This window comes from Magnolia sinica, chromosome 4 (assembly GCF_029962835.1).
Source record: "Magnolia sinica isolate HGM2019 chromosome 4, MsV1, whole genome shotgun sequence".
NCBI classification, from domain to species: domain Eukaryota; kingdom Viridiplantae; phylum Streptophyta; class Magnoliopsida; order Magnoliales; family Magnoliaceae; genus Magnolia; species Magnolia sinica.
In genome coordinates this window covers 18,772,740-18,844,828 of record NC_080576.1, presented here as the reverse complement: position 1 = coordinate 18,844,828, position 72,089 = coordinate 18,772,740, and the positions used below count along the sequence as shown (strand labels likewise).

Below are 72,089 nucleotides of genomic sequence, written 5' to 3'. Positions count from 1 at the left end.
CCATACCATCTAAGATCATGTGAAGAATGCTTAAAACATATAAAAGCACTTGGTGGGGCCCACCTGAAATTTGGATGCATCTGAAACGTTGTCTGAACACTCATCCAAGTGAGACACATAATGGATGGGCTAGATTTGTGAACCACATCTCGCTGGGCCCAACAAAGGATTATGAATGTTTTAATAGGAGGGTAAGCCCTCTCAACTTTTATATGTGGTGTGGCCCACACGAGTCATGGATTGACTTGATTTTTAAGCCCGAGGCCCACCTTGGAATGGTGCATCTCATTGATAGGGTAGATTTTGGACATGCATCACTGTGGGGCCCACACAACTCAACCTCATATAGTAACAACCCTAAATTTTAGTGCATTAAAAAACTAAAATAAATATTTAAATATTTTATTTTTCAATAAAAAATAAAAACAAATCAATAGTTGAGTTGGTAAAAATATTCTTAATTGAGAGAGAAATTTAGGGATTGATTCTTAGAGTAGTAATAATAAATTTTTTTTAATCAAATCTCATAAAAAAATTCAAATTCAAAGGAAGAAGAGATTCTAGGAGGGCTTGATCAAGTAAGTTCCAACCCTTAGATCTTTTTAATTTTTTATTATCTTGTTAATTTCTTCCTCATCTATACAATGGATGGTGTGGATCATCCACACGATCATTGTATAGGTGTGTAGAGAAAATTTTAACAAAGTAATGCTTTATGATTTCATATTTGGTCAGTAATATTTTAGAAATAAATTTAATGCATGTTATTTGATGGTGTTAAATAAATCTGAATAAGTCATTTGATCCTAAGCACCAAAAGATAACAGTGCGTTGAATTTCAGATTGATCGGATGGACCACACTAGTCAGATCTATAAATGTTTAATAATGAAAGCTTAGATTTTTGCGCAACTGATTGGTATCACTTAGCGTATAAAGTCGAGATGGGCCATCGGTGTATATGTGGTTAGATCCACACCAGTTATCCAATGTGTAGAGGCAAAATATGCGAAGCCCTCAAGAATCTGGATGATCCAATCATTCGGTGGGCCACCCCGTTTAATTATTTGACATTCAATTTTAGGATCTTAAAAAGAAAATCTAAATTTTGATAATTAAATTTAATAAACATATAAATTTAATTATTTGATCATTTAAGGTTTGGTTATCTAGGATGTATATCAAAGGTGGGCCCCACTGTGTAATATAACCAGATGAATAATAATGTTGTTGATATAACTGATAGGATCTCTGAATTCAAACCAACCTAATTATCTCCTGGATTCTACACTACTAGACTCAAGTGAGTAACCTAGCGTGTCTCATGATTCGTTGGAATTAAAATAAATTATTTGCAATGGTTTAATTGATTGATGTACTAATTTGAGTATTTTGTTGCAATATTGTATGCTACGGTAAATCACTTGTTAATTTGTACCAAATTACATGACTATGATAATCGTACATTAAATTTACATATAAATGTTCTTATTAAGACAAATATATATGACAGTTATGAAAATGATACATTCATACATTATCCATCATTCATTGCATTTGCATTATCGATCCTAAGGGCCCTCTTTGAAAAAAATGTCGATCATGGTAGAGTGTTACCAAATGCGGGCCATGCCCAAGCCTACCGAAAGGTGGAGGCTTTACCCAATGGGTGAATGCGGGTTGCTGATTTCTAACCTAAGCAGATGGACGATCATCCTAGTTGATGCACTCATACACCACTTGTATACATATCATTGTGCAGACATGGTTACATTCAATGCTTGTATTATTTTAATTACTATGATTATGAACCATGCCAAGTTATTTCACTAAGCCTGACCAGTTTATCTTTTTATAAATGGAAAAACCGTATAGATAAGTAATTAGCTAATGAGTTGGCGCAGGAACAAGAACAAGAAGTTGTGACTGAATTGGTGCGTGACACACGTGAGACGTGACCATATATGTCAGGAGAGAAATTGACAGCATTCAAACTATTCCTAATTAATTAATTAGAATTTACTTTGTTATGATGATCCGATTTATATATAATGAATGAATAATTATTTATAGGATTTTTAAATATTTGATTGGTTTTATTTAATTAAATTATTCTAAGTCGGTAGAAAGTATTCATTGATAAGTAGTATTGACTGGTGAATGATGCCTAATTTATGCTAATTAAATGTTTATGTATGATGAGAATGGATGGATGTTGGTGCTTAAATCATTTATGTGAATGATTGTGAATGAACCTAGTTGGAATGTAAAAAAATAAATATTACCTTTGCCTCTTAATAATCGTATAATGGAATGGAGTTAGTACATTTTGTGTACGAGTCACGACTCGAAACTCGGGTCTGAGGGTACACACTATACACTCGAATTCGTGACTGAATGGTATCAGAAAGAGGCATTTTCTAAAACCTAGAGTGACCTGTAAGTTATGTACCTCACTAAATTTCATAAATTGTAGACCCTTGAAATTAGAAACGTTTTATTAGGATTTCCACCTTGATTTATGTATGAATTGATAACATAAAAATTTAAAGCTAAGTTCCTATTAATTTTTATTAAATATAAAAATACAAATTTAGATTCCCTACACTCCTATTTGAATATAATTTATATTAAGATGGGTTAATATAACCAAAATGAATTTTAAAAATATTTAATCCACAAAATTCTGCTGGACAGCAATGGGCAACAAGAATTACCGAACTTGTAAAATTCATAACTATAAAATTATTATTCCGATCAAGATTATTCGAAAGCCTGATCGAAGATAGACAAGTCTAAATTAAGATAAAAATAATAATAAAATTTGAATATCATAATCACTATACTGATTTAGTGATTTAGTACAGGCTGGTCAGAATTCATCAAATTTTGGACAGGTCTGACTGCAGAAATTTAAAAAAAATTTGTAGTTGGAATATTTAGCTAAGATTTCATAGAGACATAGTAAACTTATAATAAGATCTCAAAAAATATTTTGAATATAATCTGAAATTTTAAAGTATAATAAAATGTGATAGAAACAACAATTATCAAACCGAAAATCAATCTGCCTATACTAGTTTTCTATCGATTTAACTAATAGATTTTTTTTTATAATTACTTTTGGTTAAATTAATATTTTTATTTGTACTACTTTATTTTATATATATATATATATATAATAAAAATCATAATCTCTACTAAAATTTAAAAATTCCTTCTTATAGAATCATAAGTTCATACTTGGTGAAAAAAAAATTTACTTTAAAAAAAGAAAAAGAAAAAAGTAAATATCAAACTTACTAGAACTTTTTTTTTTTCAGGTATAAGACAACGTCTTCCTGAAATTTCAAGGTATTTCTAATTTTCTAACAAATTTCAACATTCTAAAGTAAAAATCTGGAGCAATTTAGTGTCCCTGATCAGATAAAATTATTGTTTAAAATAATTCCTGAATATTTTTTTTGAGTCATGTACATACCCCTGGACAACTTCATAAAATTTTACGATAATTCGAGTTGTAGAGAAATTATAAATATTTAAATACTAAGCTGTAAATGATAGAAATAGCTATTGGACAAGAGGATTTTTTCCCCTTAGCAGAAATGAAAACCCTAGTAAATGTAATGATTTTAATCTGAAAATTTTTATAGTAATTCACTAGATAGTTAATGACCTAATTCCAAATTTCAAGTTATTCTGATTTTCGGTTCAAATATTAAAATTTTGTAAATAACATTGTGTCTGTCAATCCGAATTTAAAATTTCCGTTGGTCATTTCGAGATATGCAATACATAAGATCATTGATTTTTTTAATGTCTGAAACTTATAAACCCAACATAAGACCCCATAATATTAAAAAATTAATAATAATAAAAATTTACTCCTCATATTTTGATAAATAATGGAAATCTCTTAATTTGAGAAATTCATAACTAATTAAATACGAGTCCAATCAAGGTGATTCAGAGGCTTTATCGTAGATTAATAAATCGAGTTCAAAAGAAAATAATTTAAAAAACTAGAAATTTAAAATTTTTAAAATAAAATTTAGTTTTTTTTCTTTTTTTTTTAAACTGAAAAGAAAAAAAGAAATCATTTATTTCTAGACAACCTTTACTATCTGAATTTTTTAATCTTGTATAAACCTTAGTTTTTGACAAAATTTTACATACATATAAATTCACTACTAGAAAAAAAACTAAGAGACTAATTCAATGTCTAAAATCATCTATAACATAAGCGTGACCAACGCCATTAAAATCAAAAAATTTTGAGATATTCGTTTTTAAATCTCGAGGACGAGATTTTATTTTAAGGAGGGTTGGAATATAACAACCCTAAATTTTGGTGTATTAAAAAAGTAAAATAAATACTTAAATATTTTATTTTTAATTAAAAAATAAAAATAAGTCAATAGTTGAGTTCGTAAAGATATTCTTAGTTGAGAAAGAAGTTTAGGGATTGATTATTAGAGTAGTGATAATAATTTTTTATTTTTATTTTTATCAAATTTCATAAAAAAATTCAAATTCAGGATTACGGAGGATGTGCTCATCCTATTTTATGATATGGAGAGGTTTCCGGCGGAAAAAAAAAATAGGAAGCCTAAAGAAAAAGGGAGAGGAGATTCTAAGAAGGCTTGATCAAGTAAGTTTTAATACTTAAATCTTTTTAATTTTTTTATTATATTATTAATTTCTTCCTCATTCATCCATATGATCATTATATATGTGTGTAGAGAAAATTTAAGGTTTGGTTAACTAGGATGTATCAAAGGTGGGCCCCACTGTGTAATATAACCAGATAAATAATAATGTTGTTGATATAACTGATATGATCACTGAATTCAAACTAACATAATTACCTTGTAGATTCTACACTACTAGACTCAGGTAAGTAACCTAACGTGTCTTATGATTCATTGGAATTAAAATAAATTATTTGTGATGGTTTGATTGATTGATATACTAATTTAAGTATTTTGTTGCAATGCTACAGTAAATCACTTGTTAATTTGTGTTAAATTACGTGACTATGATAATTGTACATTAAATTCACATATGAATGTTCTTATTAAAACAAATATCTATAACAGTTATGAAAATAATACATTCATACATTATTCATCATTCATTACATTTGCATTGTCGATCTTAGAGGCACTCTCTAGAAGAAATGTCGATCATGGTAGAGCATTACTAGATGCGAGCCATGCCCAAGCCTACCGAAAGGTGGAAGCCTACCCAACGGGTGGATGCGGGTTTACGATCTTCAACCTAAACAAATGTATGATCATCCCATCTGATGAACTCATACACTATTTGCATCCATATCATTGTGCATACATGGTTACATTTAATGCTTATATTATTTTAATTGCTATGATTATGAACCATACCGGGTTATTTAACTAAGCCTGGCCAGCTTACTTTTTTATTGATGGAAAAATGGTACAGATATGTAATTAGCTGATGAGTTGGCGCAGAAACAAGAATAAGAAGTTGTGGCTGAATTGGTGCACAACACGCGCAAGACATGACCATATATATCAGGAGAGGAATTGACCGCATTTGGACCATTCTTAATTAATTAATTAGAAATTACTATGTTATGATGATCTGATTTATATATAATGAATGATGATATTATTTGTACGATTTTTAAATATTTAATTGATTTTATTTAATTAAATTGTTCTAAGTCTATAGCAAGTATTCATTGGTAAGCAGTATTGACTGGTGAATGATGCCTAATTTATGCTAATTAAATATTTATGTATGATGAGAATGAACGGATGTTGGTGCTTAAATCATTTGTGTGAATGATTGTGAATGAACATAGTTGGAATGTAAAAAAAAAAATAAACATTACTTTTGCCTATTAATAATTGTATAATGGAATGAAGTTAGTACATTTTGTGTGCGAGTCACGACTCGAAACTTAGGTCTGAGGGTGCAGACTCTTTACTCAAATTTCGGATTGTGACTCGAATTTTAGAGTTTGTCACACACACACACATATATATAAACACATTTATGAACACATTTATTGGGTAGTTGGTGCATGAACCAACTATTATATTCATGTGTGTGGCACGCATGTTGTGTGTACGTGTATATGTGTATGGGTGCATGAATCCAAGTTCAAGCAATAATATACGGGCTCTCCCCAAGTGTTATATAATACCTCTAATATAAATTGCTAATATAAAATGACCATCCACATTCAAAGTACACAAGTGGCCCACTTGGTGAAAGGACAGGCCAGTCATCAAAGATGGCAGAGGAGTACCATGCATTCTGTACGTTTATCTTTCTCATTTTTCACCATCTTACATTGACGGTAAAAACGGTAGTTGAAAAACCATGATCAAGTACCATTTAATCGAATCATGTCCAACTACAGAAACCACTAAGGTGTGGTCCACTGGACGATTACAGCCATACAAATAAGACACATGAAGAATGGTCAGAAATAATAAAAATGGTCGTACCATCCCTTTTGCAGGCCTCGTTAAAATGTGTATGATCGGTCCTATGAAAGGCAATATTAGAGCCATGTCCAGGGCGCGCTGAAGCCCTCCAATCTAGTGGTCCACCGCCTTTAAAGGTGGACTAACATGGGCCCCACATTTAAAATCGCACCATACTAAGGCAGGAAACTTCGTACCTGATCATAACACCCATTGAAATCATCGGAGATTATTCACGTGCGTTCGAACGCATGCAAGTTCCCATACGTTCAAGCTATGTGGGGCCCACCATAATGTTTATGTGCCATCTAAACCGTTCGTCTGAGCCACCCTCCCTGTCGTGTCAGTGTCCAAACATGAAAAAAAAAAGAAGAAAAACCTAAGATTGGCCTAAGCCCAAGCCAAAAGCAGCCTAATCCAGGCACTAATGGGGCTACCCACAGGGGACAAGGGAAGCAATGGGGAGGAGATCTAAGAAAGAAACTTCCAGAATATATTCAGGGCACAACCTGCTTTTTATATACCATCCAATCCATTCATTAGACTAGCAAATATGGGATGCAATGACGCTCCAAAGAATAAGAAAATTTATTACTCAGGTGGGCCCCACAACGTAAATTTAGAGGTTTGCAGCGTGGTTGTAATTCCCTGTCGTGTGGCCCACCTGGATTTTAGATCAGTCTGTTTGGTCTGTAGGGTTATCATAACGGCACTGACCTGATACATGGCTTAGATTCAACAAAAACATCATGGTTGGACCCACGAAAGCTCGAAAGCATGTGATCATTCCCAAAAAATAAAAACAAAGCATCAAAATCTATCTATAGTACGGCAATATATGGTGCTGCGACGGAAGTAATCGATCATGTGCACGACCGACACCGTGTTACCGTCAAAGCATAGCGGGACCGTCCAATGTGGTGGGCCCACGAAGTGTCGGTTGGATTCTCGTTTTTCCTGCGTTTTTTCACATGTTCTGTTGGGTGGATGAGTGGAACCCACCATCTCTTTCCTCACCTCACCACATGCTCCTCTCTCTTGCACGTGCCGTTTGTCGGGACGTATGGTTTAGGTTGTTGTCGTGGGCTCGAGGGAAAAGTACAAAGAGACGGGCTTTCCCCATCGCATGCCACGTGGCTACTTGAAAGGTGTCCCGTTCTGGACGCGGATTGCGTACTACCCCCGCCCGTCCCTAGCTCCGAACGGGCAGTTCTGCGGGCGGGCCCACCGTGATGTATCTGTACATCCAAACCGTCTATCTCTTTTCCCAGATTATTTTAAGGCATCAAAACAAAAAATGAGGCATATCCAACGCTCAAGTGGACCACACCAAATAATATGCTTGGTTGCATTAAAATGCACAAAACATTAAATCTCAGTTGCATTAAATGCAAGAGTCATCTTTGGTGTGGTCTATTTGATCGTTGGATGTGCCTCATTTTTGTTTTAAAACTAAAATAATCTGAGAAAAGGGATAGACGGTTTGGATGTACAGATACATCACGGTGGGCCCGCCCACAGAACTGCCCGTTCGGAGCTAGGAACGGGTGGGGGTAGTACGCAATCCGCTTCCGTTCTATTTATCACACGTCACGTGCTTCTGGCCATTCACTAACGTGGCGCGGCAGTGGGAGCGGTTGTGTTGTGGGCCATTAATTTGGGATGAATTATATGGTCCTGCACTTCAGGGCACCGAACTGTCCCTAATCTCCCGAGTCATACATGCAGGGTCGATGGTTCAATGATCCAGGCCGTTGATTTGATGTGATCTACCATGGATGAGTCTTTCCCTTTAATTTTTTTAAAGAAGGAAACAACTCAATCGTCTTGCATGGGTCTAAAACAGACGGTTTAGAAGAGATATATCAACCGTCTACCTTGACCGTTCAACATTAAATCTACCAAAGAGGCAACCATTTGAAGCAATGTTCCATCCACGGTGGATCCATCGTATCAACGGTCCCGATCAGTGAACAATAACCCACCTGTACGGAATGCGGTTGATCATTAAATAACACACGTGAGGCTTAGGACATATAACTTCAGTAGGTAAGTCACCGACACCCCCTAGGTCCGTACCCCTCGAAAAATCTGACGCTAGATTTACCAATTCCACAAGCGTGTAGAATTGTACATATTCATGCGCAGCACACATGCAAATACGAAAACGTATGTAATATCTTAACTTTCCATAATGTTAGAAATGATGGTTAAATCGTTTTCGTAAATGCCCGATGACTTCAGATGGATCAAAACGTAGAAATTAAATTGAATGTTAACGAATTTCTGGACGTTCATTTGTTTTTATGTTATTTGGCTCATGAATAAGTAAATATCTGATTTTTATGATAGAAAATAAAAAAAAAATGTGGCACACATGATGAAAAGCTCAGATCCCACACAAGTCTCACATTTTGATATATGCTCACGCGTGTGGATGTGTATGGATGCCGCACGCGTGTGGAATTAACAAAGTTATGGAGAGATTCCAGTTCGTCATTCAATGGGCATCCCAATCACCACCAGATACGCGTCCTTGGGTTATAACCTGTGACCGCACATTAGTGTGGGCCCACTGCAGATGGATCATGTCGAAAGAGACATCTATCGTATATGAACCGTCCATCGCATGGGAAAACCATTCATTAATGAGAAAGTCCTGATCACCCAGCTGATTTGATCTTGACCTTGGCCCATCGCCAGCACGGCCCACTAAGCGAAAAGGCATTGATCCTCGAACTTGCAGTGTCCCACATCGTAAAACCACCTCGATTGGATCATCTCAACCGTCCAACCAACGGAATTTCACTCTTTTAATATAATATCGAAAATTTCTACGGTGGGCCATCAACAAGAGGCCCATAAGATAGCGATTTTGATCCACTGTTTGGACAACCACATTAAACAGAGACAACCTCAGAGACTATAGCCATAGCTTAGGGTGGGAATGGGTCTTGAGACTCGAATTTCTTACAACCGTTGTTGTAGGGAGCCCGTGCAACAAAATGCTCTGTGCGGTCCACCTGATGTGTGTGTGACATCCATTCTGTCCATCATCTGCGCCAGCGGCCATGTAACCGTTTACTTTATTTCCGCGGAAGTAATCCATTAGAGTGGCTAGGATTGTCTGATCAGTGTGATTTTTGGTTCATAGCCCATCCAAGATAGAGCCCACCTGATGACTGGTTCTGATCTCATACGTGTTTGCCACTCATAAGAAAAACTTATTAAAATGATGAACCGAAAGAAGTGAAAACATCCTCCCTGAATACGGAAGAGGATTGCGTCCGACACTGGCAAAAATCCGTACATACAGGGCTCCTGTGGGCCCACCGTGATGTATCTGTTTATCCACCCAGATACATTTATTTTTTTAGATCGTTTTAAGGCGTGAGCTCAGATTCAACGCTCAAGTGGACCACACCAAATAATGAGCTTGGGTTGCATTAAATGCAAGAGTCATTTCTAATGTGGTAGTACACTTGACCGTTGGATCCGCCTCATTTCTTAGTTTATAGCTAAAGTGCAGGTGAATAGATACAGGAGCCCTGTACGGATTATTGTTGGGCGTTGAGTGGGAGACAATCCGCTTAAATGCAAGAACAAAGAGTTTGTCCAAAAATTATTGAAGGAGTAGAAAAAAGACTGTGATTTTTTGATAAAGCTAGTTTATTTTTTATTTTTTATTTTGATAAAATAATTTATTATTATTCTTCCAAATATTTTTATAGATTATTTTTTCCCCTCGCTTGTGTTAACATTTATTTATTTATAGTATATGCCAGGCATACCACACCCATACAGCAGAGTAGCCCCAATTTACACACCTTGCAAGTTGGATGTCCAAAATTCATATCAATCTGATCATCATGTGGGCCACAGTGTGAATTTGGAGGGTGCGAGTGGGTGCAAACCCACAAGGACCTAGCCAGAGATGAACTGTCTTATTAAGGGTTTTGTGGGGCCTATTACGTTTCATTCATGTTGTCCAACCATTTTGTTGGATTACCATACCGCGTGAGCAAAAATGAGAGATCAAATGCTTACGTAGAGTGCATTACATTGAAAAATTGGCTCATCATGGTTTTTATTTTCCATTCAAACTATTCATAAGGTAGTGTAAACCTACATGAAGGGGAAATAAATAAATATACACCGAGGTCTTGGCATCGATTCCTAGTGGGGGTGGCTAATAGGAAGCAGATTGGCTGGTGTGCCACACACTAGCTATGTAGCTGCGGTAGGTATGTGTCGTGCGAAGACAAGCGCCGACACTCCTTGAGCTCCGAGTTGGGCGAACCGTTCAGAGGATATCAAAGTTATATGGGCCCCACAATGATGTATTTATTATATCTATATCGTTCATTTATTTTTATAGATCATTTTAGAGCATTATCCAAAAAAAAATTATTTCTAAAGATCATCTGACCACACCACAAATAGCAGCGGAGACAATGATTTTCATGGTTAAACAATTCGTAGGGCACACCATAGTGTTTATTTTTCTTCCAATCTGTTCATAAGGTTACAAATACATGAATTAAAAGGACATACAAATTTCATATTGATCCAAAACTTCTATGACCCCAAAAAGGGTTTCAATGGTAGATGTGCAATCCCCTACTACTTTTTGTATCCACTTGATAGTTAGATCTGTCTTATTTTTTGTTTGAAGCCTTAAGACGAGCTCGTCAAATGGATGGACGGTTTGGATATAATACATATCTCATGATCAAACCCACAAAACTTACTGACATCAATACAACAGCTATATAGCTGGCATGAGGTACACTAGCCGATCCGCTTTCGGCTAATAGTGAAGTGTGAACTTACAGTGTGTACCAACAAGCTAATCAAAAAAATATATATATATTAGCTTGATCCAAAACTTTTGCAACATTGAGAAGTTTTCAACAACATGCTTTCAATCCCGACTGCTTCTCAAGGTGTGGTACACTTGAGCCTTCAATCTTCCTACCTTTTGGCCTCATGAGGTAAAGTAATCCACCGAAATAGATGAACCACGTGGATAAAAACATATACATCACCGTGGACCCCTAGATCACCTGACAGGACCGTTCCTTTCTAGCTAGGTCCTGGTGGGCTAGCACCCAATCCGTGCCCGAATTTGTAGGCTTTTGTAACATTCTCTACAAAACACTGTGGTGGGAATCACATAATCCATGGTTGGATGGCATATACAAAATACGGTGGCCCATCATAGAAAGCAAGGAACAAGCATTTAAAAAAAATAAAAAAAAATGTAGAAATTCATTTGGCTACTCAGGTAATGGTTTGATCGGCCCGATTTAGGTTGTATCCCTGGCGGCCCCCACCCTCAGCACGTGTAAAATAAGCATAGTCTTAGAAGGCTTGCAGAGGAAGAGACTTCCTGAGTTTTTGTTAGGCCGAGTGCAAATACACTCGTGAGTATTGTTATTTGTTTTATGGTTGTTTTACTGCATGAGACAGTCAGTATTAGACAAATAACATATCAAAAATCGCAGCTTGAATAAGTCATATCCCCAACAAACATGTGCTTAATCAGAGTTTAATTTATTATAAGTTACAGCAAGCGCCAAAGTCCAATCAGATGGTTTGGATTATCTGATTTATGTGATTCTTGGGATATGGCCCATCCACGGTGGGTTGAACCAAAGTGGTGGGCCATGCAGATATCTTTCTTGTTGAAGAGACCCATAACATGAAAATGAGAGGCATCACGATGAAGATTGACTTTCTTGAGAATGGGCTGATCCATTCACCGGGTCAAAGTATCGTGTTCACTACGGTGTGGGCCGACCTCTAAAGCATGTGACTCCAATCAAATCTCACCTTGTCACTACAACACTGCTGTGGGTGGTGAGGGTGTGCGCGATTTGGATGTGACACTGGAACCAACATTGTAGGTGAGACAGTGAGTGTAGGGGCCACCTTGATGTATGTATTGTTTATCACTAGCCTCTTTTTTTTTTTTTTTTTTTGTTAGCTTGTTAGTACACCCACTTTCAGTTCACAGTTTCACTGTTAGCCACCCCCACCGGTGAATTGATACCAAGACCTAAACCTTGAAACAAGGTATCTTTCACTCAGTCTACAACTTAGAGCTATTGATCACGGTGTTTTGTATATTACTAGCTTAATTTAAGCCATGATTTCAAAACTGAAGCATATACAAATTTGAGATGGACTACACAGAAAATGGTGGTTATTGATTATTAAAAACCTTTTGTGGGATACTAAAGTTTTCAATTAAGCTAATATTTGTTTTTTTTTTTTTTGTCATCTGGATACGTGTGACCTTATAAACCGGTTAGAAGATAAGTAAACATTACAGTGTATGCTAGGAAGTTTTTAATGGCGTGTGTGCAATGACCATGGTTTTCTGTGGTGTGATTCACCTGAAATTTATGTCTTATATCTGCTTCAATTTTTAGACTATTGTCTAAAATAAGCTAGTGAAATAGATGAACAACGAGGTAGGCCCCTATAATCAGGGTCTCACCCACATAGCTCGTTCCGTGTAGCCAAGTTGGATTGGTTGAGGGCGGAATGCGAATTGGATGGCGACCCTATAGCATCCAACAAGTGGGAGGAAAAGCTTTGTGGCCCCACAATGATGTATGTTTTTTTTTTTTTTAATCGATGATGTCCATCCATTTTGCCAGCTCATTTTACGCTATGAGCTCAAAAATGGGCAATTCCAAAGATCAAGTGGACTACACTTCAAGAAGTAACGTAGATTGATCGCCTACAATTAAAATCTTCTTGGGTCCAATGCAATATTTGCCATCCAACTTAACCTTAAATGAAGGAAAACATAAATATCAATTTGATCCAAAACTCTTATGATGCTTAAAAACTTTTCACCAGTTAGTGTTCAATCCCCGTTATTTGTGGTGTGGTCCACTTAAGCTTTAGACCTGTTTCATTTTTGGACTCATAACTTAAAATGAGCCGGCAAAATGGGCCAAGCATGAATAAAACACATACATCCAATTTGTGTCCATGATGGTCACTACTTGCCTTGCTGACTAATCCGCATCACCTCTCATTTTACCGGCATGGGATGCATTAAACAAGTTGCATGCCGGATCAAGTGATGAAAATGAGAGTTATCTTAGAAAAAAAAAAATGGCAGGCAGGAAGTAAAATGGTACGTCACCACAAGTGGCAAGTTGTCAAAGATGCCAAAGACTTTCCAACATGTACTCTGTGCTAGTATTTATGCAGTGCGGGTAGCTTTCCTGCAAGCTCCATGCTGGTTGACCAATATAATCTTCTGACACGTGTCACCATCTTTTGATGCGATGGGCCATCCTCCAACTTTCAACCATGCAAATTGGACCGTTGATAATAACAATATATTGTTATTAATGGGCCCCAAGTTATTTACAAAACAAGTGGTGGGCCCCACTATAACTGACCATAGCCTGCAGTTCTGTCTAATTTCTCCCAAAATTATCTTTTTAACCATCCATTTAGTGCGTCCCCGTCAGATGATTAGGATCATCTGATAAGTTGGATTTTTTGGGATTTACTCAATTCGAAGTGGGCCCTACAATTTGTACAGTCTTGATTGATGCACATGTATCATGGATGGGCCGCGGGCTGCGGCTGCTGCTAACCTATTAAATAGTCCCTGCCGACGACCTGGGCGTGGTAAATACGGTAAAGGTCGGTTGACTCGCGCAACTGAAACAAAAATCAACGAGTTTGAGTAAAAATGAATCGCAGTCCATGTAAGTATTCTAAATATTTAAGTGATGCTCCAGTGTTCTCAGAGTACTATATAAGATATAGGGCTCTCACTTTCATTGGAACACTTAGATAGTCCAACCCATTGATCTAGACTGTTCATCAGGTTCATCACACATTTCTTGGGCTACCGTGCAAACATCACACGAATTTGACAAATAATAACCATTTGATCAATTGTTCTGTATATGGACGGTTAAGATTACTTACACAAATAGGTCCAACCAAGAATTTGGTCCGTTTATTTGTTAGAGCCCATCATTGATTGCTTATGATTCTAAAGAATCAGTTTTATTGGGATATTGTAAGTCTCCCATCCATGGTTCCCAAAATGGATGGATGTAGAAAATAAAGCTAATTCAAAGATATATTGGATCATCCAATCAATATAAATTTTTTCTCTGATAGGCTATGATATGCATTATGGATTTAATGGACAGTTCAGATGGATCAATTTTACTGTAAAAATGAACAGATGCAACTAGTAGCACTATAACTTATAGTGTTATGAGATTAGAGTAGCATTTCTCTTTAATATATTCATCATCTGCATCCGAACATTAATTTATTCCCTAATATCTTCCTCTTTTGGTGGGCGGAAAAATGCAAATGAAAGCAACCAACGGCGGTTAATGACTTTAATATACGATTGCCGATGAGCTTTGCGAAGTCCACACACGTGTACGATAAAACTCATGTACACGCCACACATGTGCCAGAATGGCGCGATAGGTCCTAGATCCTAACTATCCATCAGAACAGCATCACCATATTGAGATCCTGTCCAATAATCAGATTATCCACTTTGCAAAGAAAATGTACGGCTCTGAAAAAATGTAGATGATCAGACCATCCAGATATTGTGCGTGTACAATATCAAATCTTTATTACACACGCGTGATGCTTAGCAAACCTCTCACATGATATGCGTCTAAAATAATACTCGAATCCGTTGATCTCACGTGCTACCTCGTTGGAACACATGCCAAGCTCGCACATGTGTTGAAAACCCAAATCTTCCATCAGGTGGGCCTGACGTTTATATTCCCTGGCCAAAAAAATAGGTGGGCCCCATCAACGAGTGTGTCGCCAGTGTACTAATTAAATGGACCGCTAAAGAACTTGTTTTAGCCGTCCATTCGTCTGATGCACTGAACCTGTCTGGTTTTTTGCCAGGGTATCTAGACAGTGCTGTTCACGGGATGGATGGGTCAGATCTCAAAGTTTTCTGCATGGTTGGCACGTGTGCTGATATGGAGAGGGGCTGGGCTGTACACGCGGCGGTGCTGGGGGTATTAGCAAACGTTGAAAGATACGTGTACTTGAAAGAAAACGATGATCGGATGACTCTACTACCTATGGTTGAAAGTGGGACCTCCACAAGGAATATCGAAAGGATAGCCATTCATCTTGTCGGTCCCGTAATATAGGGGTATAAATGTACCAACAGAACAATTCCGGTCATCTCAGATTATAATATGATAGAACAACCACTTTCGACCGTTCATGAGTAGACGGTTCAACAAGACTGTCCACACAATGGGATCTGGAATTGATGGACCATGGATAAAATAAAAACAAACCAACACGACAATCCAATCCACACAGTTCTCTCGAGATCTCTACCTAATGGTGGCCATTTAATATTCCTGCAGTCTTACCGTTCATTTAAAGGCCAGCAATTGAATGTTGCGAAACATCCATTTTGGTATATTTTCTAACCAAAGGCCTTCGATTCGGGAGGCTGATTGGATACTACCACAGCAGAAACGGACGGTCCTCTCAGGGGAAGTGGATTGCGTCCGAACTGGTCGGATAATAAGCCGTCCGACCAGTGGTCCTGTGGGGGCCACCATGATGTATCTGTTTATCCACGCCGTCCATCCATTTTTTCAGATTATTTTAAGGTATGAGCCTAAAAATGAAGCAGATCCAATGCTCAAGTGGACCACACCAAATAGTGAACAATGCAAGATTCATCTCTCGCGTGGTCCACTTGAGCATTGGATCTGCTTCATTTTTTGGTTCATACATTAAAATGATATGAGTAAATGGATGGATGGTTTGGATAAATAGATACATCATGGTGGGCCAAAAAAGCTCTAGTCGAACATCTTACTACCCGAAGATGCAATCCACTTCAGCTCTCGGGGGCTATGGGTCCATGATCATATATGTTTTCACGGATCATTTTAAGGCATGGGCTTATAAAAAGATAGATCAAATGATGCAGGATATGAAATTTAAATATGATATGAAAGAATTCAAGCTTAAATCAGACTAATGCAGAACGATCGCATAATAGTTTTACATCCCACACAAAAGTTCAAACATTTAAGTAAAGGAAAATCTGCACGGGTCTAGGCCTACACATGTTAGGGTTGGATCAATAAAAATTATGGACCAAACGATACTCAAAAGGAAATACAAATTAATCACACATGCATAGCAAACAATCTCTAATTCAAGGGATTCCTTAATCTCAATTCAAGGAACTCTAGGGTGAAAAAAATGGACAAATAAATTAAGGCTAATGCAAACTAATGCTAGAGTTTAAAAAATAGGAATGAAAAGAGAAAAATTAAAGGAAAACTTGAACTGGAGAAAGCTACTGCGTGCAGATGATGACTTGGGGCTGATGCACGTACGCGAGTGGGCTGGCGGCACGTGTGATGGGAATCCACCTCCTCAAAGTGACAACTAGGGCTTGGTTGGCCAGGGGAGACTTCTAATCCCTCCAAGTTTGACGACGATCCGACGTAAGATCGAGGCGTAGTGCTCCGCCGAAGTCTCAGCCCTCCTATAGGTCCAGATTCTGTAAACTGGCTGTATGGGGATGAATAACTGCAAAAAGCTGAGAAATTTAAAGTAATAATGATGGTAGAGGATGAGATATATGGATAGGAGATGGTGGAGACAGAATGGGATAGATGTGGCTTCACACCAGGTAGTTAGCCCTTCGAAAAGGGAGAGTTTCGCACCCACTTTTGAATTCTTCCACAACTCACTAAGAGAGTAGAAAAATAAAGCAGAAATTTTTATTAAGCTTCAATGAATCAAAAGAACTACAAGGGGTGCCTATTTATAGGGAAAACTCCAATACCCAAAAACTCACACCATGTGCACAACCTATTACTTGGCGATGAAGTAAACTAAAATAAAAACTAAATAAAGAAATCTAAAGCATTCACAATGTTTTAAATAATAATAATTAGAAAAACTAAAAATATGAAATCAATTCGATGAGTGGGCCACGATCATAAGATCCCATGATGGACTTTTCTTGACTATCGGGCATGCCTTTTGAACCAAAACTTCGTCTTCTAGCTAAAAAGGTCTTCCCTGGACGTCGTCATTGAGCCAGATCGACGGTTGGGCCCTCCTTCTTCGTACATACGTGCGTAGGGGGTGGTGTGCGTGCGCGTGTGGACGGCGTGCGGGCATGCGTGTGCACGATGTCCTCATCATCAAAGTTTCAAGTTGACCACACAAGAAAAAGCAGTGGGGATTGAACTCTTACTGTTGAAAACTTCTTGGGGCCATGGAAGTTTTGGATCAAGCTTATATTTATGTTTTCCTTTCATCCAGGTCTATGTGACCTTATGAATAGGTTGGATGTCAAATAAACATCACACTAGGCATTGAAAACTTCTAGAGGGCTATAGAAGTTTTTGATTAAACTGATATTATATGTTTTCCCTTCATCCAAGTATATGTGACTTTATGGACTGGTTAGCTAGCAAATACGCATCATGGTGGGCCCTAGGAAGTTTTTAATGGTGAGTTCAATCCTCACTACTTGCTTCCTATGTTGTAGTTCACTTGAGCCTTCCACCAGCGTTCTTTTTTTGCTCATGCCTTAATATGATTTGTCAATTAGATCATATGAATAAAATTTATATATCATGGTGGGCCTCATGGATCCCCTAACAATATTTTATTAGTGCACTTATTTGTGTATCTTATTTGTTCATCACGTGTGCCCGTGTGTTAGGGAGTCGGTTAAGTCATAGGAAGTTGAAGACCGAAGACACATGAACACTAGAGAATCAATGAGTAAATAACAAGTATATTAGGTGCCTTGGTGACTCTAATCTTTGACACAAAATAACTCTTAACCTTTAGATGATCTTAACCTTTATAGGTAAATCTTGTTTGATCGTCCATAATCTTAAGAGTTGAGAATAAAGCATGATAAGTAAAACTAAAAGAGGTTCAGACTGCTATAAAACAAACTGACTAAACAACAACCATTGCGCGATCTTCGATCTAGAGGTCGATCAATCTTGATCGATTATACTCGAGCGATTGAACATGACCAAAACTATCTAACAACATATCCGGTCAAATTTAAATTATGTTCAATCGATCGACATGAGTTGTTTGCCCTTAAAAAAAAATAAATAAAATCATTGGAGCTTAAATGTTTTATAAAGGGCATACGAACCTTAGGCTTTCATAGGGGTTTTTGGTACAATAGAAGGCTAGATGATTCTACATTGATATCTCATATCTTACACCTCTAATTCCGTGAGTTTTGAGTCATTTTTATAAGCTTTAATACTTTAATGATGATTTCAACTTTGAACGAAAAGATGAACTTGAACTCCACAATTTTCTAAAGATAAACCTAATTTTATTGGTATATCTTTTGTCTAAATCCTCTAGAAGGTCCTTTTAGGTAAATTCTTTAAGATTTCAATAATTCCATTAGTTGTAGGAGATTCTATCACCCTCCCATTACCTTTATCACATCAAATGGAACATCACATGTAATATATTTGATCTTGGGAGTTGAAGCACTAGCAAGCATCGATATTAACGATCGGGGGAGCAATCAATGAGTAGATTCAAACACAGGAGAGCTTTGAGTAAACGACTCAAGCACGTTGCATTAAAGGAGCTCAATTCGACAAGTATCAATTAATGAATCCATATACTTTCTTTTCATGTGTATGATTGAGGGTGAGTTTGTAACCCAAACTCGATAGGTTCTTGTGATTTAAACTCAACAATTTCGCACATATAATGTCTTAGAAAGTTATTGATGAACTTTACATGCTAAGCAATGACAAAGTCAATTGGCCTCGAACAAGTTTCCAAAGATAGGTTATTTTAAGGGATTAATTTTGAGTTTTTAGTTTAAATATATTATTTTTAGTATATTATGATTTTTACTATTTTAAGGTATTTTAGAATTTTGAGAGTCATGGAATATCTTAAAGTCTTTATTTGAGTTATGGAAAAAGTTTGAGTCATTTTATATTAAAAAAGTTGCTATTTTTAATGAATTTATTTTTTAAAAAAACTTCTACCATTTTAGAAAAGTTATAAATTTACAATTTATGATTTACATAAATTCAATGGAAGAGCTTCGTAAACAAACTTTCATTAATAATATAATTTTTCTTTTCTCTTTAGGGATTTATCTCACTATAGATTCAAGGGTTGTTTTCTAGGAATAAGATTGAACTATTATTATTATTATTTTTTTTTTTTAGTTAATGGATTTCAACAATATATTAAGTAGCAACTATCCTTTGGATGGTGCTCCGAGGAATTAAGTAGTGACTAACATGAAATTGAAACTTGTTATGAAGAAAATTTACAATCAGTGTGGAAGATAAAAGTGTTAATTAAATGATTGATTGATGTTTTGGATCGCAAATATATTCATAGCAACAAATGACCCAACCATCAAAGGAATTTACAGTCAAACAATTCAAGGTCAAGCAACTATGCTAAGCCTATGCTACATCCATACAAATGCAATAGTAACTTAGGGAATTTGATACTTTTAGATCAATCTAACATTGAAGAAGAGATGAAAATATTGAGGAAGAATAACAATGAAAAAATGCAAATGAAAGAGTGCCTCTTAAAGACAATAAAGAATAATAGACTTATTGGATGGAGGCGTGCCTTTAGATTCCCTAGTGGGGGGTGGCTAACAGTGAAGTGTGAACTGATAGTGGGTGTACTAACAAGCTAACAAAAAAAAAAAAGGCATGCCTTTGGATGAATTATACATCGGATTATTTCATGGATCTAAATATGGATTGACTGCTTTCGACGTCTATCAACATTTGCCGTCACACTAGGAGAAATCCATCATTTCGATTGTTGGATAGATTAATGGATGGATCAACCTAACTAAAGTTTTGATTGAACTTGATGACAAAGAAGATTAACAATTTTCTGGTCATTACAACACAATTTTCTGGTCATTACAACAAAGTTCAATACCTTTCTACATTCTCCACAATGATCAAAGCGTATAGATTGAAAGCCGATAGTAATGACAACAACAAAGTTTGTTAAACTAGAATGATCAATCACAAATATGTTATTACATTGAACGTGAAAATCAATGTATGAGGCATGAATGATTGTAAAAAAAATCTAATGTGACATTTTGTCTTAGAGAGTTCTATATTATTAATGAAATTTAATATGATGTGTAGGCCTTCACCAGCAATTACTACTTAAAATAAAAAAGATATGCTACAAAGGTGTGTCATCACAATAGACTACTGCCATATAAACTCAATAATGTGTTTAAAATATCTTATGAATGGCCAGAATGGAAAGAAATCAAGTTAGAAAGTTCATTTTAAGGATTAGAGGTGCACTATAGCTTCTGGTGATTATAACTTTATAATATGTTATTTTTATGTGTGCATATAGTATGTCATTGGAAAGCTAAACAATTTTTCAAAAATAAAGTATTTTAGGGTTTAATTTTGAATTTTAAGAAGTATACTATTTTTAATAATTACGATCTTTATATTTTAAGAGTATTTTAGAAAATGAAGAAATATAAATAGCTTAAAATATTTATTTAAGTGAAAGAGTTTTAGTTAATTTAGAAATTATTTACTACTTTTTGATATAAAAAATTATTTGAGGAAAATTTTATTATTTTAAAAAAGTTAAGAATTTTAAGGCTTACATATAGTAAGGCTTTGTAAGCGTACTTTCATCAACAATATCAGTTTTATTTTTATTTTTTATTTTTTTATATATATTAAAAGGCTATTTTATAAGAAGAAGACGGAGATATCTTCTCTATTATCAATGCAACTTTATGATTTCATCTCTATTAAAAATTTTCACCTTTCCGTGTACCTTTACGAATGAGTGATGACCATTGATCTCTGTTTTCTAAAATTCTACCAAATTTCTTTTTGAATAAAATGTCTTTTATAAAGAAATTGAGTTTAATTCTTTTTTTTTTTTCCTTAGTTTTGCTGACAGAGATCCGCACCCATAAAAGTCCAATCAGGTTCGTCGGCTACCAGCGTGTCTGGGTACCCGTTAACATCCATCCACGGACTGAAAGTCACTATCGTGCTGTCATGGATCTTGATCCATCAGCCATTGGGCGCAGCAGAGAAGCGGTCCAGATTGGGAGCGGTTAGCCGTTTCCCGGCTAACAGCTTAGTGGGTGTTAGCCTTATCATATGGGTCTCACCTTGATGAATTTTTTTTCATATCCACACCGTGCATCCTTTTTTTTTTTTTTTTTTTTTAAAAGATCATTTAATGTAGTTGTACAAAGCAGATCAAAATCTCTAGTGGAACACACCACCGGAAAAAGTGGTGAGCAACTATTAAAAGCTTTTTATAGGTCACGAAAGTTTTGGATCAAGGTGATCTTTATATTTTCCCTTCATCCAGTTTTTATTAACCTTATCAAGGGGTTGGATGGGAAAAAAATCACGGATCTACTTACAGTGGGCCATGGGAAGTTTTTAATGGTGAGCATTCAATCATAACTCTTTCTTGTGGTGTGGTCCAGTTAAGATTTTTAGATGCGTAATGTTTGGGACCTCCTCCTAAAATTGGTTGGAAAAACGAATGGACGGAGTGGATATACAACATATCATCAAGGTGGGCCATACGGTAAGGGTAACACCCACTAAGCTGTTAACCGTACAACACCTAATCCACGCCCGTCTAGATTAACTCAACCCACCGGTTGATTGGGTGTTGCCCGTTTACCACGAGCGGGTCCACATAAACTAAAATAAAAACAGAAGCGTGACACAGCCCCTTCCCTGCCGTTTGTTTCCCGATCTCTTTCTCTCTATTTCCACACCCACGATCTGCCTTCGTTGCAACTCAAAATCATCACCATCTCTCTCTCTTTCTCTCTCTCTTCTAATAAAAAAAACTAAAAAGGAAATATAAAGACGTCTTTCTCTCTCTCTTCGTTGTGCATGCATTACTCATGTGACCATCATGACAATAGCAGAAACCAAACATCATTGAAACAACTACAGCAAAACCAGAAAGAAGAAGAAGAAGAAAAGGAGGAAGAAGATGAAGTTGAGAAGGTTAGGTTCTGAGAAGGAAGAAAGTGGGCCTTTTGATGGTAATCAGATGATCAGGACCGTCGTCGTTGGTGTGAAACTCGACCCTCCCAGCCGGGAATTGCTTACTTGGGCTCTTGTCAAAGTAGCCCAACCAGGAGACAGAGTCATTGCTCTCCATATCCTCCCCAACACAGGTTAGTCACACCCAAATTGCAATTTTTACTATAATACCCTTTCCTCATTCATTTTCCTTACTCACCCAATTCGTAAATTTGGCAGAGGTGTTGGACCAAAATGGTAAATCTTCGCTTCTCTCCCTCGTTAAAGCGTTTGAGTCTGTTCTCTCTGTCTATGAAGGGTTCTGCAACTTGAAACAGGTCTCTCTTTCTCTCTGTTTTTTTTTTTTTTTTTTTCCTTTCTTTCTTTTAAGATTGCAGTTTTGTTGGTGTTTTTTTAACTTGATTTTGTTTGTTTCCGCTTCTTAGCAGATCGATCTCAAGCTCAAGATCTGTCGGGGCACAGCCATCCGCAAGATTTTAGTACAAGAGGCAAAATCATTCACGGCCACTACGATCATCGTCGGGACGACGAGGAACCACCGAGCGCTTGGGTGAGTATTGTATTCTAATTGGAATTCAATAGGAAGAGTTTTCAGGAGTATGTTTTTCTCTCTCTCTCTCTCTCTCTCTCTCTCTCTCTCTCTCTCTCTCTCTCTCTCTCATTTGATTCTTACTAGTATTCATCAAAGACTCTCCATTGCCTAAATTGAAAATACAGGCTTTCTACTTCAACTGCCAAATACTGCGCGAAGAAACTTCCTCTTGATTGTTCAGTTTTGGCGGTGAATAATGGGAAGGTGGTGTTTCAAAGGAAATCGACGCCTGCTGTTGCCTTGAAGGGTTTGGATTCTTCCCCATATCTGAATTTTATTTTATTTTTATTTTAGTTGGATTCCTTCTTCTGCATTTGTTTGAAATTCTTTTATTTTCTGTTATTACATGAAGAGTCGAGAAATGACGCGAACAATCGGTACCGGCCGACTAGTTTATTGAGTGTATTCCATAGAACCTTGAGCAAGAATTGCACGGCCTCAAATAGCAGAGCTCTGGCACTTCCATGGACGGTGGAAGATAGTAGTGGGAAGAGTGGCAATCAGGAAGCTTGCCACGATCAGGGCTCGAAATCGAACTGCGGCGGAATCACCATTGATAAGAATTCATCACATGGGTTGAAATCAGCGAGTCGAAAGTGTTCGGTTTGTGCTACTGACTCTGTGTCCAGCTCAAAAGAAGGCGGCAATGATTCCTTGGCTCTGGTTCCTGCGAAGACTGTAGATGCTGGCTCGACCACCGTCTCACTCATGATGCGTCAATTGCCCGAGTTGAAGCCCGGTTGGCCCCTCCTCCGACAGACGATCTTGCCCGAAAGGCAAACTTTGGATAGATCCAAGGTTAGACAGATCTCCGTAGTCCAGTGGGCATTGCGGCTGCCCACCCGGCATTCCACAGCAGCAATTCATCCAGATCACAAGCCTATGAACGCCGGCGGCATGACTGCAACAACCATGGGTACTGTTGGGGACAGACCCAATTTGGATGGAGAGAGTGGGGCGATCGTTCTGGTAGGAAACACAGCCTCTCCTCCAGCAGATGATGGTGGGTCAGAAATCTTGCCGAAGGAATTGGAGTCACTTCAGGAGAAGTATTCATCTATGTGCAGATTGTTCAGCTATCGGGAACTCCTGTTGGCAACATCCAACTTCTCCTCAGGTTTGTTTTCTTTCCTGCTCATGTCTAGAACTCTCTTTGGATATCAGCTATTGCCAATACAGTTTGCAGACTGCTACTATGATCTTGTAGGCCACCATGTTGATGGGCAATCCCCTAAAAAGAAAAAAATAAATAAAATCAAATGCGATTGGACTATGGTAGCCATCTGATGATTAGTATCCCAAGAAAGGCACGATCGACTGAAAAATGGGCGAAACCCGAATGTCAGACGGCCGGAGTTGTCCAATTGCTATGATTTCTGATTTGTAGCTCATTCATATGGTGGCCCACCTGGCCTATGGTCCCAATGATTATACAGGCCACATTTATAGTGGGGTCGCACTTCGTATATCATCTATTCAACAGGCATCATGGAAGAAATTATCAATGCAATTAGTGCTAATGGTGGTTGTCTTCATTCCAGACATGTTGATTGGGAAGGGAGGCAGTAGCCAGGTTTACAAGGGGTGTCTTCCTGACGGTAAAGAACTGGCAGTGAAGATCTTGAAATCATCTGAAGACATGTTAAAAGAATTTGTTTTGGAAATTGAGATCATCACTACCTTACATCACAAGAACATAATCTCCTTGTTTGGATTCTGTTATGAGAAAAACAAACTCATCCTGGTTTACGATTTCCTACCGAAAGGGAGTTTGGAAGAAAACCTTCATGGTACATTGTTCAACTCTATTGAATAAATTGCAGGTAGATTGGATTTTATCTTCCAGTTGCTGATCTTTTCCATCATTTGTGTTGTTAGGGAAAAAAGATCATGTTGTCCTCAGTTGGGATGAGAGATATAAGATTGCTATCAATGTAGCTGAGGCACTTGATTATCTACATAGCCGCAGTGCTCAGTCCGTTATCCATAGGGATGTGAAATCATCGAACATCCTTCTGGCTGATGATTTTGAGCCACAGGTCTTGCATTTTTTTATTTTTTATTTTCCCTTTCATCTCTCTCCCTTGGTCAAGCTAGCATTTGTAGATCTATTCATGTCTGATCAGAATTCTCACAATTCCTTGTTTGGGTACTGCAGCTATCCGATTTCGGACTCGCTACCTGGGCATCGATGTCCTCATCACATATAACATGCAGAGATGTTGCAGGGACATTTGGGTTAGTATCTTATTTTGTAAATTTACGAAACAATCTCAATGTAGCATTCGGGAGTGACACCAAACCAACGTTTGATTGAAAATGTCGGTGAGATGATTTCATTTAGGTTGAATTTGGTTGCGTCAAATATCACAAAATTTTGATTAATCAGTCTAATTTGGTAAAAAATTTCACAATATTTCATGAAATTGGTGCAACCAAACACACCTCAAAAACTTAAAAGGAGTTTGGGGCAGAGCAAAAATGAAACCCGAATGAGCGGGTTGTCAATTTCCTACCTTTCTGCCCCTGAAATTAAACAAAATACTATTTTGGTTCTGCCCCATTTCACATTGTTATTAAAATATAACCTTAACAGTGTGAATTTCCATCACGATCGAGAAGAAAACAAGTGGAATAACCATGTATTCATCCTATTCTTGCAGATATTTGGCTCCTGAATATTTCATGTATGGGAAGGTAAATGAGAAAATCGATGTGTACAGTTTCGGCGTTGTACTCCTTGAACTTCTTTCAGGGAGAAAGCCCATCAACAATGAGTATCCAAAGGGCCAAGAGAGCTTGGTCATGTGGGTAAGTTCTCCTCCTATGTTTTATAGATGTACTTCTCATTTCTAATGAAATGTACATCTCAACGTTGACTGATTGCGGGACGTGGATTACCAGGCCAAGCCAATTCTACAAAGCGAGAAAGTCATGCAGTTGTTGGATCCGAGTTTGGGCGATACATATGATAATGATCAAATGGAGAAGATGGTCATGGCGGCTTCCCTCTGTATCAGACGTGAACCTCGGTTTCGGCCTCGGATGGGCCTTGTAAGTTGCCCCGCACAATGTTTCTATTAACATCTTATCACCACCTTCAGTTTCAGTTCATCGCATTCCTGTTTCTTGATTATGTATTGTGTGGTAGGACTAAAAGGCATGTTTAGTATCCTCAGATCCTTGGCTTCTATTGTGATCTAGACTGTTGATCTGATGGATCCCACAGTGGATGGATTATGCTTTAGAAACTCCCTGATGGGATGATCCCCTGACCCTTCCACTGATATCCTGTAAGTAGTCAGTTAAGAAAGGGAATATAGCTATTTCAACTGAAAATAGGGAAATGACTGGATGGCTGTGATTTTACAATGTGGGAGATTTCTGGGGTATGGTGATGTGGTGACGGATGTGATGAGGTTGATCACCGTCTTCCTCAGGGAATAATTACCAATCCACGGAGTTCTCTGGACTCCTCATAGAGCTTCCTCCAATACACAAGGGATAAAAATAGAAATAGTTTTTAATAAATTCGAAATAAATTGATTCATAATAAAAAAACAAAATTACAATCCTTTAAATAATGATTATTTCTAATAAATTCAAAATAAATTGATTGCAGATAAAAAAAACGAAATTACAATCTTTTAAATAATGAGCTCAAACACAGGATGGAGTTTTAGACTCAAACTCTAACTCAAATACCATAAAAACATAACTCATATAAATAGTAAACTTATTATTTATAGACGGTCACTATTCATACTAGACTTCATGGTTTTTGGCAAGTGTTCAATTTAGCCTAACCACATTGTTCTCCTAACTTTTTTAAGCCCTTTCCATGTTGGGCACGACTCCTACAAGTAAAACTTATTATTTATAGTAAAAACAAAAACATTACAAATCCAGTGTGGGCAATCTGGCGTAGCGGGATTGGTTGGCTAAAGTAGCTTCTCCTACCCAAAAATCATCTATGATATGTCGAAAAACTCATCTCAGTTTGGAAGATACGACTGTTTTAAGGTTCTGACAGTCCGGATCATTTCCGCCTCCGATCAGGCCTTCTCTGGTCCATCTTTGCCATGAAAGTGTATGTGACCCGCTCTACATCACATGGTCTATCCACAGTGCTGGGCATGAGATCAACCATGGGCTCCACTTGCACTTACCAAATACCTGAGGATGATATGTGTAGCCTCTTTTCAAAGATAGTTCTGTTTATCTAAGGTTAATTCATCTCTTGACTGCAGATCTTGAAGCTACTTCAAGGGGATGATGAAGTAACCAAGTGGGCCAGATCACAGGTTAACACTTCAGAGGTGTTTGATGAAATGGATGATGAAGCATATTCAGCACTGAACATCCAGTCCCACCTCAACCTTGCCTTGCTTGATGTAGACGAAGATGCGCTTTCCGTCAGCAGCATCGAGCAGGGCATAAATTACATAACTGCAAACAAGTCCTTGGAGGATTACTTGAGGGGGAGATGGAGCCGTTCATCAAGCTTGGACTGACCATTCTTGGTGGGACACACATAACTTTTGATTTTTGTATAGTATTTCTGATCTACTCGATTTTGTTCGGTTTGTCTATTGAAGATGTCTTGGAAGAGAGGTTGTTGTGAGTCAGTGCCCTCCTCCATGACTGGGTGTGATTCAAGAAACCTGGTTTGATGCTTCTTGATCAAAGGTTGAGATAGAAATCATCAGATTTGAATGGTGGATTTGTGTTGTTGTAGAAATGCTGTTGTTTTATAACATCTCATAAGGCGAGGCCTGATTTCTTGTAGGCCGTAACCATTGATTGGGTATTGTAATACAAAGACTGGTGAAAGAGCCTGTAATTTGTTTCTTCTTAATGTAGCTTTGAACTGGGACTATTAATCTGCTGGGCATAATCTCGATGGGCCATAGATCACAAGTTGTATAGATTGCTCAAATCTGACCATCCAATTTTTTTGGGTTTTTCCTGTTTATTGTCAACTTGCTCTCTTTTAAGCTGAATTGTCCTCCACTTTCAGGCAACTGATCAGATGGCTATCAGACTCTGATGATATTGATTATTAGAACACAGGCCATTGGCATGGTGGGCCGGAAAATCAAATCCTCTGATTGCCATACAAGAATGTCATGTGCACGGTAGAGATGTTTCACATTGATACATCTAACAATAACATGCTTACATATGGTGCATTTTTGCTATGGATACATATTTATGAGCATATCAGCTGGGCCATCAATGCCGATGGAACTGATCAGTACCTTCCAAGCTTATGTTTGTGGCCCACTATAACTTGGTTTTATCATGACAGTGCACTGGAACCTTTGATAATGTCTGATTCTTTATGCATGGATGGCCCACCTACATCTTGATCAGTGGATGTATTAGGAACATTCATGTGGTAACGCTCATGCCAGGTTCAGGTCTTGGGTCTTCTAGTGCTGGGCTCCGCCCATTTCCATCCCATGTCTTACAGATGGAAAGCTTTTCATATTGCATGGATGGTCATGATTTTATGCATTTAAGCTGGATGGCCTGTAGTACTTGTCATTTATTTGGTGGGACTTCCCCCCAATTATCACGTTGATTGGAAATCGTAGCCATCCAAAAGGGCCACTCAAGTGGAAGGGGGAGAATAAAAGAAAAAGGAAAAAGAAAAAGAAAGAAAGAACAATGATCACACGCAAATGAGCTTTGATTGAATGCATTGGATTTTCGCCTGTCTACTCCATGTTCGTCTCACCCGATGAACGGTCCATCACAGGTCAGCTGGCTGAATGTGCTAATTAGGACAATCCTAGCCATTAGATCATGGCTGTGGATGTAATCCAGACCGTCTACACGGTGCGCCCCACCGAGAATTGATGGCATGACAAAAGTTCCTGACGTCCGTGTGGACCCATCTGTGAACTTCGACGCATGTCACAGCTGGGGAGATCTCGGACGATTCAGATGACCATCAAAGTGACGTGGCAAAACATCAAACGTCAACATCATATACCTACTCACTTTCTTTCTTTTTCATTCTTTTTCTACCCATTTGATGGATGGCTTTGTTTCTAAAAGTCACGGAATTCCCTACAAGGAAGAACGTGCAATAGCAGTGCTCCTTGGGATGTGTTTATGGAATCCACTCCATCCATCACTTGATATGTCTCGTATTACGACATGAGCCCAAAATTCAGACCCATCCAAATCTTACGTAGGCCACACCATTGGAAACAGTAGAGATGGGGATGCCTAGTATAGATACCTTCCTGGGGCCACCGTATTGTTTATATTCCATCCAATCCGTTCATCCAGTGAGACCCACTAGGAAGAAGAGACATCCAAAGGTCACATCCAAAACTCGATTAATCGACACCATGTAAGCTTATTGGTTTTAGGCGGGCGTGGTTCAAATGAGTCTTGGATCGAGCTGCATTTCCTGATGTACGGTGAATATAAAGTACAACAAGAGATGGACAGAGTCGATGTCACACAGACATTACAATAAGCCCCACAGGTCACGTGATCTACAGGCTTCCTACAATAGGTGATACAGAAGAATCCGGCACTTTCTGGCGAGAAAATCGTTTCCTACACGACAACTCAACAAGTAAAGGCTTATAAATGGTCGGAATATGGAATTGCTAAAAATCCTTTAAACCATTTACTTCAATGAGCAAATACGGACCGGAATCCCCTGCAGCACCTGTTTTACACGTCGCTTAAAACGGGAGCGGATTAGGTGTTATCCATGTGGGGCCCACGGTATGGGTAACACCCAATCACATCCAAATCTCAGGTGGACCACATCACATGAAGCAGCAGTGATTGAGCGCCTCACCATTCAAAATTCTAATTTATTTCCAATTCAACCTGTTGATAATGTCAATAAGATTTAGATGAAGGTAAAAAAATACAAAGATCAAACTTATCCAAAACTTTTGTGTCCCACATAAAGTTTTTAATAGTCATTCAGCACTGTTTCCAGTGGTAGGGTTCACCTGAGATTTGGATCTTCTTTAAGGTTTAGGAAATAGATCACATCCTAAAAGAAAAATTGATGGACAGGTGTGGATAGATAAAAAATAAAAAAATTCAATGTGGGCCCCCACACGGTGTTACCCGCGTAACGGCTAATCCGTCTCCGTGGGGCCACCAGCGGTATATGTAAAATCGGAAGCTGACGCACAGAGATATACCTGTACCAGGGGCTGTGTGGGGCCTACAGAGATGTCCGTGACAAATCCACTCCATCCATTTGTTTTGAAAGACTACAATAGGACAGGAATTTAAAAATCAGGAAGATTCAAAACTCAAGTGGGTCACACTAAGCGATACAGTGGGAACAAAAACTTCCAGAGTTGAAACCTTCCTGAGTTGGCTGACCATGATTTTTATATGCCATCCAAACCGTTCATAGGATTATTACCACTCAGATAAACTGTAGACACAAGTATCATCCTGATACAAAACTTCCATTGCTTCTACGCATTTAATTCCTACAGTTTCGTGTGGTATGGCTCACATGAGTTTTGGATCAGTCTATTTTTAAACCCTCTTGCAAAACGGATGACCAGAGTCGATTTTTCACGGACATCTATGCTCAGCTCAGGGTGACAGGCAATCCGCTTCCTGTAAAATCCGTTCCGTCCATCTGGTTGCATCCTAGACTCTAGATGCTGAAAAAGAAAATCAGGCAGATCCACGACTCATCTTTGCCACATTATACAGAACAATGAGGATGGAATGCCGATCATAAGTTTGCATGTGGGGTTACCATGGTGTGTATCTTTCATCAAACCCATTAATTAGGTATAATTCAATCAAGATTAAGTGAAGATACAAAACTTAGCCTGATCCAAAACTCAGACACGCCTGTTCCCATTGGTGTGGCCCCATAGAAGTTTTACATCAGGATGATGTCTTGCATGTATAGTTAAAATAAGGGTTCTCACCTGATGGACGGAGTGGATTTACATATACAACATGGTGGGCCCATAAAGCTTGTGTTGTTGAAGATTCCGGTCCACCTCGTGCCCTTGTTTTATTGCTATATACAGCGCATCTCAACTTTAGGATAAGTAGGGGCTTGTTGGATCGGGTCCTTCTTAATCACTCAAAAAGTTTATATGATGGGCCACCTTTTTTATTCGTTCAAAGTAAAAGAGTCACCTGATCAAAGAATATAAATATTCCACCAAAGCCTTTTAATTTATAAATGTACTTGATGAGGCCCATCGTATAAATGGTTTAGGTCACTAATAAATGACCCAATGTCATTAACAACACGTGAGGATTCATCATGGCAAGGAAACATATTACGGCCACTGATTTTCCATGCCCTCATGTCATTATAAACAAGTGGCGTACATGTACGAGGTTGAAACCATCCATTTCATGATCCAATAGTGAATGGGTCATGGTCCAAAAATCATAATGTTTAGGTAATCTTAACCTTTACCTAGTTGTATTTAATTTAATGCTTGAAGATAGACCAGCAACAGTTCTCATTATACGAGGAGACCCATTTAATGGTTAAGATAGCTCAATTTGGTGAAGGGTAGATAGTGGAGCCCACAAGATGTCCGGTTCAAATCATCGCCATCCATGTGGCACAAGTGTGATACAAAAATGCGCCGCCTCAAAAGACTCTAACAAAATAACAGCAACAACAATAATACTAGTAGTAATAAGAATAATAACCCTATATTACTAGTTTTTAACCGGCGGTCATAGATAAGTCTCAACCAGAACCAGTTGTCTCTTTGGTTTGGGTGACTATAGTAGCTGCTGTTTGGAGTTAAGACAGCATGGGTCATATTGATTTTATAGTCCAATTGTTGAATCGACTGGGACCCAAATCATTAACCTTTTAATTTTCTGATTTTTGTAGTAATTTTACTTACTATGAATCTATGATTATGACACTAGATGATGCCGCCTGGTTATATCAGCGGTCCAACCCGTTTCAAAACTGCATATGCATCCATCTCGGTTTTCAAAAACATTGATTAAGCTAAAACCATCTTGTTGGTATTTAATGAGAAATCCACTGAAAGCCTTTCAGCTCTCTGGTAAATAATTTCCTATCATGATTTTTGCCTAATTAGAAAACATATTTGATGTTGGGTTTATCTTTATGGACCTCAAAGGTCAGTCACAAGCTATGATATTTCCCATCCCATAGCAAATGGGAACTAGTCTACCTATTTATCTCCTACAGGCAGCCATGTGGTGCATAAGGGGAGGGGCATAATGCATATTGTGGCTAGAAAAGCTCTGTTTAGCAATGCAGGCACCCTTATTTGCAGAATAGGGCTTTTTAAGCCATAAAATGCATTAAAATAATAATTATTTTTTATCTCCCTTTTTATGGCTAAAACAGCTCTGTACAACAAATAGCGATACTGGCTCATTTAGGAAATCAGCTCTCTATATTCATGTTTTGATTGATTGTTTACCACTGTTAAATAGTGTAAACTGTAATGATCATAAATTATAATACCTACGAGTGGAAATCATGAAATTTTACTGAGGATTCTTGTGTTTAGATGGGTGAAAAACTTATATGATGACTTATACATTATTGAAATGTCAAATCAACATAAAAGAATATCAACTCATTCTAATAAAATGCACTAAAGCGTGCATTTAAATAAAAAATTTCTGCGCGATACAATGTAAAATTATAATTATTACTCACCTTGTGTTCCACCTGCATTTGACTGGCCAATTAGGTTTTTGAAGTACATGAATAAATGAACATCATGAAATTCGACCTATCAAAATTTTACGTTACTTTACACGATGGCATGCAATCAATCAAAAAGGACCATCTGAAAATAAGGTAATGATTAGCCATCTATACATGTATAATACATAGATGAGAGAATCCCACTATAGTCCATATTACATACCATCACTAAGATCGGCCATCTAAAATTGCATGCTAATAACAGTATCTCCATCCCTTTTCCATTCGCATTAGCAAGCATCAAAATGCATGTCTCTATCGCATTCATTTTACAAAACATGCTACCATTCAACATAAAATCCTTCTCCTTTTTAATGAAATGAAGGTATTCATAAGAGTTATTTTGTTTTTTTTTTTTTTTTTACAATGTTACTATGATTTCTTTGAAGGATGATGAAAATAAGATAAAAGAGTCATATCTGATTGAAAATGTTCTCCTTCTATTCTCTCGTCACTTCAATATTCTTTCCCTATTGTAACACCTTGTGGGTCCTGGCTACTCATTTCACTGATAGCTTCAAGGGTGCATTTCCATCATCGGCATCAATGCATAATCGCTCGTCTAAAAAAAGAGATAGACATATTGCAATCGCAAAAGAGACAGTGAAAGACTAAGAACAAGAAAAAGAGAGAGAGAGAGAGATAGATGGAGAAAGAGACCTCATCAAGGTATGACTGTATCCGAAGATGATCGGAGAAATTTTCATTATGTGTGGAAAATTACATTGCAGAAAAAAGAATTTTCTCAAAAATACTAATTTTTACCTTCTCGCTGGTTTTAGAATCTTGAAGACAGTGGGAGAAAGGGAGGGAACAAATTCATGAATGAGCTTGTTCTACCTACATCGCGACTTAGGATCACCAGCATGTGTTGTCGCGTGGGACCCACATCTTTGGGGCGCAATTGGATCATAACATGTTCAATCAAACTATATAAACATCGATGATCTGAAATCTTGAACCATAGAGGGTTGGGATTGTCCTACAATCGCTGGGACACATGTGATGATAAATACACATGCTTGATGTTCCTAACTAGCGAATTGGGCAAAACGATAACTGCATGAGATATCCCTCTCCCTTTGAGTGTGGAACTGTGGTTGGACGTGGTGCAATTTCATACACCAGTCACAAGATTTTTTAGAAGAAAAATAAACCTAACGAGAAATGTTTTTGGTGGGGCTGATAATATACAATGAACCATTTTTGGACCATTTCAAGCTGACATGGTGACATTTAATGGCATTTCACTCTCACGTGAGGTACGAGAAGAATCATGTGAGTCCCTACCCTTCTCCATCCCCTCACCCCGGTCCGGACCCTCATTTCCTGGGGGCTCCACCCCAACTCGCCAAGCATCATCTAGAGAATCTTCAACCGTTGGATCAGCTCCGGATGCTGTCGCACCAGCGGCAGGGCCGGCTCCACCACCGTTCGTGGCCTGTAATGCTCCGACCCGTTTCTTGATCTCCTCTTTTATACAGCATCTGTACACAAATGTCATGAACCAGAAAAACCATGGGATGGCGACGAGAACCATGCCGGCGATTGGGTACCATCCATTGTCTGTTGTCTCGGGGTGGGTGATGTACATCCCCAAGAACGTCCCGCCGGACAGTATGAATAGGAAAAAGAGAGAGGAGACGATCCATATCCGCAGGTCGCTTGATCGTTTCTCCGGCGTCTGCTGCATTTGTGTTGGACGGCGAAGATCAAGGGAGTTGGACCAAGCGTCGGAGCATCCGTAGCCTTTCTCTCTCTTTCTTTATTTCTTTCTTTCTTTCTTTCTTCTTTTTTTTTTTTTTTTGGGATGTGTTATGTGTGGGAGGAGGGTGGTGGTGGGAGCATGGGATAGGAGGAGAAGCGTGTGGGGAATGGTGTGCGTGTGTGGGAAGGCGTTTGGCTCCTGTCTCTTGCCAGAGGCCAAGGCCGTGGTTGGGAGATGTTGGATTTTTTTACTTTGTGGAATTCTTCAAAACGCGATTTACGTAAAACAAGGTTGTTAGAAAGAGAGAGGGAGAGAGAACGCGCGGGTGGAATTCGTTTTGCCTCCGTCGCGACTCAGGAACAATGTCTGTCGCAAACTAACTTGGGGCCTACATGCTGAGATGATCGTATGATTTGAACCATCCATTTTCTCTTTACCTCCTAAAATAAGCTAAATTCCGATGCTAGTGCTTCGTAGATAATTTCATCTTTTGATTTTAAAGTTGAAATCGAGCCGTTGAAAATCTTCTCTGAATTGTTCTTAATTTACGAATAGTTAGTGATGACTGCAACCAACCGTATACAGTACATAACACAGATTATACACAACTTGGACAGTTCCGATCATGGGATCAATCAGCATGTGGGCCCCAGAGCGCAGGGACATACGATGGATACTGAGTCGCGACAGAGGCAAAACTAACTCGAGAAAGAGATGAGAGGTGGTGCGAAATTGGAGGAATAGGAAGTGTACGATGCTTCACCCGAGGATACGTACATTCCATGATCCAGAGTTCCAGACCATTGATCTAATGGGCCACAACGTCTATGGAGAAGGAGAATCGAGAGCCCACTATACCCGTCTTTGGATCAAGCCTCGGCAAGCATTATCTTGGTGAAGTGCTTATTTCCGTTCTTGTGGGGCCCACCGTTCGTTAATCCAACCGTTGAGCTGATGGGCCACAAAATAGATGCCGATTCCTCGAGAATCTTCTGGATTGGAATATCCTAACTGGCTTCTGTGAGATCATCCCAAGGGCCTAACATGTACGTGCGCTCTGAGGTCTTCCCTTAATCTGGTCCACTGATCAGGTGGGCCAGACATATATGTTGACTATGACCGTTCTTTGCATTTTTCTGATGGTGGCTCATTAGATGGGTGGTTCGGCCCACTGGTGAAAGAACGTTGGGCTAGCCTAACAGGTCTTTAGCCTCCAACCTAATTACTTCTTGAGGAGTTATTTAATACTCAGGTTGTGTATTGCACTTGATACGCAGTAACTCAGAAATTGCATATGTCACATACACTAAAATCAATTTAAACTGGCTAGATTGTGCAACCCGTTGTTGTCAAGTTACAGGCCCAAGATCAGACTGGTTGAAGAATCATAATCGCTGATTCATGGACATTATTTTGTGGAGACACGACCGTTGGATATTTTTCATTTATAACCGTTCAATAAGTGTTCACCAATCCGATAGATAAATAATCAAATTGGCTTAAGTTTTGGTTCGCTATACATGTGCAGAGAATACCATAATTTGGACGGTTGATTTTTACTACTGGTATGCCACTTATGCGATTTCTAAGTAATCATGGTGCCTGCATCGCACTCTGCCAGAGATATAGCTTTCGCTTACTTCTTGGGCCTGAAAGCTCGGCAGGATTCAGGGCCAACCGTTCACATGATCGGCTTAGAAATTATGACCGTTCACTCCTAAATTTGGCCACACCGGTCCATGGAATACAGCCTGATGGTCTTTTTATTTTCAAATGTCCATTTTTCTCGGGCGCAGCCCGGATCCATCGAGTTGGGTGGGATCCCTGACCATGGGGCCTACCGTGATGTATATGCCTCATATCCACGCCGTTCATCCGTTTTGAAAATTCAATTTCGGTCAAGATCCAAAAAATGAAGCAGATCCAAATCTCGGAGACCATAATACAGGAAATAGTGGTAATCGTCCATAAAAAACTTCTCATTGGTGACAAAAGTTTTGGATCAAGCTGATATTTGTGCGGTCTCTTAACCCGGGTCTTTGCGACCTTATAAACAGGTTAGATGGTAAATAAGCATTCCAGCGGCCCCATGAAGTTTTTAATGGGGGATTCAATCACTACTGTTTCCTGTGATATGGTCCACCTAAGATTTTTATCTACTTCATATTTTTTTGGGTCATGTCCTAAAATGAGCTTTCAAAATAGATGGACGGTGTGGATGTAAGGAAGATACATCACAGTTAGGGATCCACCCGAACCGCGCCCATTTTTCTCTATCAACGATTTGATGAATGGTCTGGATCCCTCACACGTGTGTTAAAAAGTATCACTTGTCTCTGCCCGAGCGAGCTGGGACCAGACCCATGCCAGTGAGATGAAGAAGGGGCCTCACCAGATTTGGATCCACCCCGTGACATTCATCGGGTGAGATCTAACGTAAATGAGGATGGCCCACTAATCTGGTGGGCCACAGTTGTCTATTGCACGTGGATCATTAGCCTTTCTTTTCTAACTGTTCGGCCTCTTGTACGGGCGCGAATTCCGTGGATCCCGGGATCCACCGAAGTGGGTGGATCCCCAGGTGTGAAGCCCATGGTGATTTATGTACCTTAAATCCACGCCGTCCATCCGTTTTGACAGCTCATCTTATGGCAAGATGCTAGAAATGAAGGAAATTCAAATCTTAGGTGGACTACACCATAAGAAACAGTGGTGATTGAATCCCTACCATTAAAAACTTATGAGGCCACCGAAATATTTATTTTCCATCCAACCTTTTGATAAGGTCACAAAGACCTGGATGAAGGGCCCACACAATTATCAGCTTGATCCAAAACTTTTGTGGCTCACAGGAAGTTTTCAATGGTCAATAACCACCGTTTCCTGTGGCATGGTCCAACTGAGATTTGGATCTGCTTCATTTTTTTGGAATCTCGCCCTAATTTGTGCTATCAAAACGGTTGGACGGCGTGGATGTAATAAACATGCATCATGGTGGGCCCCACAATCAGGGATCCCACCCCAACTAACCCGCTCCCCTCTTCTAAACCTCTGCCATCGCAGAAAGAGAGAGAGAGAGGGAGAGGGGAAATGGAGAAACGGTGCGTGCATTGCGGGAATCCGGTGAAGACGCTACTGCTGCAATATTCCCCTGGAAACATCCGATTGATGAAATGCGTATGTTACAAAACACTCCTTCCATTCTTTAAATTACATAAAACCCCTTCCATTTCCTCTTTATGATAATCATTGAAATTACTGTTAAAAAACAAATCTTTCTTCTTCTTATTCTTCTTTAGGATAAATGCAAGGCGGTCGCAGATGAATACATCGAATGCGATATCACTGTATGTTGAATCAGCCCTAAAAGAAAAAAAAAAACCCTAATTCCAGATCCTTGATATATTGTCTTTCTTCTTTTGTGTCTGTTTATTGCATTTTTTCTCTATATTTCTATCGATTTTGATCCGTCAAGGAATGACAGTTATTTCGGCTTACAGATTCTTTCAATCGATCTGATTTTGCATAAGCGGAAGGCGTACCGGCATTTGCTCTACAATGTTCTTCATCGTGATGCAGTTGGTGTCGAGGTACTGTTGAAATCTTAGTAGAATTTCAATCGATGTTTTCATTTTTAATATAGATTGGAACATAATTTTCATCCTTTCTATAAAGATTGCGTGCTCCCTAGCGGCATTTCTTGGATTGGGATATATCGATGAACTCGTCATGGTTTATTGCCTTTCTACTGTACATATGGTTTGTATGGTTAGTGAATGCGGAGAATCCATCTTGTGGGCCCTACTGTGGATCAGTACAAAACCCCACAGTATATGCAATCCTAGCTGTCCGTTCGTGGCCGGACAGTGGAAATGAAATGGGTCTGAGGATCCAGATTCCATAGGGAGCATTATCTTATTCGCAGGAGCTGATCTAGTGCTTCTAGAGGAATGGAAGACGGTGCCTCCATATCATTGCCACACAGTTGGCATACATGGATGAGACTGGAACAATTCATTCATTAGGTCCAGATGTACATAGATTAAAAAAATTACAGTATTTGGTCAGCGGCCAATCAGTTATGGAGCCTGTGGGATGCATGGTTCAAAAGGCAACCTCCCTACATTCTCCATTCCTGATGTGGTCTGGATTATGGGTAATTTGCTATCAGGATTGTTATTTTTACTAACCTGAAATGATGGTTCCATACCGATGCAATCAAGGCACGTGTGGGTCAGGAAAGCCCAAGTGAGCTCCATCTGATTGCATAAGATAGTAATCTTGTGCAAAGCGTGTTATGCATACGATTTATTCGGTAATTATACAGCCATACAGTTGTGTATGGCTGTGAATACCAATCCATTGTCCATAGTCTATTCATTAGTTGTTTACTATTTGATTGTGGGAGGTCCAGATCTACTTAACAGCTAGAAAGTAAACTCTCTACAAAATTATGGGTATGGCCAGTACGGAAGGTTGGGTTATCTCTACAAAATTTGAAGTGAATAAATTTATATTTTTCATCTCTTGAAAAAAATGTTTTTTTTTTTTTTTAATGGGAAGATGCTGAAATTTCTGGGAATTATTTGCACTTAGATTTTACTCCATTTCTGATTATGTAATGCCTGGATCTGGTATTTATTGTTCAAATTTCTGCAACTGTTTTCCACTAGACCCTAGGTTGCATTAATTTGGCATAAGAGCAAGTGCTGTTGGGCAATGGGTTTTTTTTTTTTTCACCTGACTCTCTAAATTGCAGTTTTTTTGCAGATTTTTCTTTTATGTGGTTCTACAGATATTTTCCAATTTTCAGCAATTGTACTGCTCTCTGTCATCTTTTGACAGCCATTAAGTCACAGTCCAAGCTGTCAAACAGTCCATACTGTCCTAAACTGCCATTAAGTCTCTCCCTCTCAGCCAGTCAACCTTCCTATTTTAAACTCAAATTGACCTATTACAGCCCCATACCAATCCCTATTTTAACCTAACCTTTGTTCACAAATCTGTCCCTGAACTGTCAGCCTACGCTCTGCACCAGGCAGCCAAAAAATTCCTCTATTTTCAACCCAAAATCAGTCCTAAATTTAGCCCCCCTCTTCCTGTCATCTACAATTCTTAATTCTGGCTTACAATCAGGCCGTTTACAGGCCACAACCTGCCTAGTTTTACAGCTCTTAGTTGTCCTTTGATTATTCTTTAGGCAGTCCTCTAGCCCCAGCCAATACCATTTGTAGTCCTAAGATGGCCAGTGAGAACCAGAGTGATGTTTTGAGAGCCATACGACAATCGACGGAACAATTTGGTAAGTAGATGAGTTAGATAAATTGCCTGTTGTCCATACTAGAAGAAGAAAGTAGGATTGTAGGAGGAACAATTCTGACACTGTAGTAGGGGAAATACTGAAGAATATATGGAGTCTGGGAATCCTTCCCTTAGGCAAACTGGGTTTCAGATGATGCCAATTATGTTTACAAGTACAAGACCCAGCAAGGATACCCTCGGCAATGACCAAGGTATCCATCTCCCCATGTCATGATTATCCTGATTATGCTCAACCTCCTCAAACAGAAGACCTGACAAGGCACATTAACATTGAAGTTGAAGATTATATTGGTAACCTCGATATGCATGCCTTCCATGAATGTCTTACGATCATTGGAAATTTATGTTGAAGTGGTGCCAAATGGCTGACAAAGTCAAGCTACGAGTTTTGCTGTTAAAGCTTAAGGGATCTGCATTGAATTGGTGGACTTTTATTGAAGCTGAATTGAGAGAGTAATGATTCCTACCCTCAGACTACGAAACTCACAGTTCAAGATTTCCTTTCATTGTGGTCAGACAGTATGACCATTGAAGAATATACACAAAAATACTCTGATTGGATGGTTCATTGTGAATTATTCGGAAAAGCATTGGAACAAGTTGCTCGATCGTGTAATGAGTAAAAACTGGAGATCCAGAGGGAGATGGTGTCAAAATTTTTTTTTTTGAAAGATAGGAGATAGTGGCAAGTTAAGCCGAATAGCATGGATGAGGCTTATCAGATCACACTACGAGCTTAGGAGTATCATTGAAAGTTGGCTGTTAGATACAACACTGGTGGTATCAGCTGTCTTTTACCATTGCATGAAGTAACCTGCATCTTCTGGCAGTACGGCATGTCAATGAAAAGCCGCTCGCACCTATGATAACTGATGGAGGGAGCCAAAAGACCACGCCAGCTCCTCGTCCTAATGTGCGAGAAGCGGGGGACTAGAAAAGAGCACGGAACGCTGTTACATGTTTTAAATGTGGGATGTAAAGGGCATGTTTCTGCCATATGTCCATCTAAATTCCTCAACTACTGTGATGAACCTCTTCAAGATTATTACTCAAGAGAATGAGTAGCAGAATGATGAGTCTACTGAGGAAGACATAAATAAAGCGGCATATACTATCAAAGATAAAAGCATTTATCTCTCACTCATGGTTCAATGCATATTCACTGCTCATGAGGAAGCAGGTAACAATTTTCTGTGTTCCAGTGCTCTCCGTGCGTAGGTGTCTTCTGAAGGAAAGAAAATGGTAATAATCATTGATAATGACAGCAATGTAAATATAGTATCTCAGAGAGTGGTTGATTAGTTGAAGCTTCTTACGGAAAAGGGACCCACAATCTTCACAGGTTACTTTGTTTGAATGGGGATCCATGCCAATCAGCCATCAATATCTGGTGACTTATTCATTGGGGCCACACTAGTCAAAATTTATTTGGTGTGAAGTTTCTCTAATATGGGTTTGCCATGTGTTGTTGAGGATAGCTGGGGTTGTACAATCACCATGTGCAATGTTGCAGGTTCGCCAGCACTTACTCGTTTATGCGTGAGGGGAGAGATATTGCCTTCAAGGCAATGAGGAAGGATCCACAATGGGAAGATGAAAGGATGCAGGAGGTGATAATGCCAGTTGTGCAACCCACAAAGCCAATATGAAGAAAAGGAAACTATTATAGGACATCATATGTACCTGAGCCTGTAAGAGCGCGAGAATGGTTGATTTGATCCGAGCGACACCTGGGCTAATTGAAGGCCTTCGTCATTACAGTCCCTCAATTGCAGCTGAAGACATGTTACGATGATGTTCCGGTCTTCCAGATTCAAAGAATAATGTTGGTTTCAAAGTCGCAGAAGAGTTTTTTTGAAGCCAGGGAAACTGCTGCAATCGAGTTACCTGTGTGGATGAGGAAAGCTCCAGTGGGCCCCATCTATCAAACGTGTGACTGATTTCAAAAGATCATAGTTTTGCGTAAAATGTGTTGTGTATGATTTATTTAGTGTTGTACACAGTCTCAGCTATCTCTTGTAATTAAGAGAGATCATAAATAAAGTCTCACTTGGTGGAAAGGTTATTGAAAAATCCTCTCCCCCCTTTTCCTTTCTAATCATTGCTTTCTTCTTCTTCTCCTTTTCTGTTCTCAAGTTACATTTAACAATTTATACAGCCATACAGTTGTTTATGACTGTGAATACAACTCCATCGTCCATACCCATGACAGATGTATGATCCTATTGATATTTGTTCCTTATCTTGAGTAGTTTAGCGTGGATGTGAGTGTCTCATTACTTGTTTACTATTTGATTTTGGAATGCCCAGATCTGCATAACAGTTGGAAAGTAAGCTCTCTACATAGCTTATAAATATGGGGAATTGCCCATACATAATGTTAGGTTATCTCGATGAAATTTGAAGTGAATAAAATTACCTTCAATCGTATGCAATTGTTAATGGGCCATCCTTAGATGGGCCCACCAGGTGTTTTTTTTTTTGGTACATTTCAAGGATGCTGCCATTTGTTGAAAGAATAAAAGAAGTGGTGCTGGATCAATTCTTTGCACATTGGCTTGTTTGAATTGGTGGAATGCAAAAGTAGATTTGAAATGGAAAATGTCACATCGAAATCTGTTTAAAAGAATCCAATTAAACTTGTTTGTTTAAGCATGCTTGATTTCCGCGAAAATGTGGAAAGGTCAATGGTAAAAAAAATAAGAGTCATCTAAAAAAAAGTGAGGAAATCAGCATTTCCTTTTTTTTTTTGGAGGAAATGGAAATTGCCCTTTTTTGAGGGAAACCATGGAAACGGAAATTGATTTCCTCAGCTTTGTCTTTGCAAATGGCTGAAAACCTCATAAATGAGGAAAACGATTTCATTTCTACAGTAGAAATGAGAATTCTACCAATTCAATCGGCCCTAGAAGATCGTATGTTTATGCATTCCCTGAAGTCTGGAGAAGTTAACCATGAAAACCTTGAAACTTTTTGGGGGTTTCATACAGCAATGTCCTAGTGTATATGAAACTTGATCAGAAGAATACTCCTAAAGATGAGAGGATTAATAGAAAAGAATCTTTGTATCAAGTATTGAAATCCCAATTTGTAGAGATGCTAGTCATGCTGTTTTATTGTATGTGATACATTCCTATAAAGATATTAATCTAGAGAATAACTCTTTGAATTTAAACAATAGAATGGAGAAAGATAAGTGAAGAATGGTTCACTAATAGGGGAACCAACCTCCTATGGACTGAATTTGTGTTTTTCTTATTACTTCCCAAAGAGTTACAATGCCCTTAATAAGTCTTGCCTTCCTCTATCTAAGAGAGATTTCCCTACCAATAATAGCCAATCAATACTAACATTAGACACCTTCTAACTTAAGACTCTAAGGACGCTGCAACTACGGGGATGTATCAGCATCTTTGCTTTGTTTTATGAATAATTGTACAATGCTCTGTCGCCCAAAATAGCAAATTTTTTCTTGGCCAACAACCATGGAATCCATCTTTTGGTTATCCAGAGTGCTCATCTTGTAGGTCCATCATGGATGTGTTGTGCCCATGAATTTCCCCGACCAGATGATCTTATCTGTTTGACTGGTGGGATGCCTTTCCTGTTCAATTAGGATTAGGTTAGCATATGCCTTTTTCAAACAGTACATGTGCTTAGCAAAGAGTAGACACTTGTGATGGTTCAAGGTGAGAGATTTTGTGTCTGTTGGTCATGATGGCCATCCAAGCCACACAGTCAGGGTTCCAGAATCAGGTAAATTCTGCCTGCCAGTGGGAGAGAAAGCAGCCTCTGGAAATAATATATTGGGAAATCGAGTTTACCGAAGGAAGATTAATAGCTTTTCCAGTTTGATTGTGATCTCTAGCTTTGGTCTCCTCATTATCTCTGCTACCTCACTTGAACAGCTAAAGAAACATATGGATTTTGAACTGCTTCCAGCCAGCTACTTTTGTCTGTGCCTATGTCCCCACAACTGGATCAGTCACTGGCAATGCATACGGCTTTACAACCAGTCAGGGATCCAAAACCGATGGTGTCTAGATCTTGATATGGAGAACGAATTGCATCAACCTGGGAGCATTAGCCAATCTGGTGCATCAATACATGTTCCTATGCCCATTCCAATCTTGTCCAATTTTGAAACTCCCACTTCTCAACCCATATCTTGTTCGTCCTGGAAACACGTCTTCCTATTCCATCTTTTCTCGAATCTCCCTTAATGGAAGAAGTAGAAGCTTGAGAAGGAATACCAAAAAGAAAAAAAGGGCGAAAGGCTATCCATCCTAGTTGTGGCTCGGAGAAGGGACAAGGAGGAGCAGCTTCAATTTGCTATCCATCCTAGTTGTGGTGGACAGATTATCGAGTATGCTACATTCATCCAAGCCCCTAACAATTGTAGAGAAGTGGCTCACTTATTCATTAAACGCATTGTGAAGGACTGGTCCATGAGACCCACCTTAACAAAAGGCAAAAGGCCCCCTGTTGCTTTTCGAATAGCTGTCAGGGACCTATGCTATTGAAAAGTGGGGTTGTTGTTGGGAGGTCCAATGCTGTCGCTTACCTTAGGTAAGCATCAGCAAACCTATAATGCGGCCCACGCAATGAACAGTCCGGATCACCGAAAGGCGTCTCGCCCTTACATTTGCTTGGCCAAGTAGAAAACACTGTTTGTTCTGTTGAGCATCATAAGCTGCCTCTTTTTTATTTATGCAGATCTCCTTGGTTTTGATATTGAAAAGAACATTGAATCATGTGAATTGTGTCTCTATTGAATAATGGAATGAGTTTAAAGGTTTGTTATTTATAGGCTTCTGAAGTTTACCTAGGAAGATTCTAGAAATCTTCCTGATATAGGACAATTAACCACTTGCTCTAAAAGTTTGAACTGATAGAGCATGGTGAATTAATCCCTTTATCTCATAGCCCAGGCCCCACATCCCAGAGGTTAGATCTCAGCCAAACCGTCTTCGTGGGCCCCACATCACATGGGTTCCGCCTCACACGAGCCACCTGCCTCACTCGGGCCTCCCACCCCGAGTGTGCCCCTGTATCCCACAGGCCACCCCACTCGAGCCTAGTATGAAAATGCCCCTGCATTACTTCCCAAGCTTATCTAGAATGATCCCAGAGATCTTCTCAAGCCCATCTAAAAGGCTTACATACTTGACGGAAGTAACCTCATATTACATAGAAATTACAAAATGCCCTCAATGGAATTACACCACCATTTAACAAATATGCCATAGAGCTCTTTGAAAATGCACCTGTCTTTTTGCTGGCTCATGCTTTTTCCTAGTAAATGGAAGTTTTCTAATTTGCTCTATTAAATTTCTTCCTCGTAAATGCTTTTTTCCTGTCTTTTTGCTGGCCTGGCCCTTTTTCATGATGGGCACTAGATGTGGCCAGTTTCTGTTTTCTATTGCAAAAGAGGGTAGGGGTTCATGGTCTTCTCTTTAATGTTACAGATGTTCCTATTTAATAAATTTGTTATTCATTAAAAAAAAAGAAAAAAGAATGTGCATGCAACTTCATGTTGCATAAACGTAAGAAAATGTGCAAAAGGGGTCCAAGTATTGCTTTTTGTGTAATACTTTAGGTGTCGGCCTTTATTCAATAAATCTTATCATCGTTCGAAAAAAAAGTATGTTTTGTAGTAGAAAAATGCAGTTGCTTTTTCAAGATTGATCTATTCTTAAAGATGTAATAAAACTGAAGCTGAAGTTCTGTCTCATATTGAAGTTTTCATGGTCACTTCCCTCAAAATATTGAATGGGAATTGCATTATTTTGGTCATAATGAATGAATCACACATTTCCAGCTCAAGTTGCTCAGTTTCTAACCTCCTTTTGTGATTTTTCAGGGTATATTGTGGAAGTCAATTTTCGGTTATCTATTTTTAGATGCATGTATCCTTTTTCTTAGCATTTGCAAAATTATTTGATGATTCTCATGTTCATTTAGTTGTATATAAACAACCTTAGCAATTCAAGGCAGGCATCTGATTTCAAACAATAGTAAAGAAGAATTTGCTTCATCCACAAGTTCTTTGTCATCAATTCCAGCATGTGGAAAGGTAAGCTTATTCATTGTGACGCAATAGCTTTGCATGATTATTTATTCATTTATTTATTTATTTTTTATTAATAGTCTTGGGTGTTCTGCTTTTTACTTTTTTTTTTTCTGCACCATATTTCATTGCAGATGTTGATGGAGATTTTATTAGGGAATTTTGCATTTTTTGGATTTTTAGTTTTTGCGACCAGATTTCTGATGAAGTCATCTCAAGTCATTTGGTAAAAGCTTTAATCTCTTCATATTAATTTGTACGATGTTCTTTTTACAATTGCTACCAGTTCTCTTTCTCAGTTCATTAAGTTTGCAAAAGGATTTTCGATCTGGAGAACTTTCACTGCTCTATGGCATTTGGTCCATGGGATATGCATTAGTAGAGCAAGAATGGAGCTGAAAATACATCAGTGGAATTAGATGAACAAATATGCGATTTCGCATCACTCTATTTGATTCCGTGGACAAATTTCTTGGGTTGGGATTGGTACTGTGTTTCTTAACTATGTATTTCAAATTTCTTCAGCAAAATATCTTTTTTTATTTTCTTGATACCAAGTTGTGGGCACTGAAATTGGGTTAATTCATAAATGATGTGCGTGCCCATAACCTTGTTCTAGGTTTACTTCATAGTTTCACTTGTCTTATATTATTGTTGATCGAGCAAGTGTACTCATTTCTTCTTTTCTGATAGGACCTTAATGGGCTTTAAAACCTAATAGTCTTTTTTCTATTGGGACATCTTTCAAAAGAAGAGATAACTCTGCCAAAAGCTAGAGCTATTAGGTGAGGCAATTTCAGATTCACAAGGGGCGTTTGTGAAAGGAAGACAGATAGTGGATAACGTTTTGGTGGCGAATGAGGGTATGGACTCTTATAATAGAAGAGAGTCGAAAGGTCTCGTTTGCAACCTAGACATCGAAAAAGCCTAGTCATGTGGATTGGGACTTGCTGGATTATATGTTAGCAAGGTTGGATTATATGTGAGCAAGGTTGGATTGGGACTTCGCCGAAGAAGTTTGATAATGCCGAATGTATGCCTTTTATGTCTTTGAGCCGAGGAAACGGTGGATCATTTATTTATCGATTGCTTGTTTGCAAGAGAAATGTGGGACAACTTCAAATTATTCAGAGTTGCTTGGGTGTCACCAAGGTCGATTGGTAACTTCTTCTTGATGTGGGATGGTGGGGGTATAGGAAAGATTGGGAGGAAAATTTGGCCTTTAAGTTTGCTAGCAGGTATCTGGGCTCTATGGTCAGAGAGGAATGACCAATGTTTTAGGAATTGTAAGGGGCAGGTTTTGGAGGTCTTCCAAAGGGCTAAATCTCATGTATTGGAGTGGGCGCAGGCATTAAAGATCATTTTATCATCTGCCAGAATGTTGGTGGGTTGTGTAAGTTTGTTTTGATTTTATACTTGTAAATCTGTGGCTTCGGCCTTTTAGGAATAAATTGTCAATGTTAAAAAAAGAAAAAAGAAAAGAGAAGACTATGCACCAAGTAGCACGAACTTAGACTCGTGTGAGAAGTTCAGCCTGCAAGCTCTATGCTGAACACCGGTAGAAGGGACGGGCTCCATCTTGAGTCCAACCCGGGTGACCTAAATGAAAGGGAACAGTCCTTGAGATATTTCTTTGGATGAGACTGGATATAAAGTGTTCACCTGGTGGGATTGCAAAAGCTCAAATCTCTAGCAAAAAATCCCTTGGTGATCAATTAGGCAGCATTGTGATGTATGGTGTGGGCAGTCAACGAGCACTTTGTCAGCCTTTGTACCTCTTTGTGCAGCACTTACGTCCTGTGGGCATAAACAGTTGCACAGGGTGTTAGGAAATCATTTCCTACCTCTACCAGAATTGGTGTTTATAGTTTTATTAGACTATTAGACTATAACAGGTCAACAAACAATTACTCAAATGGATGCATATACTAAAAAATGTGAAAAAACAATATATAAATTTATTGATGTCATTTTAAGAGAGAGAGAGAGAGAGATGGCATAACTATGGCTTACATATGACAACATTGATGTGGTCACCTAAGGGTAGTTTCATCAAACATTTCTTTAGATTCCGAGAGAAAGAAGATTGTGCTTTTCAGCAGATTCGAGGAGTTAATGAGTATGATGGTTAGGTCATCATATGGGACTTTTTCAGGAACAAATATTTTCCTGTGTTTGGTTTCAGATGATACAGAACAGGTGTTGCTGTTCTTTGTATTTCGAAATTGAAGCACAAATTTCAACTTTCTTTCTTTCTTGAACCATCCCTGCAAATACCAGTTTGATAAGATTCACTTTGAACTTTGGGAATTCTCAAATGATTAGATGTGAAAAGGAAAATTATGAAATGCTTTTATTTCTTCAGTCAAATGGTTCTCGTCTATAAGAACTTGATTATTATTATTTGTTCAATTGCTCAGGAACAAAGATGTTCTTCTGGCTATCCTTGTTTCAAGCTACTTCAAGATTTTTCTCATAGCCATGATGGTATATGGTTGCATAGTCTTTGATATCTATCAGTAACTTCATTTGAATGAAGTGCTGAATTACGTTGAACTTTCAGTTACTTTCTTTCATTTCTATTTGATTCATTTTCTATTTATCGAAGTTTACTCAAGTATTTGAATTGATATTTCACAGGTTTGGGAATTTCCATCTTCCGTGCTTTTCATAATTGATGTCTTTGTTCTTTCGTCCAATGCAGTGGCTTTGACAGGTCAAGATTTAGGCTTTTTGCTGCTTCCCCATGTGTCACCTTTTGTTCATACATTCATTAGTCATTTCTATGGCCATCAAGTTTGAGTTATTAAATGATGCTTGAGAAAATTACTTTTCTGTATTAATGGTAACAATGTGCCCCACCTTTGAGTAACCTAAGCTATTCATCTTGTGGACCTCATCATTTGATGGGCCAATGCAAGTATCTCTCCTTGTTATGTGGATTTAGCCATCCGATGGAAATGGGCGATTACGACCAATGGCCCACATTTAATGGGCCAGTCGGATGGTTAGGACCATCTGATGTGGGAGATTTCTGGGTATCTCTCACCCACCATGGCCAATGCAAATGATTTGGATCACCAGTAAGTTTAGTCCCATATGTATAGTTTTTTGGGTTGAGAAAATATGGTGTTGAACATTGTCCAATACCTCATGGAAGATCAGCATTCCGTTATTGATTGGTTAGCTGTCCATGGTGTTTATTGCATTGCAACTTCTGCATCATAATAGTGTCTTTGCTCAATGGTACCGGAGTAGCTGTTCTAATAATGTCTTGAACAAATTCGTTTTCTTGACCACTATTGCATTTAAACAATTCTACTAAGATTTCTAGTTACTCTACTATGGTTTTTATTTCATTCCCCATCTTTCCTCTACATGAGACGTGTTGCATCCTGTGTTTTAACCTTCAATATATATATGAGAGAGAGAGAGAGAGAGAGAGAGAGAGAGAGAGAGAGAGAGAGAGAGAGAGAGATGTTATGGAAACACTGTTGCAATGAATCCATGTGAAGCAGAATCCCATGAAACCTCAAAGGACAAATTTTCACCTTGATCTAAAATTCTGGTGGGCCATAGCAAAGATAAATGTAAATCAATGAAGGATAATGTTTTTATTTTTCATGGCCCACCAAAGTTTTGGATCAAAGTAAAAATTGGGCCGGGTGGGTTTCATGAGGTGCTGCTTCATGTGGACCGTTCAGATTTTGGAGTCAAATCGCGTATGATGAGTTCTCAAAAAAGTTCACATGAGTTCCGTGCGAACTGGTGCGCAGCTGAGCATTCGGCTATATATATATATATATATTTGTTTGGGATGGAATTGCCTCGGGACCAAACCTTTTCAAAACACCTTTTTTCTTCTTCTTTTTTTTTTTTTTTTTCCTTTTCCTTTTGTTTCTTTTCCTTTTTCAATGATAACTTGAATTTATTGTAAAAGGAACCAAGCTCCAACAGGGCAAAAACAACTTGAGGGGAAAGGAGCTGATCATGACCAACCCTCTTATTACTCGCTTCTTTAGCGAGGGAACCAGTCGCCTCATTCAGCTCCAAAAAAGAAAAAAGAAAAGAAAACACTGTAACGAGTGCTAACTTTCTGCACGCAATAAGGACAAGCATATTCCCAAGGACAACTCAGTACTCGCATGAGGTGAGCCACTTGATAATGGCTCTATGTGCTCCATCCATCACTAGGGCCCCAGGGAAGGAATTAGCTAAAATCCGTAAACCCTGGCAAAGAAACAGGAGTCCCAGCATATGTGGGTCCAATCACACCACATCGGCCAGAGAAAGAAAACACCTCTCCCTTGTAGCGATTGCACCTTCTGGTTCCCAGGTAATAAAGGAGGCTGGCTATTGGATGGGCCACCGGTCATGAAAACCATGAGGGAATCCTGTTTCAATAATCCTGTTTATATGATTAATCAGTGAAACAGGATTCATAAAGTCCACCCCAAATCGCTGGGAGACATGGCCATGATCATGAATATCAATTGAGTGACCATCTTTCAATAGGTAGCTTTGCAAAAATATCGCTTCTACTAGCTAACAGTAGTTTCTAGAAGCAGGCTATTTAGATTGTTGGAGAGCAATTTGGGTTAGTTTTGCAGACATTTTACATTTCTTTTGTGTCACCAGCAATCCCAGGGTTGTAAAATATCAACTCCTTCTCTGTTTTTGTGGTGAATAATGTCATTTATGTTTGTCTTCTAGAGATTTCAATTTTGTTTTTGTTTTTGTTTTTTTGTTTTTTGTTTTTTGTTTTTTGTTTTTTGTTGAATGTAGTGTAAATTTGCATAACCTTCCTGAGCATGTGCCTACCAACCGCTGCTGCCATAGATTGCCTGTCTTCTCTAAATCGAACATACCGGTTGACCTCTGCTAGTGAATCAGTGTCAGTCTTTCTCACGGGATGTATACTTTGAAATTTGTTATTCAAAAGAGCATTATGTTTTAATGTTTTCTACTCTTTCTTTTTTTTTTTTTCTTTTCTTTTCTTTTCTTTTCTTTTTTCATGAGAACCATGTTACTAGATCTCGCCCTCTAATATTTATACTGCATATTGGTGATATAACCAAGGTACTCAAAATCGGTTACCTAACAGCCGTTAGGTAATGATAATGGTCATAACCCTTACGTGTTATAGGGTCGAAACGGCCGTAAACCATCCGTAACGGCCCTATAATAGTTTTTTCAAAAACTATAAAAACGGCCGTAAGAGCCAATACGGGGGCCATAATAACCGTTGCCCCATGTTACTGGATCTTGCCCTCTAATATTTATACTGCATATTGGTGATATAACATTTTATTTTTCATGAATGGTTACCATATCATATCGTCTGAGGTCACTCTCTTCTGAACCAGTACTGACGCAAGTGAGAATGACCGGATGTATCGGAGCATGCATCGGTGCCCATGCTGCAAAGTTGGCGGCTAATCGCGTGCTGGAGGTTCTTCCATCAGGATATTTGAGATGTTTTAGCATCTTAGATTGGTGAACATTGTATTCTTATTACGGTTAAGCATGCAGCTAGATTTGCTTTGGTTTCCTGGGGTCTTGAATGACAGTTTTCTTGCAGAAATTTTGCAGTTGCACATTGGGTATGCTGGAAACAGAATTTGAGACCAGGAAGGTCTTTCTGTCCCATTTGAAAGAAATATAGTTATATTGCCAAGAAAAACAGATAAGGAGAAAGAAAGGAAAAGAAAAGAAGAGAGATGTAGTTTCACTCTTTCTTTTTCAATGGACTACATAATCATCATCATCTAAGCCTTATCTCGACTATGGCCATCATATCATCTGAGGTCACTCTCTTTCTGTCCCATTTGAAAGAAAAGAGAATCTTTTTTTTTTCCATTCCATTCTATCAGGGGCCACCATAACTCTAGTTAACGCCATTACTACCTCCACCCATGTCCTTTTGGGCCTTCCCGTTGCCCTTTAAGAGCCTGAAACTTGTATGAAATCATTTCTTCTAACTGGTGCAGTCCTCGGTATCCATTGCACATGACCAAACCATCAAAGTCTACTTTCCCTTTTCTTGTTACCCATTGGTGCTACTAAATTTCCTGGAATGCATTCATTTCTAATTCTATCCTTTCTTATCTTGCCACTTATCCATCTCAACATCCTCATCTCATTTGCACTCATCTTATGGACATGTTTTTCCTTACCTGCCCCATCCTATAAAATTTCCCTTCTAGTTTGAGTAACACAGGACGATCACATAAAACTCCAGAGGCGCATCTCCATTTCTTCCACCCCGCAAGATATCGAAAGTGGTCATTTTAGGAAACTTTTTGGTCAATAAACTTCGCTAATCCCTCTGCTCCTACTCTTGTTGTTACTAAAATTGCACTATATATACTCTATTTTAGTTGGACTAATTTTAAATCCTTTATATTCTAAAGCATCTCTCCATAAATCTAGCTTTGTGTTTACCCTCCGTCATCTTGTCAATCAAAACTATGTCATCTGCAAACAACAAACCATGGGATCTCCTCCTGCAAATGCCTCGTTAATTCATCCATAATGCAATGCAAGAAGGCAAGGGCTCATTGCCAACCCCTAGAGCAAGCCTACAGTAATTGAGAACTTGTCTCTTAATTCTTCAACAAAATAATAATAATAATAATAATAATAATAATAAAATAATAAAAGGAACTCATCTCTCCATTAGTATTCTTCTCATTTGTACTGTTTCCTTATACATATCCTTAATTATGTCAATTTATGCCCTTGAAACTTCTCCTTAACACACACCAGATTATTCTCTAGGGACCTTATCGTAAGCTTTCTCTAAAAAAAAAAAAAGACCATGCAGAGATCTTTCCTCTTCTCCATGTATTTCTCATTCAATTGTCTAAGTAAGAAGGTAGCTTCAGTGATAGATATTCTCTGGCATGAAACCAAAATGATTTTTTGATACATTTGTTTCGTGCATTAGTCTTTGCTGAATCATTCTTTCCCAAAATTTTATAGTATGGTTCATAAGTTAAATCCTATGATAGTGTAGCTCTGTATATCATCATTATTCTCAGAAATGGGCACCATGATACTCTTCCTCCGTTCTCCTAACATTTTCTTTGATCGTATAATTTTATTGAACAATTTTGTCAACCAAAATAACCTAGTATCTTTCATAAACTTTTAAACGTCTATTGGTAATATGATCTGGTCCAAAGGTCATCTTTCTCAAAACTTCTCTCTTCAAATATCCTAATCCTGCAAAGTGTCTATGGACATGGATGTTGTTTGAGCTTATAGTTCCTTTATCTCTAAGCTCTCAGACTGATTATCATGTAATATTATGAAAATAGTTTCCTCACCTTTCATGGATCTCATTGCCCTTGGCTGGTATCCTTTGGTTATTGCTCTTAATCTAACATCATTTTTGGTCTATTCTTCTTTTTCTCACCTTCTCTTGTACTAAAGTTAGCAGGTTACGGTTTTAGAAGTACATGGGAGACTGATTCAGTTAAGTCGCAGTTGTCTATTCCTGAGAGGAAAAGTGGACAAAAAGGAATAAAGATTAACCATAAAACAAAATGTAAAGAATTCGGGGATTTGAGTATCCAAACTACCTGATTTCCTTTCCATTGCCAACATCGATCGGTGGTCCATGCAGTGTCGTCGGTTAGAAAATGAAGATCACAAGATCTATGAGATTTTACTTCACAGCGGACCACACAAGTGAATGTCTTGGATTTGTGGGCCACTTCTCTGTGTCTCCAGTTTGCGTGCAGGGCAAAAGATTAGTTTTCCCCCTAATTTTCTTTAGGGCAGTAGGTTGGCCCATCGGGCTTTTGGCTCAGGCCTGTTTTGGGTTCGCATATCAAGCTGAGAGCTGGGCTCCGGTTTAAATTAAAGTGCATCTATTATTTGGGCCAGCTCGAGATCTCGAATAAATCCAAGCATCTAATTTTTCAAATCATTCACGGACGAGCCCCTATGTTCATGCCTTCACATGTGTTGACATAGCACCCATATACTCCATCAAAGCCATTTCAGGTGGGCCCCGCCATGTAGATGCTTTTACCCAGGAATCAGGATAGTCCATTCATGAGGTGGTGTGCCAAAGTTTTCACTAGCTTCGTACACTGTTGAAGAGTTGAGCAGCCTGATGTTTTGGATATCATGATATCTGGTGCAACCAAACGTACCCTAAAAAGTTTTTTTTTTTTTTTTGGGTAGTTCTTATTTTCCAAGAAAAAAGCAATTATTTCTAACATTCGTTTTCAAGACACTATGATCCATACCCAAAAAAAAAAAAAAAAGAAGATCACCTCAACCAATAAACAGAAATTAAATATAAGAAGATCAGTGTTCTATGATCCATACCCTCCAACAACGATTTTTCCTTTTTCTCAAGCTTTTATTACAATGATTCCTCTCTTCAAAATAATTTTCGACAAAAAAAAAAAAGAGTCGGGAAAATCTTCCTACTTTTATATCAGCTCAACTAAGCTGCCTGCAGTACCCATCAAAGAAAATCAGAGTGAAAATCTGCAACACCCATCAAAGAAAAATATCATCTAAGTATGGAAATCAGAGGAATTAGCATGATATGTGGTGGCCCCATCAAAACAATAAATGCATCACAACAATATGGTAGTCTACATCATTCTTCAACGGTTCACAGCATCGATGGACCATATACCAGAAGTTGCACCCCAAATGTTTCTAACCATCACAATGGCCAACATTCAACGAGCAAAAGTCCACCAATTACACCATAAACCATCCATAGCCGTACATCCAGATGGGCCAACTGGATCACCAGATCTAGTGTTCTTAGTCCATAATTCGTACGCACTGGATGGACAAATTGGACCACCAGACTCTAGTGATCCACATCTGAGGTTTGAAAGGGGCTAACATCGTATTATAATGCCGTTGGTAATGTATATGCTAATGACATGTATGCATACGGTAAATGATATAACACAATGATTGCTTAAGGTTAGGGATGGCAATGGATCAGGTTAGGTTCAGGCCATAACAATGATAGGTTTACCCTAAATCTAATAATTTATTAAACGGCTGAAAATCTCAATTTTAACACCAACCCAACCTATCTATAATTGGGTCAACCCAAGCCCTACTTATTTGACCCATTTAATTAGGGGTGTACATCGAGTCGAACCGAGCAGCTCAACTCGGCTTGGGCACTAGCTGACCTCAGCTCGAACTCGGCTCGGCTCAGTTTGGTTATCAGCTTGGGCTAGTTCGAGCCGAGTTCGAGCTAAGATTGAGCCAAGTTCGCCTGTGCAACATTTTCACAAACACTTGGATTGCACCTTGAAAATTCCACTGTATGTAAAACAACAGCAATGGTTTTACAAGTATATTATCAAACACCTTATAAGCAACATAAAAATCAAGAAAAAAAAGGGTATATGTTTCATATACATACCCTTCTTGCCACCAGCTACACTTTGTTGAGTCATTTCAACAAACACTTGGTGAGCAACATCAATATCAAAGTAACCGAGTCATTGAATTGGTTCGATCCAAGTTGGGTTCAATCTGAGTCAAGTCGAGCTAGTGCCCGCTCGAACTCATTTTCGAGCTCAAAAAACTAGCTCGACATGGCTTGAACTCAGCTTCGAACTAAGCTTTTTTGAGTCGAGTTGAGCGAGCTAACCGAGCTAGCTCGGTTCGTGTACACCCCTATATTTAATTAAAATATTAAAAGATGTTATTTTTTAAAATTATTATTATTATTTTGTAAAAAAATATAAAAAAATAATAATTTTTAACAGCAAATTTAGAACTCTTAATTAATATAAAATCAAACTCTTCCATAATTAATTGCAGCCATTGTAACTAAGTTTAGGATTTATTAAACTTATATTATATTATAATATAAATTGTAAATTGCAACCATCGTAACTAAAAATTGCCTACTTTAAAATTATTGTAAATAAACTCAACTTTTAGGATGTTAGTCAAGAAAGCCAATACCATCACAAATTCATACATATTATAATATATAGTATTTCGTAAATGGCCAAAAAGTCCATGCTTAAAAAGTTACCGAATGCATCTACCTAACCATTTAATATGGAGTTGTCCAACTGGTTGATTTGATTATTCACGCTAGGATGAAGGGAGGACACAAAGATAGTCATAATTCAAAATTATCTAGACCCTAAGAATGTTTCAATCATCTATCTCCAATCCACACCATCTTCTTGAATGGTCACTTGATTTTTGAACTTGCCTTATTTTGTCTCATGAACTAAAATGTGTGCTAAAATGAAAGGACATTTTGGATGTCATAGAAACATCAACTACAAAGTATTTTATAAGGTGAAAATAAATACATATAGGAGTTGAAATCTGAGGTCCAGTGGCTTCACACTTTTCGGAGACCTTCCTGGTTAGGAGATTATGGATTTGCTAAGGTGATTTTTCTTATCTAGAATTACGACGTGAGCATGAAGGATCCAAGATTAGTAAGGAAACCTCAAAAATGATTTCACCACTTCGACAATCTATAAAAAGAGCAATCGAAGAAGAGCAGGAAGCCCTATGCCAAATACATCAACTCATCTTTTAAACTATATTTCATTTATCTTTCTTAGCCTAACATGACCTATACTAGTTTTACATAACTACTGTCTAACAGTTCCTACTACAATAGCTTAGGATTAGAAGTAAATTTTTACAATCTTAAGTTGTAGGACTATAATCATCTTAGATCTGATCGTCTGTTTCGATAGACACATCACGTATTTATCAATTTTCTTTTGTTTATTCATTTAGTTGTCTTATAACTTGTTGATTGTAATGAGCATCATTTTTAAATATTAATAAAATTGACAATATTTTGCCTTCTTTAATTTATATATTTATCTTTGTTCTTTTGAGAAGTACGTTGAACTTAAAGTGTTGATGAAAGAATAAATATTTAAGTATATAGACTTACATCTATCGCCACAAGATAGAACGAACTCATTTAGAAGGTCAAATCCTATCCTTTTACAAATCGCTTGAACGAAAACGGAAATATTGGTGGTTGAGAAGAATCTAATCTTTGATTCAATATTCAATTCATTTAACTCAATATAGGACACCAATGGTTCAATCAAACTTTTGAGTTAAGTAGAATCTAATACTCTATTTTACTCACACACGAAAGCTAAACCTAAATCCTTAATCACACGGGTAGCTTAGTTTGATTGAAATGGAGACGGCACAATTAACACACAATGAAGGTTAGATATAACGGCCTGCATAGACTCATAGAGTAGCATCCAGAGAAAAGGCGTTTCGGGATCATCTGATCATCACTGCATGTGGAGCAGGTGGACCCTCGACGGTGATCCTGACCATATTAGCGTTCCCTCCTAACATTGCGTGGCTGTCCGCACCTAGATTCGACTCCTAATATTCGCGTCATAAAATCCTACAATTTTAATTACCGAAAAAACAGTCCCACCATTTTGACAGTTTGGATTGAGCGCACGTGTTCTGTATAAAGTAGGCGTGTAAGTTAAGGGTTTTGGCAGTTTTTACAAGGGGCGCCTAGGGCTTGACATCCACTGGTTGATCATTACGTGGGGCAAACATGCATCAGATCAACCCTGCCGATCAGGTGCAACGTCAAATCTTCACCGTGGATCATAAAACTTAGTCAAGTCCAACGATTAAGTGGGCCACACCATAGGAACTGTGTAAAATCATGCCTAAAACAATGACTTCACACAGTGTGGCCCACTTGAGTTTTGGAATATCTTGATTTTCCCCGGAATCTATTCATCCCAGCGTCGTGCAACAGATGAGTGGATTGGATGGCATATACGCATACCTTGATTGGATGGTATAGACAAACGATGTTTGGGCCCACATGTATTTTGGAGGATTGTAATGGTGGAAGGTCGCATCTCAACTTTTATACATGGTGTAGTGCCGTTGGCCGTTGGTGTATCATTTCAAAAGCGCATTTTATAAAAAATAAAAAAGAAAAAAAAAAAATACTCGTCGCCTGAGAGATTCGAACTCTCGCGGGGAAACCCCATGTACTTAGCAGGCACACGCCTTAACCACTCGGCCAAAGCGACGATTGATGATAACATGGTATTTCTTTAAATTTTAATGGTAAGAATTTTAAATCCTACCACCACGCCTCACGACCGGCTGACAGTCAGTGTTCTCCAGTTGCTTAAATCACTGGCCCATAGCCAATCCATACACCTTCCCACGACGCAGATTGCATGTGACTCCACACCACATACCTCATACCTCAGTATTGGGACATGGTGAGGTTTGATTAAGCTACTTGCCACTATAAAAAATGGGCCTAACTACTTGACCTTGCAACTTCCAAACATGTTTTTGGTCTGACAAACCAACTGCCTCTCTCGACCTCCCAACACCACCAATACCAGGAATCCCATCTACTGATTGCCATGAACAAAGATTTTATGTTTTCTTGCATTGTGATTAGTTCAGGTCATCAATGACATTAATGACTGTGATGATGTGGCTCAATCATATTGCAACAAACAGATATTCATGTTTGTAACAAGTAGAGGAGGATCCAGAGTCTACCACATGATACAAGTCTGTCCCACCACATAGCTGTCTCAATTACGGCACTAACTTCTACGTGGCAAAGGATGAAATAGTTTTTTGACCTTTAGATCAATGGATCTTAGTTGCTCTCTGTGTAGAGGTGACTTGGGTTGTCGTCTGGCTTGGACCTGTTAGCTAAACCTATGGGTCGGGCTGGGCTGAATCGTGTGCTGTAAGGCCCAGACATCCAAGCTGGCTGTCTCAGGTAACTTTAGCCTGGATCAATTGGCCCATTCCCCCCCCCCCTCCCTCTTGTGCACACAAACGGTTGGTGCTCAACCCTAGCCCAACCCAAGGTTCTTACACCTCAACCCTAATCCAACCCAACCCAACCTCGGTTTGGGAATTCTCAACCTAAGCCTAACCCAAGTGGGCTCGGTCAGGTTGATCGGGTTGGTCATGTATATGTGCTAATATTTTCGTTATTACATTAGTTTATTATATTTCAATACGTGTCTTATTTTTTATACCTATGATTTTATTAATTATATATGTAGTTATTTATAATAATGAACTTCATTTTTTCTAAACAAACAAGCTAAAATATAAGACTATTCCTTAAAAAGTCGTGTTGTGTAGCACACAATGGAGAGATATCCAGCGTATCTTGTTAGATGACTCAGCATATCTTGTTAGCTTGAGTCATCGGAAATGACGTGGGCCAATGAGACACGATGGCACTTAAATTTCCTATGCCTTCAACACAGATAATCTACACTCAATTATAATTTACAAGTAACATATATATTGATCAAGTTCGGGTTAGGTTGGGCAACTCGAGACCTCAACCCAGCCCAACCCAAGTTTTATCAGGTTGGGGTTTGTTGAGCCCAAGCCCAAGATCAAACATGATATATCCTGCCTAAGCCCAACCCAATGCTGGGTCGGTCACGGATTGATGGGGTTGAACCCGCCCGACTTTTAGCCCTACGGTTGGAGATGAATTGGAATGGGCCGAAAAAAAGCGAAAGCAAAAGCCCAGCCTGTCTCAACCCAGGTTCCCTCCCTCACACTGCTCATCTACCATGCATTTCCGGGGAGTGCAATTTTGGGCCTATTGTGGAGTCGATGTAGCAATCCGAACCATCTAATTGGTGAGTATCTCGGACACTTTAAAATGATATGGTCCACTCATCCAATTTGAAAAATCCAATTCAAATGGTTCAGATTATGGGATATGAGAGTGAAGAACCGAATTCAAAGGGTTAATATTATGGGATATGACACAGCATCACACTAATTGGCAAATCTCAACCATTCCATTGGTCACTGTCTCAGATGGTTTAAAATAAAATTATCCAACTTGAAGAATCGAAATCAAACGGTTGGGATCTTGCAACATAAAATAAAAAGAAATTACTGCGACCACAGTGGGAGTCGAACCCACGACCTTTTGATCCGAAGTCAAACGCGCTAATCCACTGCGCTATGCGGTCTTTGAGTGAGTAGAGATTGTTGAAATAAACTTAAATATAAGTATGACTAAATGATGTCCGCACTTCATATCCGCCGTGCGTCCCACTCAACAAATGGCTATGATGTCTCAACGTGTTTACCAGCATCTGATGGCTCGGGGAAAAAATAATCTCTGAACGAGCGTATACGTGGCACACATGGATCAGATTATATATATATATATATATAGCGAAAGCTGATTCCGTATCTCATGTCATTCTGAATACGTGGGGCAGATGAATCTGATCAAAACCGTCCATTTCGTTCTTCCAATAATAATTAGGCCATGGTCGAAAGAGAACAGTCTTTAGATAGCTTTAACCCTTACTGGCATACAAATGAACACTGAAGTCCAAAAACAAGCAACGGCTTTTATTAAGTGAGAAAACGCCCATTTATTAGATGGTCGAGAAGGTAAAATGAAAACTTATTTAAAAAAAAAAAAAAAAACTTTAGTTAACACTCCATCGATGGATGAGTCCACGTGATGTGCGGTTCAGATTATCAAACACATATGCCAAGGCTATCAGATAAGGATCCACCGGTCCAATTTTTACGGAACCGTGTGGTGATTAGAACAGCTGGTTCCGATCTACCATTTTGCAATTGATTTTAAATGGGTCCAGCCATGTTTGGGTCAGGCCCACCCACTAAAACATTCCTGATTGTTTAGGGCCCATTGAGATGAGGTTCAAATATCCAACCCGTCCATTGTGTGTGTACCACTTGGATAAGTGGCCACACTAAATTTCAGGGCATTCCAAAACTCAAATGGTCCACTAAGTGCTTTTAGATGTTTTAAGCACAATGGGACCCACATAGCTTTACCTCATGGGAGCTTCCCTAAGTGAGTGTGTAACAATAGAAAGAGGCATACGTGTGTGCAATCTAATCCATCCATCAGGTGGTCTAACCATGTAAATGCCCTTATTTGACCTCTACTAGGTAAGACCCGAACCATCCGGCAAAACCACCTTTAGACTGCAATTAGGGTAGAAAAAATTGAAAGAATTGTAAACTCATGCAAATTTGTTTGGCAAATAAAACCATCCGTACCGCAAGAACGGCAATTACTAATCTCAATTGGATTCTCATTCAAATCGGCTTCGCAAATAAAGACATTGTCATCGCAAGAACGGCAGTTACTAATTTCAATCAGATTCATACAGAGAACCGTCTCTCGTGTACTTTTCCGAGTTGCCTGTGTAGGTTCCCACCATCCCAATTTACCCTGAAATCTGTACCAGCTCCTCTGTTTTTCTCTTAATTGTAATCTAATCGAAGACCCTTTGATCACCTCTTATAATAATAGTGCTCTCAACTATTGTTTTATATATGCACCTCTATGACTATAATACCAACAACAAATATATTAAAATCATTGGGGAAAGTGGCACCTGCAACACATACCACGTAGTAAGAATATTTCAATTAAGATGATGAAATCTTTATGGCTATTGAAACATTAATGAAACTAGACAATAAAATGATGAAACCCACCTTTTTAAATGTTAAAATGCTGTCAATGGGCGATGGCTAATACAGTTGAAGGAAGAATGTGGGGAGCCAGGATAGTTAATGGGGCATGTATTACATGATTATATAAATAAAAGCAAGCAACCGGCGTATATACACACTGCAAAACATGAAATGCCATAGTTTACATAATGACACGAGAGAATGCACACAAATACATAACTTACTAGCAATACTATTTTTTAGTACACATGGGAAGATGCAATTGGTCATGCTTGTTTAATGGATAATTGATTGTGCAAAGATCGTGAAGAGAGATTATGAAGATTTTTCCATATAATCTTTCCATGTCTATAAATAAAGTTAAGAGTAAAGATCTTTAAACACACGCTGACACAATACAATTCTACTTTACAATACAATGCTACATATCCTTCATCCTTCATGGACGCTCTTAGTTTAGTTTTAGTCTAACTCCTCCACTGTTAAGTAAAAATGCTTTGAAAAGCATTGATTGATTAAATTACTTATCCATTCACTCTATGTACATGAACATACCGATGGACCACTAGGGAGTGTTGCGGAAAAACACCTACATGTGATCAATATAAGGCTAAAATACAAAAGATAAAGGGCAAACAAAAGACTAAACCAAAACAAGATATGAGAGGCATATGCGTTTACATGGTTCGACAATATGCCTACTTTACGGGACAATAACACAGAGCTTTCTTTACTAAAAACAAGAAACCATAAATTAAATACTAACTTCTCTCTCACTCATACAACAAAGCTCACACCAAGGAGTAGTTCGGAAAATAAATTGATGAAATATCTCTCTACAAAGTGCTCTCCTTATATAGGCCACACCTATAGGAGAGCATACGACAAAGACCTAGAAGAATTGGGCTTCACCATGTGCTTATGTATATGTTAACATATTAACGTACACATACAAGGGATGTAGAGAGGAGACATCTCCTTGTATGATACATTATTACCTCTCACACGAGGCACCGCCTTAATATTCTTCCACATGAAGACTTGTTTCTTAAAAAATACTCTGAATAATAGCTACCCAAATATCACCAAATACTAGGTAATAAAAAGCTTAAGAGAATTCATGCACCAAAGAAACTTCTCTCTTGTGATAAACTTCATCAGCATGTCTGCTACGTTGTTGTTGGTGTGAATTTTTTACAATGAGATCTAACCATTTTTCATAACATCATGAACAAAGAAATACTGAACATCGATATGCTTGGTCTAAGTATGAAATATCGAGTTATTTGCCAAGTGTAACAGGCTCTGACTATCACGATGAATTACATCACTTTCTGCTTGAATTTCAATTATTCTAGTAACCTTTTCAATTAATCACATTCTTTGCATGCTTGTGTAGCTAACATGTTCTATGCTTATATGGTAGACAAGGGCATCATTGACTACAATCTTAACATTCAACTAACCGCATCGATAGACAAAAAGAAAATATAACCTATAATAGATATTTTTTTAATCACGATCTCATGTATAATATACATTCACAAACCCAACTAATTTTAAATTTTGACCGCTATAATAAATAGTTACCCAACTAACTCAGCTCGGCTTGGCTCGAACTCAGTTTCAAACCGAATCAAATCAAACTTTTTTGAGTTTAGTCAAGTGAGTTAATTGAGCTAACTCAGTTCGTGTATACCCCCCCTCCCTCCTGCCCAAAAAAAAAAAAAAAAACAGAAAAAGAAAAGAAGATCCCTATCATGACATGCGAAGAGAGATGGTGATGTGGGGAGGGATATTGAATAATAGAGAGATCCGAGGGAGTAAGTGAGGCTAAGTAGATATGACACATCACTAAGGGTTTCACAAGCACTGATCACAAGATCTAAGACAATCAAACGATGGCCCGAGTTGATATTTCTATGCTAAAATTTGTCCCATGTCCAGATAACATACGGGGTAGAAGATGTGAGTCTTGACCGTTCATAATGTCGAATGTGTACCTAGCGTGTGTATTCCTCTTTTTCCTATGAGTGAGAGTGTACTTACAAGTGTGTATGTGCCACACATATATACACCACATGTGTATGATCTAATACGATCAAAAGATACCATTGTGATGCTCATAATGCAATGGGTTAGGGAAAAAAAAATAAAAATACTTTGAGTGGTAAAAAATGCATGGTGAGCGAGATACATTACTTTCATGATGATAGACCGTAGGTGCATGCATGTTAAATCATGATTTTATTTGTAGAGAGAATAATTTGATCACATGACTCATAAGATGTATGTACATCAAGTGTACTAGGACTATTTAACTGCATAATCATCTACTAAATAATATTATATATCAAATAATCACGGCCATCAACGTTCTAGGCCCTCGATCTAGATCATTTCTCATGATCAGACTATAAAATTCATATTATTTCAATGCTAATTCATCGGGGAATAAAGTGAATAGTGATCATTAGATAGATCATGCGATCCAATAGTTGAAACATGAGATCTTAACATTCTGCCCGTTAGATGGATATTTTAACATTGGATTTGGTTATCCCGGGGTAGATCTTACATCTAGATGATTTGGATAAATGATCTATGGTGTGGATTGGTGATTTTGTAAGTGGATTGTCATAGATCTTGCGTTTAAATGGTTTAGATGGCCCACTTGATAATCAATTATGATTAAATTAATCAAAAAAAATTAGACCCCTTAAAATTTTTTCACTCTATTACGTTCTATTCCCCTAAAAAGAATTTCGTTTTGAAATTTATCATCCCTTAATCGGTAAATAGGTCAGAATACTTTTCTTATATCTTTGCTTTTCGCTCCCACGAGGCTCCTTCTTTATTATGATGACTCCATTAGACCTTGATGAGTGGTATCACTATCGTTCGCAACACTTGTTCTTTTCTGTCTAGGAATCATACGATCTCTCAATATATGATACATGATTTTCTTAAATTTTTTTATGACTGCCAATCAATCATATTGGATGCGTCTCTTTTATACTTTCGAAGCATTGATATACGGAAGATATTATAAATGTTGGCGAGCTGCGAGTGTGTTTGGACTCACACCTGTATCTTGAAATTTCACTGTATTTGGTGCAACCAATCGCTACAATGTCTTATGTTTGGGAAACTATACGGAAATTACCATTTGCTTGATACAATACATTATATAGCACCAAGACAAGCATTTTCTTGTCTAAAAACTATCTGGTACCGTTTGGAACGTCCAACACCTTTTCTCGAAAGAGCATAAAATTCTTATAAACTTGGTGAAATACATAGGCATACACGCATTTCAATTCATTTGCATAAGGACACCAATATGGTACGTGGCTGCTTCCCGGGCTGCCTCGCATGCTGGTTCATAAGATTATCGACCAATAAGACATCGCCCTTTTGCCAGCTCAGATCCACGCTGTTCTCGACTGAGATTTTCTTGTAGGCTTCAGTGGCCTTTGGAGGGAATGGGCTTCCGTCGCCGAAGCTGATATGGACGTCTTTCTCATTGCCGGTGTAGCCCAACATTGGCTTGAACCAAACCCTCTTTCCTCCCAACTCCTTTATCGGGTCCAATGGCCCGAAAATGAAATCGGCACTTCCATCAGAGTGGAATTCCATTGCGTCGCATGCTATACTCTCTAGTGCCCTAGAAAACAATAGTCAACTCAGTTCTGGAGCACAATGTTCAGGTGGAGGTTCTTCAGTTAAAACTTATCACTTTCAATATCATTTCTCCTGCCAGCATGCTATTTGTGTATGAAATCAGTACCACGACAATGATAGGGCCCACCATGAGGATCACCACTCTCAAAATTCAGGCTGATCTGCTCACCAGGTGGCCACACATGTAGACTCAGATGGTTGTCCATTCAATCCAATGCTGTGGCGCACCTGATGATCAAACCGGTGTGATCTTTTTTCTTAAGATAATCTTCATGGTGGGTACTACTGTTTTCATGGTACTGATGTCCTACAAAGGGACGTGGATTGGCTAGTGAGCCTGCCACTAGCCATTGACTAGTGGTCGGTGCTCTGTGGGCCCTACCATGATTTATATGTTTCATCCATGACGTCCATCCATTTTTTAAGATTATTTTATTATACTTTCCCAAAAATTAGGTAGATCGAAATCTCAAGTGGACCACATCACAGGAAAAATGTTGATTGAACGCTCACCATTAAGAACTTATTTGGGCGAAAAATCAAGTCGATATTTGTTTTTTTCCCTTCATCCAGGTCTGTATGATGTAATCAACAGGTTAGATGTCAAATAAACATTACAGTGGGCCCTATGATAATTTTAATGGTGGACATTCAATCACTACTGTTTTCCAATAGTGTGGTTCTCCTGAGATATAGATTTGCATCTTTTTTTGAATCAAGTCCTAAAATGATATTGGAAAAATGGATGGATGGCGTGGATAAAAGACATACATCATGGTGAGGCGCACAGAGCACCGGTGGGTAGTGACAGCGTCACTAGCACGTTGGTGGGAAAGATGGTACGGTACCTCATGTTGTGGTACCAAGCTTGCCTCGCCCAAAAGAAAAAAAAAACCTTGCATGTAGGTGATCAGTTTTTACTCTCTAATGCCACTGGATGAAGTGATGGGTCCCACCCAATCTTAATTAGAAACCGATGTGTTGGAAATGATTGGCCCTATCATTTGAATATTGGTGGATCCGTTGGCTTCACCCAATGGCAAGATGTTGGATGCTCATCTGATCATTCCTCCTGGAAGAGCTACTTGATACTCAGGCAGAGTGGAACAGTTCATACACACGCACTCAGCAAGTGTCATGCATGCAAGTCAACCCAGTGGCCAGGCCATTTCTCGAAACTCAAATTGGTTAGCTTATCGTAAACTCTTTATTAATGGGCAGTCGTTGAAATTAGACCATCGGCTACTTTTTTTCATTTTAGCCGTCCATTAATTGTCCACCAATCAGCCAACAGTAGAACACCAGTTTATTATAATTTGATGTTGAGCAGGTGGCGGATAATTTCATGGCCAAGATGGATTAAAAAAAGGCCCGATCGAAGATAGAGGTGATCTGGACCGTCGGAACTTAAAATGGACGTATCTTGCAAACTGGAATGAGTTATCGGACGTATCATATATGATTTTGGGATAGGGCAAGCAACTTTATCCACCCAACCTGGCTATGCCGGGTTGCCCACGCCGAATTTGCGAGATTCCACCAAATTGACAGTCGAAATTCCTATTTATTTTCATTTTTACCATTTGTAGTAAGTTTTAGTTTGGTTATAACTCTTTATCTATTGAGCTTTAGTAGTTGTGCGTCTAACATTAAAAATGTGTAGAATAATTAGAGGACCATCATGATTTGGCCAAATAGGAAACTTACTATTTTTGGCCAAAAACCATGCGCAGTCTATAAATAGTTAGTTTATTATTTATAGTAAATCACGATTTCTAGAAGTTTTAGTTGTAGTTTAATTCTGAAACTTCTCTCATGGCTTAGTATCCCTAATTAAAGGGTTGTAAGCTCATTTATTCATAAATCAATCAATTTATGAATTTTATAGAATTTATTTTCCATTTTCCTTAGCATTTTTTTCTCGTGGATTTGAAAAGTCTATATGAGAATTCGATAGAAGCTCCATGTATTCGAAGTAATTATCCTATAGGAAGATGGTGCTAGACCTCTACAGGTCTTTCCCTGCGTCATAATTGTTGGCCTATGGCCCATCTAAAGTGGGACCCATGATTGGGAGATTTAACATGACACACATGCATTCAACATATATATGTTCGGATCTATAATTTCAAAAAGAAATTCCTTATACCTCTTTTCAGCTTCCACTTTGTCGTTGGTTTTTAGCAGCTCTTTCCATGTCTTGCCTTTGACAATGTCGCCAGAATCCGCATCATTTACAGTCCTAAGCCGGAAAGTCAACCCGACCTGGGCTAATTTCGCTACGAATTCCGCCATAAGCTCCTCCATCTTCTCCACTACAATGTAGCTTGGCAATATTGACGTCTGGCTGCCTTCCGGTGATGGTTCCAAACAAAAGAAAAAGATTTTCGAAGGGAACTCTTTAAACTGCATGAATGAAAATTTTAAAAAATAAAATATGTGAACGGATTTATATGAAAGGTGTGTGTTTAAAGATTTTCAAAGGGAACTCTTTAAACGGATTTATGGGTGGGGACCACTCAAGATGATGATCTGTTTATTAAGGATTTAAAACTTAGAAACTACACTCAGTCTGGTAGGGAACTACCTTAATTTGAGTTCTTTTGAGTCTTGAACACCAACATTAGGTTAAAGGTGTGTTTTTTTTTTTTGTTAGCTTGGTAGTATACCCCACTGTCAGTTCACACATCACTGTTAGTATACCCCACTGTCAGTTAAAAGTGTGTATGGTTGTGTGAAATATCATGATATTTTTCACCAGATTAGACTGAGTAATCACGAAATATCATGATAATTTGTGCAACCAAACACGCCCTAAATCTAATATTTAGAATTTATAAATATTATTAGTTCCGGATGTGTCAAGTCCAGCTTTATCAAGATATTCTTTTTTCAGTTGAATTAACCGAGTCAAGTGAGTCATGAACAAGTCCTGACCGAATCATGATCAACCTGAGTCCTGATGAAAATCTGACTGAGTCGAGCCGACTCGGCCAAGTCCAGTGTGAGCTTTTACAAAATTTCAAAGTTAGATATGTGTAGTTTCAAACATCCATCGTCCTGATGGCCGGCTACAAAAATGGATGGTTAGGATAAAATTGGGAGAGAAATGAGTAACGTTCCAGATTTAACCACAAAGTCATGATCATTGGATGATAACGATTATCACATCACTGCAATTATTGGGTTATGGAGAGAGAGAGAGAGAGAGAGAGAGAGAGAGAGAGAGAGAGAGAGAGAGAGAGAGAGAGAGAGAGAGAGAGGAACCAGGGACATCTCGTGATGAAAGTAGATGAGCTGATCCAGTGGACTATCATTGGCGGTGAAGATCCTGTTGACCACCTTCGCACGGATGGCGGCGCCCATGTAAGGCATATCATCCCACTCGAACGCTTCAACCACACGTGAGAATTCTTCGGCGGAGGATACCCCAAAGCCCCTGAAGAGGATTGCTCCGTGCCGTAGCAGTAGATCTGTGAGCTGCTCACGCTCACCTCGCACCATCTCTATTAGATCGCACCTGTTACAGGGAAGAAGCGTCTTTGGGAAGACCTTTCCTTTGAAAACCTTCTCCTCCACGATCTTCCCTTCTACAAACCCCATCTCTCTCTCTCTCTCTCATCAGTTAATAGTTTTTACGACATCAGAAATGGAAGCGGATTGCGTGGGAAGCCCGACACTACTACCCTTGACCACCCGTTGGCGAGTCAAACGGACACGACTCGGCACAATTGGCCCCAGAGCGTCCAAGTCAGTCCGAGATGCACGATTCAACATCAATTACGGCCGACTCAACCTCTAATATCTTGTACTGTCGGGAAGCGAATCGCGTCCTACCCTCGACCCTCTCTGGCCGGTAATGGGTAGATCTGTGTGGGGGCCACCGTGATGTCTATGTCTCTGTTTATCTACGCCGTCCATACCTTTTCTCGTATCATTTTAATGTATGAGCCTAAAAATGGAGAGCAGATTAGGTGAGACTCGGGCCGACCCACCTTGATGCATGTATTATGTATCCACCGTCCATCCGTTTTTCCAGATAATTTAGGGCATTATCCCAAAAATAAAGCAGACCCAATTATCAGGTGGACATATCATAAGAAACAGTGGTCATTGCCCGTCATACCATTAAAAACTTCTTAAGTCACACCTTAATACCATCCAACTGCTGATAACGTCCCGTAAGCGTCGATGAAGGGAAAAAACAAATATCATCTTGATCCAAAACTTTTGTTATCCATTAATTGTCAATCACCATTATTTTTATGGTATGGTCTACCTGATAATTGGATCTGCTTCAGTTTTTGAATAATACCCTAAAATAATTTGAAAAAAATTATATGCGCAACATGAATACATAATACATATACTAATTAAGTTGGCCCCGACAGTAAGAGCTGCACCCTCTTAGGCAAGTCCAGGGTTTTAATTAATCTGCTCATCCAAAAAATAGAGGCAGATCTAACGCTTAATTGAGCCACATATGCAATAGTAAGATCACTTGGATTTAATGCTTTGTGCATTTACTTTTAAAAAAAAAACAAAAAAAAAAAACACTTAATCATACCGTTGAAATGGAACCGTGTACAGAAACCACAAGTGCTTTCAGGCTACCCGAGGGGAAGCAGAGTGGCTGCTGTACTACACACCAGTTATATAGCTGCTGTAGGTACATGTCGTGCGAAGACGAGCACTATGCTCCTCAAGCTCCGAGCTGTACGAACAGTTCAAAGGAGATCAAAGTCACACGAGATCCACATTTATGTATTTATTATATCTATACTGTTCATCTATTTTTAGAGATCATTTTAGAACATTATCCAAAAAATGAATCATATCCAAAGATCAGCTGGACCACACCACAAATTGTGGCGGAGATAATGATTTTCACCATTAAAAAATTTGTAGGGCCCACCATAACGATTTATTTTCCATCCAATCTGTTCATAAGGTGACAAAGACCTGGATGAAGAGGAAAAACAAATTTCATATTGATCCAAAACTTCTGTGATCCCAAAAAGGGTTTCACTGGTAGACGTTTATCTCCCACTGCTTTTTGTAGTGTGGTCCATTTGATAGTTAGATCTGTCTTATTTTTTGTCTTAACTCTTAATATGAGCTCGCCAAATCAATGGACAGTTTGGATATAGCACATACCTCGTGATCAGACCCACGGAACTTGCTGACATCAATACAGCAGCCACCTGGCTGGTGTGAGTTACACCAGCCAATCCGCTTTCACCCAACGGGGAAAAAAGCGCAGGGGAAGCCTTGCATGTAGAACCTGAAAAGAGTAAAAACAATGACTCAGACTTAGGCCAGACTTAGTCTGACACGTACTTGACCTTGGATGTAACTCATTTTTGGATTTATAACTTCGAATGATCTAAAAAGGGATGGATAGCATGGAAAAAGCAAATACATCACAGTGAGCTCAATACCTGTCCGTTTCTGGCTATAGTATATATCATCTGGTTGCCACAGAAAATCTCATTTTCCTGCATGATGATTGGTTCACAGTATTACTGACATTGTTAACATTGCTGCATTAAATGTAGATTATGGAGCCTAATTAATTTGCAACAAGCATGATTTTCCTGTTGTGGCAAGAAGAGGATCCGGCCGGAATCTCCTGGTAAACAGGGGTAGTACAATCGTTTCTGTATAATTGGGGCATGCCAAAGGCTCAGGGAATTCCCATGCCATCGCTTCTTATTGGGGCGCATCATTGCTGATGAGGCCAGCTCATAAAACACGCAGAGCTCATAGACTGCCTAGTGCACAAAACTTTTCATGTGTAAAACTTCTCTAGGTTCACTATGATTTGTGTTAGATACACACCATCCATTAATATTTTTGGATCGTGAGACAAAAAATGAGGCACATCCAAAGAGAAACTATACCACACCAAAGAAAGCATTCAGGATTGAATGAATTATCATTGAAACCATCCCACAGCCAACCATGAGGTTTATTTGCCATCTAACCTATTCATAAGATCACATAGGCTTTAGATGAATTCATGAACTTGTCAAATTCATAATTTGCAGCGGACATGGATTTGGCAAATTCCAAAACCTGCTGTTTGGGAATCGAACTACAAATCCATGGATTTGAAGCCCATGCTCTTTAGGATAAATGATTCACTTGACCTGAAATGACATGGCCCATTACGTGTATTAATCAATATCAATACACCTGGCTGGTGTGTTGACATAACCAGGTTTTGTGGGTTCCATCATGAGGTATGTGTCATGTCTCAACCGTTCCATTTACCGCGCACATCCTAAGGGTTGAACAAAAAAATAAGACAGATCCAAAGATCAATCAGACCACACGGCAAAAACAGTGGGGGAATGTACGTCTACCATTTCCATCAGTATGATATTTATTTTTCCTCTTCATCCAGGTTTGTGTGACTTTATGAACAGATTGGATGGAAAATAAAAATTATGAACATCTACAATTGATATGCATGTCCTCATCAAGGTAATCACAAGTATCGTATCGTTGTGGTGGAACATGAAATGGACAAGCCATATCCGAAAACTACAAAAGGATTGAAAGATCAGTCATCTCATAAGCATGCAACATGCAAAAGGAATGGTTACATCATCAGTCCACATTCAAACTAAAAGCAGTTCTTTAGAGTGTAGGATAGGGAGGAGGTTGACAATGCTTCATTGAGAGTTTAAATGGGTGGATGATCAAAGTTGCTCATTAGGTGCATGAGGGCCACAATCTAACTTCCCTTGTTTGGGAGGGTATCTCATCCAATGGTATCGACGGCTCAAATAGATAAGTAACCTCAAGGCTATATGATATGTATGGGCTTAGAATT

At 38.6% G+C, this 72,089-nt stretch overlaps 4 protein-coding genes and 2 non-coding genes across 8 annotated transcripts; 2 read left to right on the top strand and 4 right to left on the bottom strand.

The window, feature by feature from the left end:
- Positions 1–22,288: 22,288 nt before the first annotated feature.
- Positions 22,289–28,091, top strand: LOC131242661 (protein kinase STUNTED). 2 transcript variants are annotated; one of them, XM_058241444.1, is made up of 11 exons: positions 22,289–22,745; positions 22,831–22,928; positions 23,040–23,161; positions 23,329–23,450; positions 23,556–24,320; positions 24,745–24,993; positions 25,082–25,242; positions 25,362–25,441; positions 25,867–26,014; positions 26,108–26,257; positions 27,454–28,091. In XM_058241444.1, exons 1-11 carry the CDS (start codon positions 22,559–22,561, stop codon positions 27,715–27,717), a joined length of 2,346 nt encoding a protein of 781 aa, XP_058097427.1. In that variant the 5' UTR covers positions 22,289–22,558; the 3' UTR covers positions 27,718–28,091. The 2 variants fall into 2 exon arrangements, with proteins under 2 accessions (XP_058097427.1, XP_058097426.1); XM_058241443.1 differs by having other exon boundaries at positions 23,037–23,161.
- A 6,070-nt stretch (positions 28,092–34,161) lies between these two features.
- Positions 34,162–34,638, bottom strand: LOC131244065 (uncharacterized). Its single transcript, XM_058243727.1, has one exon. It carries the CDS (start codon positions 34,636–34,638, stop codon positions 34,162–34,164), a length of 477 nt encoding a protein of 158 aa, XP_058099710.1.
- Positions 34,639–37,693: 3,055 nt separating this feature from the next.
- LOC131242660 (protein ARV 2-like) lies at positions 37,694–51,692 on the top strand. 2 transcript variants are annotated; one of them, XM_058241440.1, is made up of 9 exons: positions 37,694–37,830; positions 37,953–38,000; positions 38,154–38,243; positions 45,839–45,884; positions 45,969–46,051; positions 46,180–46,271; positions 48,466–48,532; positions 48,686–48,761; positions 51,412–51,692. In XM_058241440.1, exons 1-9 carry the CDS (start codon positions 37,744–37,746, stop codon positions 51,543–51,545), a joined length of 723 nt encoding a protein of 240 aa, XP_058097423.1. In that variant the 5' UTR covers positions 37,694–37,743; the 3' UTR covers positions 51,546–51,692. The 2 variants fall into 2 exon arrangements, with proteins under 2 accessions (XP_058097423.1, XP_058097424.1); XM_058241441.1 differs by lacking the exons at positions 37,953–38,000; positions 38,154–38,243 and having other exon boundaries at positions 37,710–37,830.
- A 6,342-nt stretch (positions 51,693–58,034) lies between these two features.
- Positions 58,035–58,116, bottom strand: TRNAS-GCU (transfer RNA serine (anticodon GCU)). The gene has a single exon. It is a non-coding gene; the product is annotated as a tRNA-Ser (tRNA).
- A 1,876-nt stretch (positions 58,117–59,992) lies between these two features.
- TRNAR-UCG (transfer RNA arginine (anticodon UCG)) lies at positions 59,993–60,066 on the bottom strand. Its single transcript has one exon. It is a non-coding gene; the product is annotated as a tRNA-Arg (tRNA).
- Positions 60,067–64,808: 4,742 nt separating this feature from the next.
- LOC131244393 (clavaminate synthase-like protein At3g21360) lies at positions 64,809–68,851 on the bottom strand. Its single transcript, XM_058244006.1, has 3 exons — positions 68,516–68,851; positions 67,398–67,654; positions 64,809–65,231 (listed from the first exon to the last, which is right to left on the bottom strand). Exons 1-3 carry the CDS (start codon positions 68,849–68,851, stop codon positions 64,886–64,888), a joined length of 939 nt encoding a protein of 312 aa, XP_058099989.1. The 3' UTR covers positions 64,809–64,885.
- Positions 68,852–72,089: the final 3,238 nt, after the last annotated feature.

Excerpts from the sequence above, each read along its gene's own strand:
- LOC131242661 (XM_058241443.1), top strand. The coding sequence starts at position 22,559 with ATGAAGTTGAGAAGGTTAGGTTCTGAGAAGGAAGAAAGTGGGCCTTTT. Across the intron at positions 24,994-25,081 it reads TTTGGAAGAAAACCTTCATG|GGAAAAAAGATCATGTTGTC; the intron begins GTACATTGTTCA and ends TTGTGTTGTTAG. Across the intron at positions 25,243-25,361 it reads CTGATGATTTTGAGCCACAG|CTATCCGATTTCGGACTCGC; the intron begins GTCTTGCATTTT and ends TGGGTACTGCAG.
- LOC131244065 (XM_058243727.1), bottom strand. The coding sequence starts at position 34,638 with ATGCAGCAGACGCCGGAGAAACGATCAAGCGACCTGCGGATATGGATC.
- LOC131242660 (XM_058241440.1), top strand. The coding sequence starts at position 37,744 with ATGGAGAAACGGTGCGTGCATTGCGGGAATCCGGTGAAGACGCTACTG. Across the intron at positions 38,244-45,838 it reads GTGATGCAGTTGGTGTCGAG|GGTATATTGTGGAAGTCAAT; the intron begins GTACTGTTGAAA and ends GTGATTTTTCAG. Across the intron at positions 46,052-46,179 it reads CAATTCCAGCATGTGGAAAG|ATGTTGATGGAGATTTTATT; the intron begins GTAAGCTTATTC and ends ATTTCATTGCAG.
- LOC131244393 (XM_058244006.1), bottom strand. The coding sequence starts at position 68,851 with ATGGGGTTTGTAGAAGGGAAGATCGTGGAGGAGAAGGTTTTCAAAGGA. Across the intron at positions 67,655-68,515 it reads TTCATCACGAGATGTCCCTG|TTTAAAGAGTTCCCTTCGAA; the intron begins GTTCCTCTCTCT and ends TCATTCATGCAG. Across the intron at positions 65,232-67,397 it reads AAAGTGGAAGCTGAAAAGAG|GGCACTAGAGAGTATAGCAT; the intron begins GTATAAGGAATT and ends ATTGTTTTCTAG.